This window comes from Lepisma saccharinum, chromosome 4, assembly GCF_977018435.1.
Source record: "Lepisma saccharinum chromosome 4, izLepSacc3.1, whole genome shotgun sequence".
NCBI lineage: Eukaryota > Metazoa > Arthropoda > Insecta > Zygentoma > Lepismatidae > Lepisma > Lepisma saccharinum.
This window is the reverse complement of record NC_139232.1, coordinates 78345723-78399566: the sequence shown is the minus strand read 5'-3', so window position 1 is coordinate 78399566 and position 53844 is coordinate 78345723. Positions and strand designations below refer to the sequence as shown.

Sequence of the window (53844 nt, the reverse complement as noted above, 5' to 3'; positions counted from 1 at the left end):
AACAGAACAAAGTATTGCTATAATTCATATATTCTTGAGTGGAATTTAAAGGAATTATAACAATGATAGAAGGGTCAAAACTGTCCCCTGAAGCATCTCTTTCACCCCCCCCCCCCACAGCATTTGTTAAAATTCATATAGGTACAGTGTATGTGTCTGTCTGTTAATAAAATGGACTACTAATAGCATTAATTGTGAAAAATTACAATTTATATTAGAAGCAACTTTAAGGGATATCTTCTCGCCTGTGCCTTACATTCCCGCTATACCGTAAAACAGCAGGTGACACAGGATTTCTTTTCGGAAGGGGTGGAATTGTAAAAGTGGATATCACATAAGTACGTTCTAGAGATAGGCAGGATACATACTATAAAATATTTCGTAATTACCATTTTCAGTCCTTCTTTTACAAGGAATGGTAAATGGTAATCGGGGATCGTTTTAAGAGGAGTTTATACATTTACCACTTTTGTTTTTCCCGAATTCTTTACTGCTTTCATTTGTAAAATCTTATTTTGATTTCGATTTTCTCAAAAATTTCGGGAGGGACTGTAGGCCCAATAGCTGCCTCTTACTTACGTCAGTGCTGTAAATATTATAAAAATATGTGAATTTTAAACAATCCCCCCCGGTAACTCATACTCTCTCCCATTTTCAAGGCATTCAAATAAAAATTTCTCACAAAGGCCTAATGTATGATATTTTTTTAATATAAATTCGTCTTAAACGAAACCAAAATCACTATTTAAAAAATCGAGGCGAGGCAGAGACTTGTTGTCCGAGACTGAGCCCTCTCTAAAATTTAAGAATAACTTGAACGTGCGCCTTTTCGATTGGCTTATGCTTTCCGAAACCGGAAAATACGAGTAATTTCAACGTGATCCTTTTCGTTTGGCTTTTCCTCTCTAAAATTGCAAATAATTTGAACTTGAGATATTTCGTTTGCCTTATGCTTTCTGAAAATGAAGAATAATTTGAAGGTAAATCTTTTCGTTTGACTCTTGCTTTCCACCATTTGACTTTGGACTGATATTTAAAGTAAGCGGCCTCTCATGTTTGAATTTACGGCCATATAGAAGCATTTTATCTCCTTATCTGACCCTTATTTACTCCATATATGATAATTTCATTACTACAAGGATGTAGTAATATAGTGACATTTCTTAAGACAGTTTGTAAGTTACCATTATGAATTTTGTATTGTAGTTAAACGGTCAGAATTGCTATGTGCAAGGAATGAGATGGTAACCTGAAAACCTTTGGGAATCGTGAGAAATGCAGACAGGATTGTCGCGCCCGTAGGCCAATGTCACCTTCATTTGTGGGTTGAGAATATGTAATGCCTAGTACTCGTGAGAGAAACATTAATTCTTCCAATTTCGGCTATCTTGTCGTATTTTCCAGTTCTTCGGTTAATTGTGACTGGTATGTGAAACAAACTCCCTTCTACCTATCTGCATGGGATTCAAATGCACTTTATTACAAAAATACACTTGTTTCTGTCACTATTAGAATTGACTATTTTCTTTCGAATTGGGACATCAAGATAATATAATCGCACACATTTAACTCAAATACAAGAGGAAAATATACAACCGATAAGCATTCAGTTTTCTATAATATAAGCTTAATATCCAAGATTAAATACACTGTTAAATAACTTAAGTGTAAAATGTAATACTGATATGAACTATTCCTAATCTATTTTTTTTAATGATAAAGATGGAACCGTGGGTTTTCTAACACGAGGTTTGAATTTTCACACTTCCAACTGCCATAGAACAGCAAAATAAGACATGGTTACTCCAACTATCTGAAATAGAGAAAACATTCAGTAATCTGAAGTTAAACATTATATAAAATAACACTAAAGAATATAATAAATGAATAGCAATATGTCTGTTGTCTACCTTTTCACAATTAAAGAGATTTCAATCCAACGCATTTATAATGTGGTTTTATGTTAGCGTCCATCTTAGTAAGATGTCTTAAAATATCCTGTGCATGCCAAACAGTAAGATAATGTAATAGTGGTGACCAAGGTAACTTAATATATAAGGTAGCGCCATCCGAAAATTGCCGATCATGCACGAGCGCGTGACGTCTTATGGGAGGATCGGTTATGCTCGGTGCCCCTTCGGTTATGTTCGTTCGGAGCTTGGTCGAAGCAAACGGCCGCTATAATTTCTATGCGAGGTCCAGAGAGGGAAAGTGTTTTATTACTTTGAGGAGGGGGAATTATTAATTATCGAAACTTCGGGATGGTATTGAGGCATTCCTTTAATGATTAGTAACATGACTGATTGATTGAGTTGGTGTTTCAACAAGTCCACTTTATGCACAGAAAGGCTAATCGGGACTGGATCTACAGTTTAAAGTGGGATCCGAGCTACTATGTTTCTCCACCGGGTATGGAACCCGGGATTCCTTGATTACAAGGCAACGACGCTACCATTGCGCCATCGGGGAGGCACTAGTAGTAACATAATTGAAAACTCGCAAACGTATTGTGAAAATCCATACTTTTCAAACTTTCTGATCGATGTGTTACAAAGATAGTTGCGCATGCTCTCATTTACCATGTCTTCATTCTATAATCATAGTATACTATAATTTTAACATGCTAAAGAAGAATTGCATGAATGAAAGAGTTAAAAAGGAAATGATCGTTTCATAGATGTATTTTGTTTATTTGTTTCACTCCGCTTTTCTGCCACTTTGGGCTAATCGCGAAGACAAGATAGTAAAATGCCACGTAATTGCCTTCTAACGACAGTAAAGGAAATTACACTTCATGAATAAAATGTGTATTCCGGTTTTATAACATTATGTACACGATATTGAGCATTGTATGAAATAAATATAATGCCCAGTAGGTGGAATGCTTCGTTCTGGCGACACCCTTTGACCTACTTTTTATTTTACGACGTTTTACGCACTAAACTAACCTACAATGAGAGAAAAATGGACAGAAAAAGCTCTGGCATCACTTTTTAAGCTATTTTTTACCTCCTGCAAATTTTGCTCTTATGCTAACTCGCCCTTTGACCTACTTTTGAAATGACTTACGACATTTTCCTATAAGGAGGCTGTCTCCTCTTACTGTAAGGTCCCCCTCAGTGTAATCTACCACGACCTGCTAATATTTAGGCTTCTGCTCTCAGCGTAATCCGTTTTACGGACTAAACTAACCTACAATGAGAGAAAAATGGACAGAAGAAAAGCTCTGGCATCAATTTTTAAGCTATTTTTTACCTCCTGCAAAATTTTGCTCTTATGCTAACTCGCCTTTTGACCTACATTTTTGAAATGACTTACGACATTTTCCTATAAGGAGGCTGTCTCCTCTTACTGTAAGGTCCCTTAGTGTAATCTACCACGACCTTGTACTCTCAGCGTAATCTGCCACCTCTCTCTCCTACGATGTTTTTTGGGCCCTCCTCCTGCTACGATGTTTTTTCTCCTCATGATGCAAAAAAAAAATGATATTGTAGCGACTGTGCCGCGTGTGAAGGGCACACACATTGTTCAGTGAACAAAAAAATTATAGGATATAGAGCTTTTGGAAGAGAGAGTACAAAGCAAGCGCGCGCCGCCCCCTCAATTTTTGTTTAAGAAATTCGATTTGATCCTAAAAACAACTCTGCAAAAAACCTATTGGAGTGCTTTTGGCGTATGTTTTAGATTAAAAAATTTTTGTAATTGGGATTGTAGAAAAAAAGCCATTCTTGCTCGACGAAGGCAAATATATTTTAAAACTGCTCCGTGACCCTCTCGTTCTTCACGTCGTGGAGGAAGGACTTCTCTGCGACCAGGATGACGCTACATAGGGTATCGGCAGGCAGCGCGTCGTGGAACTCGCAGACGACCTTGATGTTGGTGCGATCGTTGACCACCACCTGCTTCCTCTTCGTGGTATTGATGACGAACATCGGCCTGCGTGTTTTGAATTCGCTGGGCGTGTAGTACATGTCCACGCTTCCCTCGGTCACGCGTTTGTAAGCCGAGAACGCTTCGTAAAGTTTGAGGTAATCGTCTTTGGTCATGTCGAGGTTGTAATTCTCGCGCGGGAACACTTCGTTCCTACCGTTCTTCAGATAAACGTTCTTGATCTTGCAGTCGTCGAACTTGCTGGAATCTTTTTCCTGATTCTTATCGCGCCCGGTCTGAAAGAGCACCACGACGAAATCTGGCATGTCGAACTGTATGTTGTTGAACTGCGTCGTCACGTCGAATTCCATGTGACTTCCCGACGCCAACTTCTGCACGCACTGGTAACCGTGAAAGTGAATCGGTACCTGCGGACTCTTAAAGATCTCCGCTTTGTACTTGAGGGCGTAGTTCGTTTCGTATTCCACCACAGGCATTCTCAATTCCATGCTCCGGATGACGCATTTCGCCGCTTCGGGTAAAGTGTTGGCTATCGGCGTGGTGCCGTCCGGACCCAAAGTAGCGTATCGCATCAGTGCGTCGTTGTCGTTGGCCGCTCTTCGAAACGTGACTCTCAGTCCTCCCTTCCACATGATCTCCTTGTAGTCGGAGAAGAATCCCGGAAGCAGACGCATGGGAAAGAGCACCGTGTGATTTTTCGTCGATATTTTGGTTCCCGCTTCGAACCCCCCGGCCTGATAGTACGCCGCGTCCGTTTTGGATAATTTCAACGTTCCCACTGCCGTCGACGTGATGCCTGGATAATCTATTCTGTCGATGACTGTACCGTGTTTCCTCACCTCCACCTGCGAGAACAGGTGAGGCACGAAGTTGTCCACGAGTATCAAATTTGCTGCTGCGGGGGGAAACGCGTCTCCGCTTTCCTTCTTCACCACGTCGAATTGAAGGTAGAGGTCCGCTCTGTGAGGATGAACGAACCCGTCCCCTACGTCCACGTCGTATTCGATCTCTCGGTTCGCTTCGTTCAAATTTGCGAACGTGCGACGGTTGGGAGGGAAAGATTGCAATTCGTAACTTTCGATTTGCTCCATGATGTGTATGGTTATTTATTATACGTTGATCTCCACGATGGCAGTGGTCGTTGCACCTGCGAAATCCACCACCTCTCCTTTCTCGTTCGTCACCACCAACTCTATGTCGTCTATGCGGTTGCGACATACTGGAAAATAGATCGGCGAAGAGGGCGTGTAGATGATCGGTTCCATGAATTCGGAACTTGGTTTGAAAGTGGCTATGATTCCCGTCTGCTTGTGACTTCCCAGCAACCCCCAGTAGAGGTAGTGCCCCGGTTGAACGTCCTCTTGTGAGGAGCTGAAGTGAGGAGCTCGCCTTAATGGATTTCTCCCGTAAGGCATGAGCTCTATTTGATGGCGCAGTGTTGCCAGTTCCTCACTCGAAAAAAATCACCAAGGTTTTTGGTTTAACCTAACCTAAAGCAAGGAGTTGGCAACTTTTTTCTCGCAGTGTTGGCAACACTACAAAGTAAAGCTCGGTGGGGCTTGCTTTAATGGTTTGCTCTTGTAAGGTATAACCCCCCCCCCCCTATTTTCGGACACAGTATTACCAGCATTACCAGTTGGCAAGGGCTAGAGAGAGAGAAAAAACTTATAGCTGAGAACAGTAATGAGCGAATGCGCCATATCATAATTTTCCAACTCCCGGGGGCCAATGTTTGTATATCGTGACCTTTGTAAACCTCTCTCGGGGGAACGATGTGCCACACACGCACACACACACACACACACACACACGCGCGCGCGCGCGCGCGGGGCCAAAATTTTTGAATTTACGGCTGGAAAAATGTTTTTCTATGACATGTTTTCGTTCAAGGCAAATTCGTAGGTAGATATTGTTAAATAAACATTAATATTGTAAATATATATATACTTATTGTATTTAGTTTTTCGGTATCGAAAAGCGACTGTCATATTGTATTTGAAAAAAATATTACGCTTTTACCTGTGGATATCTAGAAAAACGACAATTTCGTTCCCTCTCTCTGCATATGCTATCAACATTGATACAATGACACAAATTCAACAAATACGTAGTCAACGCACATCTCTTTTTTTCCTGACAATTTCGTCATCTGACTAGGACGAAAATGGGTTTTCCGCGACAGGAAATATGTTGCTCCGTTTCTATACAAATAATCAGAAATCACCACATGCACTTCGCAACTATGCTTGGTGGCAGACAAAAAATTCAATGAATTTTCCGGTTATTTATTTCATAACCCTATATAAATCCAATTTCAAACAGTATTCAGCCGGCGAAATGAAAACACAAAGTAACGTCCGCTCTCGTGGGTGCAGAGACGGGGTCAGGGACTATAAAATAAATAACCGGAAAATTCATTGAATTTTTTCTCTACCACCAAGCATAGTTGGGAAGTGCATGTGACTGAAATGTAGGGGGGAGAATGTTCTAGAGAATTTGGTTCTTGGATTTCTATTGGTCCACGTTGCGTTGGCTAACATATCATTTTTGGCGTTATTAGAAAGCCGTATAAAACTTAAAGCGCTGGTGTATAAAGTTCTGTTTCATTTTCAACGTCAGTGAAGAGCATTTCCGCAGAATTTCTAAAAGTAAGTAACTTTGTTTCTTAGCTCGCATGAGTTGGCTTTGATTTATAAGTATGGCAATGCTTTTGTGGAAGAAAATATACTCACAAAACATGCAAAAAGAGAGAGAATATAGAAGGCGTTTCATGTCTCTCTCTGCTTTTATATATTTGAAGCATGCATCTTGGTAGCTGGAATATCTTTTTTCTTCCGTGTGCCGTTGTTGGTAGGTAGGAAATATGTGTGCGGGGCATATTTCAAAAAAATAAATGTGTTAAATTGTTAGAGGAAGACATGAAAAATAGAGGAGAGTTGCGTGTTTTTGATATCTAGTGGAAGTACTGATTGATTGATTGAGTTGGCGTTTTTTTGTTTAAGTCCACTTTATGCACAGTAAAACTAATCAGGACTGGACCTACAGTTTCAAAAACCACTTGTACGGGTATCGAACCCTTGATTACAAGGCTATCGCTGTGCTAACGCAGAGGCTAGTGGAAGTACTGATTGATTTGATGTTTTAAGTCCACTTTATGCACAGTAAGACTAATCGGGACTGGACCTACAGTTTCAAAAACCACTTGTACGGGTATCGAACCCTTGAATACAAGTCTATCGCTGTGCTAACGCAGAGGCTAGTGGAAGTACTGATTGATTTGATGTTTTAAGTCCACTTTATGCACAGTAAAACTAATCGGGACTGGACCTACAGTTTCAAGAACCACTTATGCAGGTATCGAACCCTTAATTACAAGGCTATCGCTGTGCTAACGCAGAGGCTAGTGGAAGTACTGATTGATTTGATGTTTTAAGTCTACTTTATGCACAGTAAAACTAATCGGGACTGGACCTACAGTTTCAAGAACCACTTATGCAGGTATCGAACCCTTGAATACAAGCCTACCGCTGCGCCATCGCAAAGGCTAGCGGAAGTACATAGTTATTCGAATCTTATTTATTTAAAATATTTAGTTTTTTTTTTATGCACGCTTATTGATTTTAAACCTAAAATTAAATAAAATCCGGTAATTATATCCAATTATACTTATGGCTACAACGAGCATTGAGATTTTTTTACCACGTAAACAAAATGGCTGACATGCCAAATATGAACAGGCTATATAGATTTGAGAGAGATGGATAAAAAAAGTTAATTAAAATTTAATTTCATGATTGCAACACGGAACTTAATGATTGATTTAGTTTATTTTATTTTACGTTTTGTACCTCTTGGCTAATTTGCGAAGATTGGGGGTGAGTGATGAAATGGACATTCACAAACAACCAAGCCCGACCAGGATTCGAACCCGGGACCCTTGGCGTCGCAGTGCGATGTGCTAACCACTCGGCCACGGGGTCGGGCAAGTGCTAATATATACATAGATCAAAGTTACATGGTTCTAGGCCCCATAGGAGCCGAGAAAATCAATGTCTTGGAAAACGTCTTAAGACAAATATCTCAATCTTTAAGAAAGTCGACTTCCGGTATCTCAAGATGTTACTTCCGGTCTGTCAAGAAAATTTTCTTAAGACAAAAATCTTAAGACGTTTTCCAAGACATTGATTTTCTCGGCTCCTAATTGAGCTAGGATGATGATTTTAGGTTTGTTGGATAGGATTCGACGAGAACTATTCGACTAGCAAATACAATCGATTCTACCCCCTCAAGTTTCGGAAATACAGACAATTTTTTATTTTTTTGAGAAACTTGATTTACCGGCTTAGTTTTTACTCTAATTCGAAAATTTTAATAGCATTCGATACAAAATTAGAAGTACTCTACAACTTATTGGAGGGATGATGACTACTGCCTGCTGTTTTCGAGTTATTTTGGATTAAAATTTCAAGATGTAATTTCTAAGATGTTTTGTAATTCATCAACTATGGGTTGTAGGAAAACGATTCTTGCTCTATCTGCTATCGCTCGACGAATACTATAAACATAAATAATGCTTATGGTTTGATTTTTAAAATGGCGACCGGAAAATAACTATGTTTTCTGAAATTATGATTTATACTTCATATGCCGAGAGGGCTGAGGGTTAGAAAAAAAAGATTGTTTGGTAGAATTATGCACACATAATATTTTTGTGTTTTCTATACACAAGCTTAATTATTTTTTTTCAATTATTTACAGGATTCATTAAGAAGCAAGAAGTAGCATAAATAACACACTCCCATCAAACCCAACACTATTGTGAATTATTGCACAGTATTTATTTTGTGGCACTCCACTATATATATAATAACATACCCCACAAATATTTTCAACAAAATGCAATCTGAGAAAAGTTGCCCTGTGTGCAAGATAACCATATCAAGCCAAAATTTTGCAAGACATTGTCGTACCTGCGCACCTGGTAAGCGTGTAACCGCTAAAAAATCATGTCCCAGGTGCGGTATACATATTACTATTAATAATTTAAAGAGGCATATAACATCATGCAAAATTGTCGTCGGAGCACCTGTTCCACAACCGTCGACCAGCTCGACCAAGAGGAAAGCGGAAGCCGACTCGCCACCATCCGCCAAACGCGTCAAGCCTGTGGCGAAAGCGAACCAGACTGCTTTCGAGCGGTTGTTAGAAGATTTTGTCATCACTTCGGAGGGCTCATGCGACGTGCGTAGCTTTTTGGAGGAGAAGCGAGCAGAGATTATTTCCATCCTCGGTGATGCGCTTGCAACGCACTCCACCAAATTCTACGCATCGCTACGTTGCCAGTACAAGAAGCCGTCCGATGAAATTTACAGCTTCTGCCACAACACCAAGGCGAAGACGCTGCATCTGGCGGATGTCAACAACCTCGAGGTCATCTACAACAAGTTTGCCGATGAGCTGGTGGCAAAACAAGAAGAACATCAAGCTAAAGGCTCGGGGGGTTCGCTGTGTGGCGAGCCTCACGAACTGTGCGTCAAACTTTGTAAGTTCATACCTCTCTCCGCCTCCAGCTACGTCCCCTTACCACCTACTATTGCGGCAAAGAAGGCTGTCCTGAACATTCAAAACAGTGACGCCAAGTGCTTTCTCTGGTCGGTGCTTGCAGCATTGCACCCAGTTGAGCCAAAAAATAATCCAAAACGTGTTGGCCACTACCTACCCTATGAGGCAGAGCTGGAAGTTGCCATGGCTGGGATCGACTACCCGGTAGAGGTCCCGGACATTCGAAAGTTCGAGGCTCGTGCGCGGTTGGCTATCAACGTTTATGGCCTCACTGACGAAAATGTGGTGTACCCCATCCGGGTGAGCGACGTAAACGTTGATGGTGCGCAGGAAATTCACCTTCTGCTCATCAAGGACGAGACCCATCACCACTACACTCTTATCCGTTCCCTCTCTAGACTTGTTTCGAGCCAGCGGAGCAGTGATAGTCACCACGTCGAGGTGTGTCGCAGGTGCTTGTCAATATTTCATAATCGAGAACAGCAGGATTATCAGCGCATCAGAGGTCCCAACATCGCTGCAGAGAAGCTTGCCAGCCACAAGATCTACTGCAATGCCAACGAGCCGGGTGTGGCAGTCTTGCCCAAACCTGGCACTGTGGAGCGTTTCCACATGCACGGTGCCATGGTAGAGCATCCCGCTATCATCATCGCAGATTTCGAGGCCTTCCTCAAACCCCTGTCCACTTGCGATCCTGACCCCGAAGTTTCTTCCACCACCCCTTACCAACTCCACGAGGCCTCGAGTTATGCCTACGTTGTGGTGCGACGAGACCAGCACATCGCCCCCGAGCCCTACGTGTACCGTGGTCCCGACGCAGCCAAACACTTCCTCGAGAGGATGGTTGTGGAAGCCAGCGAGATAGGGAAGATACTGTTGGCCCCCAAGTCTATGCTCCCACTGTCTCCCGACGATCAACGTAGACACGACGAGGCCATCGCTTGCCCTGTCTGCGTCAAGGAGTACACCACCAACAACCGTAAAGTCCAACACCATGATCACTTTAACGGTAGGTATGTTGGTCCATGGTGCAACGGATGCAACCTCATGGCCCGGGACCCTCGATTTATCCCGATCTTCTTCCACAATGGCTCGGGGTACGACTTCCACCACCTGATCAAGCATCTTGGATACGACAACAAGGGAATCAACGTTCTCGCCCAGAACGAGGAGCGTTACATCAGTGTGAGCAAACGAGTGTCGATCTCAGGATCACACTCTACCGTCGAACTTCGCTTCCTCGACTCCCTGAGGTTCCTCCCGGCCAGCCTCGATGCTCTCGCAGGGAAGCTTAGCGACGGGCAAATGCTCATCACCTCAGCAAACTTTCCGAACTTGGACGCCGGCCTCTTCAAGCGTAAGGGGATCTATCCCTACGAATATATTACAGACCCTTCCAAGTTCGCAGAGACGTCGCTACCCCCCCAGGCGAAGTTCTACAGTCAGCTACGCGGCTCGAACATCACCGACGAAGAATATCACCATGCCCAGTCCATGTGGCGCGAGCTGGGCTGTCGAACTCTCGGGGACTACCACGACGCCTACCTCAGACTTGATGTGACGCTCCTCGCCGACGTATTCCAGACGTTCCGTGCAACTGCGAAGGCCATCTACCAGCTGGACCCTGCCTACTTCTACAGTCTCCCCGGACTGACGTGGTCAGCCATGTTTCTGGTGACGAAGATCGAGCTGGAGCTTCTTTCGGACGTGGACATGGTGCTGTTTGTGGAACGTGCCGTGCGGGGTGGAATGGTCCAGGTGTCGCAGCGACACTCGCACGCCAACAATCACCACATGGCCACCGGTTACGACCCCTCACAGCCGTCCAGCTATATTATGTACACGGACGTCAATAACCTCTACGGACACTCCATGATGCAGCCACTCCCCTTTAGAGGCTTCGAGTGGGCCGACCCCTCCAACTTCGACATCGAAAGCTTCGACGATTCGGAACATGGGTTCTTCGCCGAGGTGGACCTTGAGTTCTCCGAGAAGCTGCAGGATTTGTTCAGCGATCTCCCCCCTGCACCCGAGTTCAAGTGTCCACCCGATTCCAACCAGAAGAAGCTCGTCATGGATTTCGAGCCCAAGAAGAATTACGTCCTACACTACCAGAATCTCCGGTTGTTGATGCAGCGAGGGGTCGCGGTCCACGCAGTTCACCGCATCCTCAAGTTCGAGCATTCTCCGTGGTTGCGTCCATATATTGAAGTCAACACCAAACACCGCACCGCAGCCACGTCCGAGCTCGATAAGGATTTCTTCAAGCTTATGAATAATGCGGTGTTTGGCAAAACTATGGAGAATGTACGGAATCGCATGGACATAAAATTGGTAACGAGGAAAGCACAATGTCGCAGGCTCGTGGCAAACCCGTTATTCAAATCGAGGACCATTTATAATGAGCAGCTTGCTCTGGTGCATATGAGGAAGAGTGAGGTGAGGCTCGACAAGCCAATTTATGTTGGTGCCTCAGTATTAGACCTGAGCAAGCTGCACATGTTCGAGACGTACTACGACATATTACGTCCACATTATAGCCACAACATCTCGCTTCTCTACACGGACACGGACAGCTTGGTGTACCACGTCCACTCAGCCGATGCATACAGGGATATAGTCACGGCACCAGCTTTGGTTAACCTCTTCGACACCTCGGGCTATCCCCAGCCGAACCAGTACGGCATCCTGCCCCGAAACAAAAAAGTACCTGGCAAACTCAAAGACGAGAAGGACGGTGATGTAATTCTCGAGTTTGCAGGTCTTCGCGCCAAGGCCTATGCCATCAAAGCCGAGGGCAGCGTTACCAAGAAGGCCAAGGGTGTCGGCAGACAGGTGGTTCGGGAGCATCTCGCATTCGAGGACTTTGTCGATTGCCTCAAGACCAGGTCGTCGGTTCTAAGAGAAGAACAGCGCATCCAGAGCGTCGACCATGTGTTGACCACAAACAAAGTTAGAAAAATTGCGCTGGATCCCAACGACGACAAGAGGTGCGTCCTCGAGTGTGGTATTCACACATTGCCGTGGGGGCACTATCGCTTAGCAGAAAGCAAAACCTGCAACATATGTCCATCTTCAACAGAAGATCCATAAAAACAAAACAAAACAAAAAAAAAACACTTTGACTGTCATTACAAAAAAAAAAACACTGACTGTTATTACAAAAAAAAACACTGACTGTTATTACAAAAAACTTTGACCGTATTCTTAAATAACCAGCATGCCTATGAATTTGTTCGGTTTCAAAAAACAGATCATTATGGAAACCATACCAGATCATGAAGTCTTACCTTCCGTGTTACCTAAACTCAACGGTCTGTTGATCATTCACCTCAACAGCATTTGGACGAAACTGAATGACGATGTGGGCAAGACGTTTTATGTTTTTAATAACAATTTACATTTCTACGAAATTCCGATCGACGGGAAACTTCAAATCACCGTGAATCCGGAAAACGCAGGCGAAATCAAAATTTCTACCGGCAAGAACATTTTTCGAATCAAGCACGACAAGATGCTTTCTAACATTACGTACGATGTGTCTGCAGGAGATTATTTTTACATAGAACTCCTCGGAGATTACGACAAACTTATTCCTCTCTTCGTAGAATTACGAATCGTCTATCCTATTATAAATAACCGTTAACCAAAAATGCCTAACGACATTTTCGGCAACACCAAGCGTGTAGACCATGCAGAAGAGATTCTCATGTTGGACGTTCGAGTTAAGAAGTTGAGGACCGATTTGATCGCTTTGCAGGAAACCTTAAACAAAAGTTTAGAGTCGGAAATCGCTACGCTCCAAACGCAATGTCTCGACCCCATTCTGAAAATCGATTCCGAACTGAAGACGCTGATAAAAAATTATGTCGACGTACCTTCTTACGACAGCGTTCAAAATATACAGTTGAGCGTGGATTCGCTTCAAAATGATTTGGCCAAATTACAGCAATTTCAATCGAAAAATGAAGATTTGGAAAAATTGAAACTCGAAATCGAAGAACGAACTTCCGCAATAGAAAAGAATTTCTCCGAACTTCAAACCGTGGTGAACGATATAGACGCAGAACGCTTGCATGTCGTCGTTTCCAAATTACAAGAAGAATTCACCAGCACGTTGGAAGAAATGAAATCCAAGTTGCAGACTTTGGAAGATACAATGACGAACCTACCATCGTCGGACGAACTGCAGGTCATCGGTAAAAGCGTCGCGAACATAAAAATTCAATTGGAGGCCTATCAAGATTTCGAACACATTCAAACCACCATCGCTACGCTTCAGGCGTCCTTGGAATTGATCAACGAAGAAATTAAAAATATTCACGCCGAAGCGAGAGCGTTGACAAGCATTCAAGACACGTTGAGCACGGTTCAGCAGAAGATCGAATATTTAGAAAATTTGAACGTCGAAACAAATCTCGCTCATTTTCATCACGTACTCGACAACATACAGGGTGACTTGGAATCGTTACGGACGAGCGTGCCTTCGAGCGAAGATTTGGAAAAATTGAAAACGGCGGTGACGGCACTATCCGAATCGAGCGACATCAAAAATTCATTGAGCGATCTCGAGAGTAGGGTGGCCAATCTCCCCACCTCCAAAGAATTGCACGCTTTGAAAAGGAACATATCACGTATGCTGAAACGACTAGAAACGGAAACGGCGAACGTGGAACAGATTCGAGACGAAATTAGTTCGCTGGTGTCGACGCTGCCCACTTCGCAGAGCGTCGCCGATCTTCACACGCAGTTTACAGAGATGCGAAGCATCGTGAACGATCTTACCGAGAAGAGCTCGAAATTGAATCAAGTCGAGAACCTTCAGAACATCGTCGTCAACATCAGAGATCAAGTTGGAGTGCTGGAATCCACGCAGGAATCGACGCTGGCCTCTTTCGGTGCCAAGTTGCAAGAACTCAACAAAAACTACAAGCAGTTGAACGTGGAAGTGAAAATCAAACCGTCGTTTTCTGCCGTAACGGATACCATAGTCGAGCATTTGCTGCCCATTGAAAATAAACTCGGACAAGTTCACAGTAATCTGCTCGGTGTCGACACTAAATTCGCTAAACTGCATTCTCTGCAAGCCATCGAAATCAACAGCGTACCCAATCAACAGAGAATCTCCACGTTCGTCGAAGGTAACAAACTGTACATGTTACATCCTTATCATCCGTACTACAAGTTTCTCCTCGATGGTACGATTCAGATAAACGAATTTTCGTACTGGTCTCACGGTAGAAAAGCTAGCGTTCCCACCATGACTTTGATATCGAATCGTGGTGTCCAGAAAGCAGGAAACATTCCTCTGGCACGTTGGAACGAAACGCGCAACATATATGAAATACACGAAGACGAAGATCTCACCGTTTTCGACGTGAGTGCCGGCGATAAGCTGATCATTCAAAACACGAGCGAAGTGCCACCCTCTTTGAATCCCATCACGCTTGTGCTTCTCTTGAAACGTAATCTCTAAAAAAAAAAATGTCTAGGCAAGCCATCGTCGAAGAATTGCATAAACCTGCACGCCGTAACTACGAACGTTTGGCTGTGGTAACCAAGGGCATCGACGACCTCTGGCAAAGTGACCTCGTGGAGATGAGTAGCGGCAATTTGAAAAACGTGCATAAATTGAACAAGGGTAACAAGTACCTCCTCACCGTCATAGACACGTTTTCGAAATTCGCATGGGCTCTACCTTTGAAGGCGAAAACGGGAACATGCGTCACGGAAGCATTCAAATTAATTTTTCGCGAAAGCGGCGGCAGACGACCACGGTTTCTGCAAACAGACAAGGGGAAGGAATTTTATAACGCTGTATTCCAAAAGTTTATTCAAAAACACAAGATTCGACATTATTCGACCTTCAGTCACATCAAAGCCAGCATCGTTGAAAGATTCAATCGAACCTTGAAAACACACATGTGGAAACGATTCACGCTTCGGGGAAATTACAAATGGGTCGACATCCTGCCGGAACTCGTCGACACCTATAATGATACGGTACACAGAACGATAGGCATGAAGCCAGCCGACGTTACCAAGTCCGACGAGCAGCGTTTAATTTCTACAGTTTACTGTCCAAAGTACACACCCACGACAAAAAAAGCTAAATACAAAATTGGAGACCGGGTGAGGATCAGCAAATTCAAACGCACCTTCGAGAAGGGATTCACAAAAAATTGGAGCACGGAACTTTTTACGGTGGTTCGAGTTTTACCTGGAAACCGACACACGTATATAATAAAAGATAGTAGCGGCGAGATTTTGAAAGGGAGATTTTACGAAGAGGAACTCTCTAAAACGAAACACCCCGACACGTACCTCATCGAGAAAGTATTGCGTAGGAAAGGTGACAAACTGTTTGTCAAATGGCTGGGACTTCCGGAAAAGAGTTGGATCGACGCGGACGAAGTGATCTTGTGAGTACGTGGAACGTGGTGAAGCGTCTACCGGATCCAGAAAGTCAAACGAGAAAAAAAAAGAACGGCAAGTTGCTTCCCGACAGCATCCGCTGTCTGATCGTAGGTCCATCGGGGTGTGGGAAAACGACACTGCTCGTGGACAATTTTCTCCTCGCACCGAATTGGTTAGATTGGAAGAACAGGCACCTGTACGTGTTCTCGAAAAGTTTGGAGCAATCCAAATACCAGCAACTGATGAAACTGTACGATGGTCTGGACATTGCAACGTTCGCCTCGGAAATAAAACCACTCGACGATTGTCGTGAAAATTCAGTCGTTGTGTTCGACGATGCCATCCTGGAAAATCAAAATGAAATTCGCAACTTTTTCACGCAAGGCCGTCACAAAGGAATGGATTGCTTCTACCTAGCTCAAACGTTTTCCAAAATTCCAAAACAGTTAGTACGCGACAACGCTAATTTCATATGTTTGTTTCGTCAAGATCACACCAACCTCAAGCACGCGTACGATGACTACGTAGGCGGAGACATGAACTACAATCAATTTTCGGAAGGCTGCTGCTCTACTTGCTGGAACGGTGACGATTTCGGATTCGCGACGATCGACATGACGAGGAAACCCAACGACGGAAAATACAGAAACAAAATCAACGACTTTCTAAACGTTGCAACGTTGTGAGAAACGACGTGTATAAATAACGTCATGACGAAACGAAAAATCGAAGACGAAAATCTCAAGCTTCGCGATTACCTCGCGAAACGCTTCAAAGGTTGGAAATCCGAGAATCGCGGATTCTACGAAGAGAAGAAACGTCAGGATCAACCTGTGATCGATGCCATCAGCGGTCTAGGTAAAGAAATTAAAAATGTCACGGAACAAAATAAAAATTTGATTAATGAACTCGTACCGCTCGCAGCTAAAAGTTACGCCATACCCACGCCCATTTCGAGCATTCCTTCGACGCCGTTCGAACTGAAGGATGCACCGGCACGACGTCGAGCCATAGGCAGCACGTCGTCTTCAGATAAAATCGAGTTGGGACCTTTGGCACGAGACTACCTGAGCACGGGGAAATTCGACAAGGATGAAGTGTTCGGATTGTATCCCAGCATGGAAACCAGCGAAGGCGGCGGTGTGGTGTGGAAGATTGGGAAATCGAAGGTGACCTTCGAAGGCAACGACATTAAAGTCAATTTAGGCGACAAGGATAGTTGGAACAGGTATCCGGGTACGGTGGGACTGTGGGAACTTGTTGCCAAAAAGCAGCCGAAAGATTACACCGACGAAGATTACCAAAGTTACAAGGAAATTCTGATCATGACGGATGCCTTGTACCAGAACAACGACGCCTCGCAGAATAGGGTGAAATCGAGCAGCGGCGAGAAGTACAGGAATCTCATCAAACCGATTTGGAACCAGGTCAAAACAGGCAGCGGCGTCAAACGCTACAACACGTTACCCAAAGAATTCGTTTGGGTGGACGACGTTAGGAAGCTCGTGGACCGATTGTTGGTGATAGCCGGCGAAGAGAATGCAGGCAATCGTAATTTCTACAACGAGAAGGTTGGCATCGTGGACATGATCAGCACGAAACTTTCCAACTTCATCGTGAACGACGACAAGGGCATAGGCTACCTGATCAAAATCATCAACACGCTGCCTCCGAAATTTTGGAACGTGGCCGAAGGAAAGGTACTCGTGAACGACATCATCAACAAGTTACCTTTTGAGATGCATCTACCTGGCTACCAGTACTGCGGACCGGGTACCAAACTCGAGAAAAGATTGAAGAGAGGAGACAAGGGTGTGAATCCGTTGGACGCCGCATGCAAAGATCACGACATCGCCTACAACACCACGCAGACGGATCTGGATGCACGTCACGAAGCAGACAAAAAATTGGAACATGCAGCTTTCGAAAGGTTCGTGAGCAGAGACGCATCGCTGGGTGAACGGGTCGCCGCACTGGGTACCACCATCGCCATGAACACGAAACAAAAATTGGGGTGGGGTATATAAATAACATAGAGTAAAAAATAATAATAATAACAACATGTCTCGCATAACTGATTTGCCGCACGAACTACTATCTAAAATATTCAAAAAGGTAGTTAACGGAGATGTTAATAAACTTGTGATCATAGCAAGAACAACGCCGGAATTTCGCATCCCTTGTGAAATGGTTCTCAAGGACCGCCTTCGGGAGATCAGTGGCCTGAGGTGCGGTGATCTCAACATTCTGCTTTTGGCCGCAGGGGAGAAATTAAACGATAGGTTCGATGAATTGCACGAGGCAAGGCAGGGAAGAAGACGGTACACAGTAGATTGGTACAAGTCTATGCAGGAGACGGAAGATATCATTACGCACATCATCGCGTTTTCCGAAGCACGGACTTTCTTCCTCTGTTAAAAAAATAATAATATATATACGTGTCAAAAAAAAACTTGATATATAAATAAATAATCTTCGGTATATATAAATAACACACATCGTGAAAAAACAATTAAATTTCTCTCTCTAACACTTTGAAATTTTTTTTGATATGACGACTGAAAAAATAAGTGATCTCCAAGCATTAAAACAAATGCTAAATTTGTCAGTCGAGTATGTAAAAATTCAGGAATTGGAAGTCGACAAACCTTACACGATAACTTCCGGTTCAATCGTTTCTACCCAGTATGGTCCCAAGGTACGCCTGTTGCTCAACGCACAATACAGTCTATTTTTACCAGATCGATACGCTAACATGTTATCCGACGAGAAGCTATCTATTTTAATCGAGAACAAAACTCGAATCGTGTACAAGGGGACAAAGGAACTTCTTGGCAAGAAAACGAAGCACGTAATAGAATTTGTGTAACGACTGCGAGGCCTTGAAAATATATAAATAACATACCGTAAAAAAACTACACAAGAAAAAATCTCAGAATATATATATAAATAACATACCGTGAAAATAACACATAGAGCATCAACATGAAGCCCAAGGGTGTCGTGTACCAGATACCATACTCCAATCTTAAAAATCTAGGTACCCTCGATGGGTTACTCACCAAGAAACAACGCGAGAAGAAACGTTCTTGCTTGTCGAAAGGACACGGAATGAAATTACTGCTCAGCACACCTCAATTGAAAAGATTGCAGCGTTCGCGGAAACAGCAAAAGGTCGGAGGTTTCATATTCAGCATCCCGGCCATCCTGGCAGCATTGGGGGCCGTTGGAAGTTTGGCCGGCGGTAGCGCCGCCATCGCGAAAACCGTCATCGACTCGAAGAAGAACAAGGCCGAGTTGGAAGAACAGAAACGTCACAACCTGGCCATGGAGAAGAAAGGGAAGGGCGTGATGAAGAAGTTTAAAAAAAAGAAACAGAAGCACTCACCAACCGAGACATTGAATCTCTGATCGAACCGTTACAAATCAAACACTTCAGAGGAGTTTTCATGTCCGACTCGTTACCTTCAAGCGTCAAAAGAAGAGAATGCGGAGTAGTCAACTTGGACGGTCAAGAAAATCCAGGCACGCATTGGATATGTTACCACAAAAACGATGATAAAGCATTCGTTTTCGATTCTTTCGGAGGTGTTCCACCTACAAATTTAATTCATTATCTGAAAACAAACAAAACCTCTATATACTACAACGACGAACGCATTCAAAATTTCGGAGACGTGAACTGCGGTCATCTCTGCCTCTCCGTGCTCGCGTTTCTCTCTAAAATAAATAACCCTACGATCGAGGATTTCCAGAAAGCATTGTGGAACCTCAAACAGCATCACTAGGATGGGCGTGTTCCATCTCACGAGCGAATCTTCAATCTTGAAACTCACGCTGCACGACGACATCGTCTATCCTAAATCCGTGGCTCTGCGTGCATTCTACAGCATGTACCTCATACCCAATGTTACGCAGCACAACAACAAAATTAGCGTCGGAAGCGAACACATCGTCGTCACGCCAGGACAATACAATCTTTCCACTTTGCAAGCTCAGTTACCCAAAGGCACGTACCTTTCTCAAAATTCGGTCACGCACAGAGTGGAAATCCTATCCGCGACGGAGACCGTGGACCTGGGCACCATGGGAGAACTTTTAGGTTTCGAGAACGACACCAAACTCGAAGCTGGCATCAAGCACGTAGCAACCAACATTCCTAAATTCTTGGCCATAGAGACTTTGAACGTATACTGTAACGTGGCCGAAGGTATGATCACGAAATCCTCGGACGGATTAGGAAGTCACAAGCAGACGGGAATCATAGCCACTTTCAAACCAAGTTCCGAGTTCATGGAACCGATCATCTACACGCCCTCTTCGCCGATCTATTTTCCAGTATGTCGCAACCGCATAGACGACATAGAGTTGGTGGTGACGAACGAGAAAGGAGACGTGGTGGGTTTCGCAGGTGCCACTACGACGGCCATCGTGGAGATCAACATATAATAAATAACCATACATGTAAAATGGAGCAAATCGAAAGTTACGAATTGCAATCTTTCCCTCCCAACCGTCGCACGTTCGCCAATCTGAACGAGGCGAACAGGGAGATCGAATACGACGTGGACGTAGGCGATGGGTTCATTCATCCTCACAGAGCGGACCTCTACCTTCAATTCGACGTGGTGAAGAAGGAAAGCGGAGACGCGTTTCCCGCAGCAGCAAACTTGATACTCGTGGACAACTTCGTGCCTCACCTGTTCTCGCAGGTGGAGGTGAGGAAACACAACACCGTCATCGACAGAATAGATTATCCAGGCATCACGTCGACGGCGGTGGGAACGTTGAAATTATCCAAAACAAACGCAGCGTACTACCAGGCCGGGGGATTCGAAGCCGGGGCCAAAATATCGACGAGAAGTCACACGGTGCTCTTTCCCATGCGTCTGCTGCCTGGTTTCTTCTCGGACTACAAGGAGATCATGTGGAAGGGAGGACTGAGGGTTACGTTTCGAAGAGCGGCCAACGACAACGACGCACTGATGCGATACGCTACTTTGGGTCCGGACGGCACCACGCCGATAGCCAACACTTTACCCGAAGCAGCCAAGTGCGTCATCCAGAGCATGGAATTGAGAATGCCGGTGGTGGAATACGAAACGAACTACGCCCTCAAGTACAAAGCGGAGATCTTGAAAAGTCCGCAGGTGCTGATTCACTTTCACGGTTACCAGTGTGTGCAGAAAATAGCGTCGGGAAGTCACATGGAATTCGACGTGACGACGCAGTTCAACAACATACAGTTCGACATGCCAGATTTCGTCGTAGTGCTTTTTCAGACCGGGAGGGACAAGAATCAGGAAAAAGATTCCAGCAAGTTCGACGACTGCAAGATCAAGAACGTTTATCTGAAGAATGGACGCAACGAAGTGTTCCCGCGCGAGAATTACAACCTCGACGTGACAAAAAACGATTACCTCAAACTTTACGAAGCGTTCTCAGCTTACAAACGCGTGACCGAGGGAAGCGTGGACATGTACTACACGCCCAGCGAGTTCAAAGCACGGAGACCCATGACCGTCATCAACACATCTAAGAGAAAGAAGGTTGTGGTCAACGATCGAACCAACATCAAGGTCGTCTGCGAGTTCCACGATGCCTTGCCCGAGGATACCCTATGCAGTGTCATCCTGATTGCAGAGAAGTCCTTCGCCTACGACGTGAAGAACGAGAGGGTCACAGAGCAGTTTTAACAAGTTTTTTAACATCTTTTCTTGCACAATAAGAAATTTTCTGCACTAGCACAATCAGTTACAATAGCACAATACGAATTTCACTAGTTCAGATCAGTTACAAATGTCAATTTCATTAGTTATCAGTTACAATATCTTTTTTGCACTATAGCACGAGACAATCAGAAAATTTGCACAAAAAAATTTGTTGTTGTTTTTACACGTGAAAATTAACAATAAAATTTCTTTTTTTTATCGTTTCAGATGCTGTCGAAACATCAAAAACACATACACACACACTAGAAAAAAATAAGCATGCAACTTTATTTGTAACACACACACACATATTCTCCATCTTCATCAAGAAAATATTATAATAAACATAATTATTTTTATCTATATCTCACAATAAAACTCTATATCCAAAAATATTACAACATCAAATAACACTAGAGTCGTTAGTACACGTTGCATGCATTACGGAGGTCCTCTGTAGGGTTTCATGGAAGTTTGGGGGAAAAAAAAAACACGTGAAACTCTACAGAGGTGCGGTTATCTAGAGCCGCAGCCGTTAGAACCTTTTTGGGTTGGGCACCACGCACCCTGGCGGGGTTAGGGGCCAGGTATTCTAAAAAACAACAATTATTATTTTGTTTGTTTGTTTGCGTCACAATACATAAGCGCGCGCGCGCGCGCGCGTGTGTGTGTGTGTGTGTGTGTGCGTGTGTGGCACATCGTTCCCCCGAGAGAGGTTTACAAAGGTCACGATATACAAACATTGGCCCCCGGGAGTTGGAAAATTATGATATGGCGCATTCGCTCATTACTGTTCTCAGCTATAAGTTTTTTCTCTCTCTCTAGCCCTTGCCAACTGGTAATGCTGGTAATACTGTGTCCGAAAATAGGGGGGGGTTTATACCTTACAAGAGCAAACCATTAAAGCAAGCCCCACCGAGCTTTACTTTCGGGTGTAGTGTTGCCAACACTGCGAGAAAAAAGTTGCCAACTCCTTGCTTTAGGTTAGGTTAAACCAAAAACCTTGGTGATTTTTTTCGAGTGAGGAGCTGGCAACACTGCGAGAAAAAGGTTGCCAGCCCCTTGCTTTAGGTTAGGTTAGACCAAAAACCTTGGTAATTTTTTCGAGTAAGAAGCTGGCAACACTGCGCCATCAAATAGAGCTCATGCCTTACGGGAGAAATCCATTAAGGCGAGCTCCTCACTTCAGCTCCTCACAAGAGGACGTTCAACCGGGGCACTACCTCTACTCTACCCCCCGTCCGAGGATTTCGTGATCATGCCTTCCGCCACGTTGCAGTGTACGTTCAGAGTCTCTATGGCTAGAAATTTAGGAATGTTTGCTGCCGTGTGCTTGATGCCAGCTTCGAGTTTTGTATCGTTCTCGAAACCTAAAAGTTCTCCTATGGTGCCCAGGTCCACGGTCTCCGTCGCCGACACGATTTCCACTCTGTGCGTGACCGAATTTTGAGAAAGATACGTGCCTTTGGGTAATTGAGCTTGCAAAGTGGAAAGATTGTATTGGCCTGGCGTGACGACGATATGTTCGCTTCCGACGCTAATTTTGTTGTTGTGCTGCGTGACGTTAGGTATGAGGTACATGCTGTAGAATGCACGCAGAGCCACGGATTTAGGATACACGATGTCGTCGTGCAGCGTGAGTTTCAAGATCGAAGATTCGCTCGTGAGATGGAACACTCCCATCGTGTTTAAGGTTCCACAATGCTTTCTGGAAATCTTCCACCTGTGGCTTATTTATTTTAGAGAGAAACGCGAGCACGGAGAGGCAGAGATGACCGCAGTTCACGTCTCCGAAATTTTGAATGCGTTCGTCGTTGTAGTATATAGAGGTTTTGTTCGTTTTCAGGTAATGGACTAAATTTGTAGGTGGAACGCCTCCGAAAGAATCGAAAACGAATGCTTTGTTATTGTCGTTTTTGTGGTAACATATCCAATGCGTGCCTGGATTTTCTTGACTGTCCAAGTTGACTACGCCGCATTCTCTATTTTTAACGGTTGAAGGTAACGAGTCGGACATGAAAACTCCTCTGAAGTGTTTGATTCGTAATGGTTCGATCAGAGATTCAATGTCTCGGTTGGTGAGTGCTGCTGTTTCTTTTTTTTAAACTTTTTCATCACGCCCTTCCCCTCTTTCTTCTCCATGGCCAGGTTGTGACGTTTCTGTTCTTCCAATTCCGCCTTGTTCTTCTTCGAGTCGATGACGGTTTTCGCGATGGCGGCGCTTCCGCCGGCCAAACTTCCCACGGCCCCCAATGCTGCCAGGATGGCCGGGATGCTGAATATGAAACCTCCGATCTTTTGCTGTTTCCGCGAACGCTGCAAGCGTCTCAATTGAGGTGTGCTGAGAAGTAATTTCATTCCGTGTCCTTTCGACAAGCAAGAACGTTTCTTCTCGCGTTGTTTCTTGGTGAGTAACCCATCGAGGGCACCTAGATTTTTTAGATTCGAATATGGTATCTGGTACACGACACCCTTGGGCTTCATTTTTTTTGATGCTATATGTTATCTGAGAAAGAGAACAACTTTTTTTTTTCGTTAGGTTTACGATGTGTGTTATTTATATATCGTCTCACTCAAAACAAACTGTGGCGATGTGTTATTTATATATATGTATTCTGGGAAAGAAAAAAGTTTTTGCTTCGCCTAATGCTATCATGTGGTTTACAAGATCGTCAGTTTCAATGTTCGACGCGTACCAGTCTACGGTAAATCTTCTTCTCCCCTGCCTCCACTCGTGCACCTCGTCTAATTTATCGTCAATTTTTTTGTTTGCGGCTCGAAAGAGAGTCTCTGGGGATCGGAACATTTTTTTTATTCCGCTTATTTCTCGGAGGTGATCCATGAAAATCATTTTGCACGGTGAACGAAATTCTGGCGTTACTTTACACAAGTCTATGAGTTTTGTTACATCCCCGTCGAACGTGAACGTAAATATTTTGTGCAATACTTCGGGAGGAAGTTGAGTTATACAAGTTGACATATTTTTCATGGTATGTTATTTATATATATATATTTTCCGGGGGTTGGGGTGTCCGTGATTAAACAAATTCTATTACGTGCTTCGTTTTCTTGCCAAGAAGTTCCTTTGTTCCCTTGTACACGATTCGAGTTTTGTTCTCGATTAAGATAGCTAGCTTCTCGTCGGATAACATGTTAGCGTATCGATCTGGTAAAAATAGACTGTATTGTCCGTCGAGCAACAGACGCACCTTGGGACCATACTAAGTAGAAACGATTGAACCGAAAGTTATCGTGTAGGGTTTGTCGACTTCCAATTCCTGAATTTTTACATACTCGACTGACAAATTTAGCATTTGTTTTAATGCTTGGAGATCACTCATTTTTTCAGTCGTCATATCGAAGAGAAATTTCAGGGTGTTAGAGAATTTTAATTTTTCACAATGTGTGTTATTTATATATACCGAAGAATTTTTTTTTTGAGATCTCGTAGAATTTTTTTTTCACGATGTGTCACTTTTTTGACGAGACAATTTTTTTTTTTGACGATAAAAAATTTTTACGATAAGGCAACTTTTTTCTGACGGTAATAATTTTTCCAAGTCAACTTTTTTTTGACGAGACATTTTTTTTGACGATAAAAAATTTTTACAAGGCAACTTTTTTCTGACGGTAATAATTTTCCCACGTCAACTTTTTTGACGAGACATTTTTTCTTGACGATAAAAATTTTTTACGATAAGGCAACTTTTTTTCTGACGGTAATAATTTTTCCACGTCAAATTTTTTGACGAGACATTTTTTTTGACGATAACAAATTTTTACGATAAGGCAACTTTTTTTTTCTGACGATGTCCACGTCAACTTTTTTTTTTGACGAGACAATTTTTTTTTGATGATAAAAATTTTTTCCATGGCAATTTTTTTTTTTTGGACATGTACATTTTTTTTGACGTATATTTTTTTGTCATATTTTTTTTGACACCTACAATTTTTTGACGTGTATATTATTATTTATTTTTCACAGTGTGTGTAAGAGGAAGAAAGCTTGCGCTTCGGAAAACGAGATGATGTGCGTTACAATATCTGCCATCTTCTGTTCAGACTTGCACCAATCGTCCGTGTCCATCCTTTCGTTTAATTTTTTGGCTGCGGCCGAAAGAAGAGTGTTGAGATCACCGCACCTCAGGCCGCTGATCTCCCGAAGATTGTCCTTGAGAACCATTTCACAAGGGATGTGAAATTCCGGCGTCGTTCTTGCTATGATTACAAGTTTATGTACATCCTCACAATTTTTGTTTACTGCGTGTTTGAATATTTTAGATAGTAGCTCGGGGGGCAAATCGGTTATACGAGACATGTTGTTATTATTATTATTTTTTACTCTATGTTATTTATATACCCCACCCCAATTTTTGTTTCGTGTTCATGGCGATGGTGGTACCCAGTGCTGCAACTCTTTCACCCAACGAAGCGTCTCTGCTGACGAACCTTTCGAAAGCTGCGTGCTCTAACTTTCTGTCTGCTTCGTGACGTGCATCCAGATCCGTCTGCGTGGTGTTGTAGGCGATGTCGTGATCTTTGCATGCCGCGTCCAACGGATTCACACCCTTGTCTCCTCTCTCCAATCTTTTCTCGAGTTTGGTACCCGGTCAGCAGTACTGGTAGCCAGGTAAATGCATCTCGAAAGGTAACTTGTTGATGATGTCGTTAACGAGTCCCTTTCCTTCGGCCACGTTCCAGAATCTCGGAGGCAGCGTGTTGATGATTTTGATCAGGTAACCTATGCCCTTGTCGTCGTTCACGATGAAGTTGGAAAGTTTCGTGCTGATCATGTCCACGATGCCAACCTTCTCGTTGTAGAAATTACGATTGCCTGCATTCTCTTCGCCGGCTATCACCAACAATCGGTCCACGAGCTTCCTCACGTCGTCCACCCAAACGAATTCTTTGGGTAACGTGTTGTAGCGTTTGACGCCGCTGCCTGTTTTGACCTGGTTCCAAATCGGTTTGATGAGATTCCTGTACTTCTCGCCGCTGCTCGATTTCACCCTATTCTGCGAGGCGTCGTTGTTCTGGTACAAGGCATCCGTCATGATCAAAATTTCCTTGTAACTCTGGTAATCTTCGTCGGTGTAATCTTTCGGCTGCTTTTTGACGACGAGTTCCCACAGTCCCACCGTACCCGGATACCTGGTCCAACTATCCTTCTCGCCTAAATTGACTTTAATGTCGTTGCCTTCGAAGGTCACCTTCGATTTTCCAATCTTCCAAACCACACCGCCGCCTTCGTTGCTCTCCATGCTGGGATACAATCCGAACACTTCATCCTTGTCGAATTTCCCCGTGCTCAGGTAGTCTCGTGCCAAAGGTCCCAACTAGATCTTATCCGAAGACGACGACGTGCTGCCTATGGCTCGACGTCGTGCCGGTACGTCCTTCAGTTCGAACGGCGTCGAAGGAATGCTCGAAATGGGCGTGGGTACGGCGTAACTTTTAGCTGCGAGAGGTACGAATTCGTTGATCAAATTTTTATTTTGTTCCGTGACACTTTTAATTTCTTTACCTAGACCGCTGATGGCATCGATCACAGGTTGATCTTGACGTTTCTTCTCTTCGTAGAATCCGCGATTCTCGGATTTCCAACCTTTGAAGCGTTTCGCGAGGTAATCGCGAAGCTTAAGATTTTCGTCTTCGATTTTTCGTTTCGTCATAACGTTATTTTATACACGTCGTTTCTCACAACGTTGCAACGTTTAGAAAGACGTTGATTTTGTTTCTGTATTTTCCGTCGTTGGGTTTCTTCGTCATGTCGATCGTCGCGAATCCGAAATCGTCACTGTTCCAGCAAGAAGAGCAGCAGCGTTCCGAAAATTGATTGTAGTTCATGTCTCCGCCTACGTAGTCATCGTACGCGTGCTTGAGGTTGGTGTGATCTTGACGAAACAAACATATGAAATTAGCGTTGTCGCGTAGTAACTGTTTTGGAATTTTGGAAAACGCTTGAGCTAGGTAAAAGCAATCCATTCCTTTGTGACGACCTTGCGTGAAAAAGTTGCGAATTTCATTTTGATTTTCCAGGATGACGTCGTCGAACACAACGACTGAATTTTCACGACAATCGTCGAGTGGTTTTATTTCCGAAGCGAACGTTGCAATGTCCAGACCATCGTACAGTTTCATCAGTTGCTGGTATTTGGTTTGTTCCAAACTTTTCGAGAACACGTACAGGTGCCTGTTCTTCCAATCTAACCAATTGGGTGCGAGGAGAAAATTGTCCACGAGCAGTGTCGTTTTCCCACACCCCGAAGGACCTACGATCAGACAGCGGATGCTGTCGGGAAGCAACTCGCCATTCTTTTTTTTCTCGTTTGACTTTCCGAATCCGGTAGACGCTTCACCACGTTCCACGTACTCACAAGATCACCTCGTTCGCGTCGATCCAACTCTTTTCCGGAAGTCCCAGCCATTTGACAAACAGTTTGTCACCTTTCCTACGCAATACTTTCTCGATGAGGTACGTGTCGGGGTGTTTCGTTTTAGAGAGTTCCTCTTCGTAAAATCTTCCTTTCAAAATCTCGCCGCTACTATCTTTTATTATATACGTGTGTCGGTTTCCGGGTAAAACTCGAACCACCGTAAAAAGTTCCGTGCTCCAATTTTTTGTGAATCCCTTCTCGAAGGTGCGTTTGAATTTGCTGATCCTCACCTGGTCTCCAATTTTGTATTTAGCTTTTTTTGTCGTGGGTGTGTACCTTGGACAGTAAACTGTCGAAATTAAACGCTGCTCGTCAGATTTCGTAACGTCAGCTGGCTTCATGCTTATCGTTCTGTGTACCGTATCATTATAGGCGTCGACGAGTTCCGGCAGGATGTCGACCCATTTGTAATTTCCCCTAAGCGTGAATCGTTTCCACATGTTTGTTTTCAAGTTTCGATTAAATCTTTCCACGATGCTGGCTTTGATGTGACTGAAAGTCGAATAATGTCGAATGTCATGTTTTTGAATAAACTTTTGGAATACGGCGTTGTAAAATTCTTTACCGTTGTCCGTGTGCAGACACCGAGGTCGTCTGACGCCGCTTACGCGAAAAATTGTCTTGAATGCTTCCGTGACGCATGTTCCTGTTTTCGCCTTCAAAGGTAGAGCCCATGCGAATTTCGAAAATGTGTCTATGACGGTGAGGAGGTACTTGTTGCCCTTGTTCAATTTATGTACGTTTTTTAACTTGCCGCTACTCATCTCCACGAGGTCACTTTGCCAGAGGTCATCGATGCCCTTGGTTACCACCGCCAAACGTTCGTAGTTGCGGCGTGCAGGTTTATGCAATTCTTCAACGATGGCTTGCCTAGACATTTTTTTTTAGAGATTACGTTTGAAGAGAAGCACCAGCGTGATGGGATTCAAAGAGGGTGGCACTTCACCTGTGTTTTGAACGATCAGCTTATCGCCGGCACTCACGTCGAAAACAGTAAGGTCTTCGTCTTCGTGTATTTCATATATGTTGCGCGTTGCGTTCCAACGTGCCAGAGGAATGTTTCCTGCTTTCTGGACACCACGATTCGATATCAAGGTCATGGTGGGAACGCTAGGTTTTCTGCCGTGAGACCAGTACGAAAATTCGTTTATCTGAATCGTGCCATCGAGGAGAAACTTGTAGTACGGATGATAAGGATGCAACATGCACAGTTTGTTACCTTCGACGAACGTGGAGATTCTCTGTTGATTGGGTACGCTGTTTATTTCGATGGCTTGCAAGGTGAACAATTTGGCGAATTTAGTGTCGACGCCGAGGAGATTACTGTGAACGTGTCCGAGTTTATTTTCGATGGGCAGCAAATGCTCGACTATGGTATCCGTTACGGTAGAAAACGACGGTTTGATTTTCACTTCCACGTTCAACTGCTTGTAGTTTTCGTTGAGTTCTTGCAACTTGGCACCGAAAGAGGCCAGCGTCGATTCCTGCGTGGATTCCAGCACTCCAACTTGATCTCTGACGTTGACGACAATGTTCTGAAGGTTCTCGACTTGATTCAATTTCGAACTCTTCTCGGTAAGATCGTTCACGATGCTTCGCATCTCGGTAAACTGCGTGTGAAGGTCGGCGACGCTCTGCGAAGTGGGCAGCGTCGACACCAGCGAACTGATTTCGTCTCGAATCTGTTCCACGTTCGCCGTTTCCGTTTCCAGTCGTTTCAGCATACGTGATATGTTCCTTTTCAAAGCGTGCAATTCTTTGGAGGTGGGGAGATTGGCCACCCTACTCTCGAGATCGCTCAACGAACTTTTGACGTCGCTCGAATCGGATAGTGCCGTCACCGCCGTTTTCAATTTTTCCAAATCTTCGCTCGAAGGCACGTTCGTCCGTAACGATTCCAAGTCACCCTGTGTGTTGTCCAGTACGTGATGAAAATGAGCAAGATTGGTTTCGACGTTCAAATTTTCTAAATATTCGATCTTCTGCCGAACCGTGCTTAACGTGTCTTGAATGCTCGTCAACGCGCTCGTTTCAGCGTGAATATTTTTAATTTCTTCGTTGATCAACTCCAGAGACGCCTGAAGCGTAGCGATGGTGGTTTGAATGTGTTCGAAATCTTGATACGCCTCCAATTGAATTTTTATGTTCGCGACGCTTTTACCGATGACCTGCAGTTCGTCCGACGATGGTAGGTTCGTCATGGTATCTTCCAAAGTCTGCAACTTGGATTTAATTTCTTCCAACGTGCTGGTGAATTCTTCTTGTAATTTGGAAACGACGACGTGCAAGCGTTCTGCATCAATATCGTTCACGACGGTTTGAAGTTCAGAGAAATTCTTTTCTATTGCGGAAGTTCGTTCTTCGATTTCGAGTTTCAATTTTTCCAAATCTTCATTTTTCGATTGAAATTGCTGTAATTTGAGCAAATCATTTTGAAGCGAATCCACGCTCAACTGTATATTTTGAACGTTGTCGTAAGAAGGTACGTCGACGTAATTTTTTATGAGCGTTTTCAGTTCGGAATCGATTTTCAGAATGGGGTCGAGACATTGCGTTTGGAGCGTAGCGATCTCCGACTCTAAACTTTTGTTTAAGGTTTCCTGCAAAGCGATCAAATCGCTCCTCAACTTCTTAACACGAACGTCCAACATGAGAATCTCTTCTGCATGGTCCACACGCTTAGTGTTGCCGAAAATGTCGTTAGGCATTTTTTGGTTAACGGTTATTTATAATAGGATAGACGATTCGTAATTCTACGAAGAGAGGAACGAGTTTGTCGTAATCTCCTAGGAGTTCCACGTATAGACAATCTCCTGCTGAAACATCGTACGCCATGTTAGAAAGTACCTTGTCGTGCTTCATTCGAAAAATGTTCTTGCCGCTAGAAATTTTGATTTTTCGCCCTTCGTTCTCGGGATTCACGGTGATCCGAAGTTTCCCGTCGATCGGAATTTCGTAGAAATGTAAATTGTTATTGAAGACGTAAAAAATCTTGCCCACGTCCTCGTCCAATTTCGTCCAAATGCTGTTGAGGTGAATGATCAACAGACCGTTGAGTTTAGTTAACACGGAAGGTAGAAATTCATGATCTGTCGTCGTGCGGTGTACAGTCTCCATTGTTTGCTTACGGAAACCAAAAAGATTCATTGTCCTTGCTATTTATTTATTGTGTATGTGAGACAGTTAAAGTTTTTTTTATTTTAATTATAGTTATTTAATTTTTTTTTCATTTGCATTGCCTACAATTTTTACTAATTTCTAAACGATAGTGCCCCCAAGGCAACGTGTGGATTCCACAAGACAAAATACATCTTTTATCGTCATGCGGATCCAGCGCAATTTTCTTAACTTTGTTTGTGGTAAGCACGTGGTCTACGCTTTGTATCCTTGTCTTCAAACGTAGAATCCTCGACTGTGAATAGAGGCAATTGATGTAATCCTCGAACACAAGCTTGTTTTTCACGGTATTTTTACCAACACCTTTGGCTTTTTTGGTGATGCTCGTTTCTGTTTTCACCACATACATTTTGGAACGTAAGCCGGCGAACTCCAGAATAATTTCTCCGTTGCATTCATCCTTCATTTTACCAAGCACTTTTTTATTGCGAGAAGGGAGATCAAATCTGTTTGGTTGAGGGAAGGAAGATGTGTCGAAATGATCAATCATTTTCGGTTGTTTCAAATTGTTGTAGAGGTCAGATGTCTGTACGGAATAAATAAAACTGTCCGTGTCCGTATACAGAAGTGTTATATTTTCGTTATAGAAGGGTTTCATGACATTATAATGAAATTCAAACATATGCAGTTTAGATAAATCCAAAACCGTCGCCCCCACGTAGATTGGTTTGTTGAACTTGATTATTTTTTTATCCATCACAAACAGGGCCAGGTTTTCATCATATATATTTCGTGATTTGAATGTCGGCGATGCTATCAATTTTCTACATTTATTTGAATCGGGAACTAATCTCACGTCCACGTGCTTCCTGACATTCTCCATTGTTTTTCCGTAAACAGCATTATTCATGAGTTTAAAAAAATCTTTATCTAAATCTGACGTGGCGCGTGTTCTATGATACGTATTTTTTTCAATGTAAGGTTTTAACCACTCGGAATGTTTGAATTTCATTATTCTTCTCACATTTATTACTTGAACTCCCTTCTCAATTAAGAACTGAAGATTTTTGTAATGGAGAACGTATCTCTCTTTCCTATCCAATGTTAACAGAAGCTTACGTTGATTTGAATCAGGCGAACATTTTAGTTCGGGTGCAGGAGGTAGATCTTTGAAGTAATCGTGTAGATGGTCGGGGAATTCGAGGTCCACCTCTATAAACAAGCCAAATTCACAGTCGTTGAAATTATTAATGTTAATGGAAGTGGTATCCACCCATTCGAACCCGCCGTAAGGAAGTTTTTGTATCATAGCATGTCCGTATAAATTATTTGCATCCACATAAAATATGTATTTCGATTGTTCGTTAGGATCGTATTCTTCTGTCATGTGAACGTTATTTGCTTTTGCATGTCTCTGTACGCATTGCACCATTCCACCTCGTATCCCCCTCTCGATAAAATATAACATGTCCACGTCCGGTATCAATTCGAGTTTTATTTTTGTCTGTAATAACATGGCAGACCACGCTAAGCCCGAGAGACCGTAAAAATATGCAGGATCTAATTTGTAAATATTCGCCGACGTTTTCCTGAATGCTTGAAAAACATCCGCGAGTATCGTCACGTCCAGTTTCAAGTAGGCATCGTGATAATCGCCGAGTGTCCTACATCCTAATTTGTCCCACATCCGTTGCGCGTGTTCGTATTCATCGTCCGTGATTCCTTTCTCTCTGAGTCGACTGTAAAATTCTTTTTGAGGTGGAAGAGTGTCGTCGTTAAATTTAGAATTATCACTAACATATTCGTAAGGATAAATCCCTTTACGTCTAATCATTTCTATGTCTACGGTGGGAAAATTAGCTTTCGTTATTCTAAATTGTTCAGCCGAAAGTTTGCTTGCAAGAGCGTCCAAGCTCGCAGATAAAAATCTGTAAGAATCTAAAAATCTCATCTCCACAGTTTCGTTTGTTCCCGGAATCAATACTCGCTTGCTGACACTGATGTACCTTTCTTCATTCTCTGCTAGAATATTTATTTTTTGTCTATCATATCCAAGATTCCGAATTAAGAGATGGAAGTCGTAACCGCTGCCATTATGAAGGTATATGGGGACAAACTTAGGTTTTTGGATCTTTAGATTACACGTGTTACAGATTCCACCGATGTAGTTTCCGGTGAAGTGATTGTGGTGAAATACTTTCCGGTTCTCGTCGGTGAAACGTTGATCGCACACCGGACACGTTTCAATGTTATTGTGAGATTGAAGTTCATCGCTGGATAATGGAAGCATTGGTTTCGATTCGCGTAAGAGGCTGCCAATGGTCTCAACCTCTTCAACCATCTTTTCAAAAAAATGTTTGATTACGTCTGGTCCTCGGTAAACGTACGGTTCATCTATCCTATCCTGTATCACGACAACGTATCCGAAACTCGAGGCTTCGTGCAACTGATACGGTGTTGTGGAAGAAAGTTCGGGGTCTGGTTCGCAGTACGACAACGGTTTGAGAAAAGACTCAAAATCAGCAATGATGATTGCAGGATGTTCGAACAATGCCTTATGCATCCTAAATTCTTCGACCTCTTTTGATTTCGGCATCAACATGCAAGTCGGTCTGTTGTCACCGCAATAAATTTTATGTTCGGCAAGTTTATCGATAGCAATCTGACGTCCGGTGTAATTTCGATAATTGGATTGTTTTCGATCGTCGAACGTGGTTAGGCATCTCGGGCAAACTTCGATGTGGTTTGCATACTTGGTAGTTTGACTTCTGACCAAGCGTGATAGTGAACGAATTAGCGTGTAGTGGTGAACACTGTCGTTTGAAATTAGAAGAAAATTAATCACACGAGCATCGTCATCGTCGATATCGCTTATCCTGACGGGATGCACGACATGTTTATCTGACGTGAAGGAATACACATTAATAGCGATGCGTTTTCCGGCACGATTTTCAAACTTTGTTATATCCGACAATGTCACCGGGTATTCGATGCCAGACATTACACTTTCAAATTCCGACTCGTATTGTTTGTAATGAGAAACCTGTTCTGGATGATTTGACCAATGAACAGGATGCAGTGCAGCCAATATACACCAAAGGAAACATTTTTTATCGCTGTTCTGTATATTTAACACAGCCCTCTTGTGTTGAATGTTCGGTGGAAGAGGAACGTAGCTGGAAGCTCGAAGAGGCGAGAATCGGTTCACGTAAACGGTTAACGTGTGAGGACTTCCACACAGAGACCATCCCGACCCTTTAGCCTCGAAATCGTCGTGTTTCTTAACCAGTTCATTTGAAAGATCGGAATAAAATTCGTCCAAATTATCGACGTCCGCCAAATGAAGAGCCTGGTTTTTTGTTCGATGATAAAAAATACTTGTTGTACCATCGACTTTTTCGTATTCGGAAAATAGATCAACGTATACTTTTATGGAATTATTTTCCAATTTATTTTTTAGAATATTTATCAGGGATGTTTTCGTTTCACGCAAGAAACTAAGAATGTCGCAGCCTGGTTCCGAAGTAAAAGAGAAATCCTGAATATGACGGTTGAATGCAGATCTAATTGGTTTGCGTTCATCGGATAATTTAACTTGTTTGGAAGTGGAAGCTTCCGTTTCTGAATTATCGGTTTTCCTTTTCAATGTTCCTCGTTCGGTCGATGGTTTGCAAATTTTAAGGTGTTTACTTAAATGTGTAATGCTGATCATCTTTCCGCATCGAGCACAAGACTTAGAAGGTAACGAACGATTAATTCTCGAACCTGTTTCGCTACATCTTGCCCTGTGTACCGATAAATTGTTCCTTGAGATTAGCTTCCCACAAGTAACACATTCAGTTTTATCATTTTTACGATTGAAACTGGTGGTGGATGCCATTATGCTTTCTCCAAAATCACAGAAATAAAAAAAGTCTAGCGATACAATTTTTCAGGTATGTTATTTTATATAGAATTTCTTGGGGGTGAATACAAAAAACTCAAAAATTCAATCTATACTGTGAATAGAATTTTCAGGTATGTTATTTTATACAGAACTTCTTGGGTGCGAATACAAAAAAAAAAACTCAAGAATTCAATCTATACTGTGAATACAATTTTCAGGTATGTTATTTTATATAGAATTTCTGGGGGGAATACAAAAAAATCAAAATTCAAATCTACTGTGAATATAATTTCCAGGTATGTTTTTTTATATAGAATTTTCTCGGGGTTCATGCGTCATGGTCGCAGCTGGACTCTCCCCCTTCAACGTGAACTTTTGGGAGTGGCGCGAATTCCACACCGACAAACGTCCATTCCGCCCGACACGGAAGTTGATGTTTATCGCGGCGTTACGAATCCCACACCGGCTGCACGGAAGCAGATCTTCACGTGTATTTCTCACGGGACACGCTCAACGCCACATGCATACGCAAGATTATGGCCTTGCGTAAAAAAAAATCAAAGAGTTTAAAAACGATAAGACTTTACCGCCGGGCAAACTGCTCGAAATGGACGCCAAACAAAACACGGCTAAATTGACGATGAATAGCATGTATGGTCAGATGTACGAATTGAAAGACGTTCCGGAAGAGATTCGCCCTCACGTCAATCAATTTTACGTTCGAAGGCTGTACGGGAAAACGTTGGAGGCTCGTTCGTTTCCAAGAATCCCCAGCTTGTGCTTCTCTGGTCACCTTTCTATCTCGGACCATCTTGTTGAAATCGCGTGACGTGGTCGAAAATTTCCCCTCGAACCCCAGCGTCCGCGCATGATGTACATGGATACGGATTCGCTTTTCATTCTCATGGAGAAGCACCATCAGGCTAACCTGATCGATTACCTGCACGAGCGGTTGGTTCCAGAATTGCGGGTGAAGGTCGAATTCGTTTTAAAAAAATTTTTCGCGCTGACCAAGAAAAAATACGTTGTGCAGCTGGCCGACAGCAACGAGGTGCAATTCAAAGGGTTGAGGACCGCCATAGACGTGCGAGAGAGAAATTTTTTACTAACAATCTTGAAGAAAGCATGGGGCGAATACTTCAACACTGGATATCGCACCACCGACTCGGTGGAACAGATCGTCACGATTATTGTGTGGCCCACGGCGAAACAGAAGCAGGTGGTGGTCAACGATCGCACCAACATCAAGGTCGTCTGCGAGTTCCACGACGCGCTGCCTGCCGATACCCTATGTAGCGTCATCCTGGTCGCAGAGAAGTCCTTCCTCCACGACGTGAAGAACGAGAGGGTCACGGAGCAGTTTTAAAATATATTTGCCTTCGTCGAGCAAGAATGGCTTTTTTTCTACAATCCCAATTACAAAAATTTTTTAATCTAAAACATACGCCAAAAGCACTCCAATAGGTTTTTTGCAGAGTTGTTTTTAGGATCAAATCGAATTTCTTAAACAAAAATTGAGGGGGCGGCGCGCGCTTGCTTTGTACTCTCTCTTCCAAAAGCTCTATATCCTATAATTTTTTTGTTCACTGAACAATGTGTGTGCCCTTCACACGCGGCACAGTCGCTACAATATCATTTTTTTTTTGCATCATGAGGAGAAAAAACATCGTAGCAGGAGGAGGGCCCAAAAAACATCGTAGGAGAGAGAGGTGGCAGATTACGCTGAGAGTACAAGGTCGTGGTAGATTACACTAAGGGACCTTACAGTAAGAGGAGACAGCCTCCTTATAGGAAAATGTCGTAAGTCATTTCAAAAATGTAGGTCAAAGGGCGAGTTAGCATAAGAGCAAAATTTGCAGGAGGTAAAAAATAGCTTAAAAAGTGATGCCAGAGCTTTTTCTGTCCATTTTTCTCTCATTGTAGGTTAGTTTAGTGCGTAAAACGTCGTAAAATAAAAAGTAGGTCAAAGGGTGTCGCCAGAACGAAGCATTCCACCTACTACCTAAGTAGGTCAGTAGAGGCTCTCGTGTAGTTTAGCACGAATAAAATGGATAGGTTAAGTTATATCACGTAAGATCGTGATATACCTACCAAGTGCGAGGTGGGAAAAAAATAATGCAGTGAAAATTTGTACTAAAACATCGCTGAACGCTAAAACGTTGACAAAAAATTGTCAAAATATGTCAAAAAGTGATATTCAAGTGATAAAAAAAGAGGATACCTACAAAGTGCTGCGTTGAAACAATCAATTAGCACTACTATGCCCATTAATGAAGTTTTACTACTTCGTTCAATTTAATATTTCACAAATATAATGTGGATGATTTTGTACCTTTCTACTCAGTGTAAACAATGGATGTCATACTCTCCTTTCGTGGAAAATTTTCTTTAAAACAGTAAGCTTTTTGTGTTTGTGGTGTAGTTGACGAACTATATACTTGTGCCACGAGTTCGGCATATAGAATAGTTTTTCCTGGTTATAGACGACTAAAATGTATTTGGAAATGTAATAGGAAAATCCAAGACAAAGTCCAAAAATGAAATTTTACTATTGAACGATTCATACCCTTGTACAGTCCTTCATTGTGATTTCTTGTGACTTATTTGCTATATTTTCATTTATGCTTCAGATATATTATCTTTACCTGTTCTAAATGTCACATGTACAAGGGAGAAATATAATTATCAACATTATTAACCTAATGTCAGTGAACATCAAGTTAAATCTAATTAATGATTATCAATTAAATGGACAGAGTTAATAGAAAAACTACTCTCTGAAGAATTAATTATGTCCTTTGAATTCGTAATTTTGCCCAAGTTTAGATTGCAGGGTGATAATCTCTTCATTACACACAAAATCGCATGACAAGATTTCGGTACATGTGTACTATATGACTGTATGTATGCCAGAAGTAGATTGCCGTTGTCATGTTAGGGACTTCATGAAATTTCTACATCTCACGCCCTATCCTCAAAGGCATTATTACTGTTCGATTTTTACCATTACCTGGTTTGTCCACCGCAAAGGAATATAAATTATATGGAATTGAAAACAAAAAATGCAGTAATAGTGGCAATATTCTCCTGACTATACGTGAGCTTACCGTGTTGTCCTTTGCATCTCGCTTTGGCTTTGCTTAATATTATCAATGAGCTAAATTTTCTGTGTTCGTAAATCCCTTCCTGTACGCTTGAATTAGTAGGTTAGGTGAATTAGGTTTGGTGTTCTTAGCATCCAGTTTCGAGTAGGTTCGGCTAGTTTAGGGTGTTGCATTCGTATTTGTACACTTTCGCTCTTCGCTTTTAATACGCAAAACGATTTCACACAACTGTAACTTATCAGCACGGTAACTTGTACAACCTCACTTTGATATCGAAAATTAACATTTTATGGAAATTACAAACTGGACTTGCGTTTTCAAGGTTTGGGGTTTTATTTACAACACAAATTTTGTAGCACGAAATGCCAATCTTACACTCTACTTCCTCATCCTTCTGTACGTAAAATTTCCGTAAATATGGAACTCAGAGACCCGAACATAATTAATACGAAATTAAATAAGACAAACTTTTAAACAAATTATTAGTGTAATGTGATTTACAATTAGAGAGAGTTCACACATATTTATTTTAAATCGGTTGCCATAACGTGTGAAGCCTGCCATTTCCGAGCCTTCTTCCGTCCGCGCGTTCATTATATCCCCAGCGGTTAACAAATGGAGCGGTACTCTTTGTTAAAAGAAACACCCAAGCTGGCGGTGTTCTTTTGAAGTAGAAGCAACAAACTGGAGTTGGAAAGCGATGTTGCCAAACTGAAGAGATAAAGAGGAAAAACAGAAGGAAATGGTAAGGAAAAAGAAAAAGAAAGAGAAACAAAATTAAAGAATATGGAAAGAGAAAATAAATACAGATAAAGATTAAAAAGGAAGTGTTTAAGGGTATTATCGAAGGGGGGGGGGAGAAATATCCAACTCTTACATATTAGGCCTTAATTGACACGGGGGTCTGGGGGGGATTCTGAATTAAATGGGGGGGGCAGTATCCAACTCTAGGTCTTACATTATGGCTGGTATTTTAGTTAGAGGGGGATTGAACATTAAATTGAGGGGGATATCCAATTCTTGTGTATTACTATTGTCTTAGACTGTTGCGGAAATTCTGGTGTGGAGACTGAGAATTAATTTTTTTGGAGGAGGCAATGCTGTCTAAAATTAGCATGGAAATTTTGGTGTATTGTATTAAATTTAAAGGAGGAAATAGGAAGCTCTTGATAAAGTGTTAAATCTTAGATTGTCGAAAGATTTCTGTAGTCGAGAGAGAGTTTGAACATCAAATTTTGGAGACTGTATTTAGCGATATTGTATATACAGTCACGGACACTGCCGGCTTGTGATGAATACATTGATTGACATTCAATGAAATCGTTACAAGCCGGCAGTGTCCGTGACTGTACAAGTTTTCGACCCCAAACGTGCCAAAAGAGAAGCTGGAAAAGACAAAATATCTCGGGATCTTAAGGAAGTATTGACATCCCATTAAATTAATATTCTTGAAAGCCTGCAATCATGTGTTGCGAGAATGCGTGTTTGGCGTTTTACTGAGGTGAATGTGAAGTTTTATACTATAGCTGCATTACAAGACATAAGCGATATTCTCGATATTCATTAATAACATCACTTCTTAAAATATAATGTTTGTGTTGGTATACTGCTTAATTTAAAGCAGGTGCATCATTTGGAACAAACATATATCGAATCCGCGTTTCTAACTTGTCACAGGAAAATTTAAAATTTGCACTGAAGATAAAATCCAAGTAATTATTCTTATGGATTATGGTTTGTTACTAAAATAATTATATTTACCCCAGGAAAACGCGGGGTGGGGGTGAGTTCTTTGAAAGAGGAACCCTGTTATATTATCGCCCCGAGGTTAAGAATTTTTAGCTAGGGTTCTGTAATGTCCCGTGAAAGAAATTGAATCTGCCATACGACTGGAGCATATTATTTGGTTTGCCAAGGTTGAATTATTCTATCTTTATCTTAAGTTATGTAACAATTTGTGTTAAATAGTCAAATTGAGTTTTATAAACCCACTCAAAAATACTAGCTATTTATATGCATATTTACATATTTTAATTTACTACATTTAACCAATCAATGTGCTAGCTTTAAGTTTTTTCGAAAATCGAACAATCAAAAAATATGGACAACGTAACATGGTATTTCATTCAAATGGACATAAACTATTACACATTCATCCAAACTATTTTCGGGGGATTATGAACGATTTTATGGGTGGTCTTGAGTGATGGACACCCCTGTTTAGGGAATAAGGGCAGATCAAGTATAGTGTTCTGTAAAGCTAAGAAAAAAGTTACTTTCGGTAGACACACTGTCGTAATTAAATACTTTGTGGGGATTACGATATGGTTTGAGGGCGCGAATGATGTTTTCTTTGGGGGGGACACATGATATGATCTGGGGGGACGCATGACATGATTTTGGGGGAGAATGCATGCTTTGGGGGAAAGGGATGGGCACCTCTGCTCTCCTGCAGTTTTGTCTTCATACTTAGGATTTTCACTAGCAGCCGTGAGTGATAACTTGCATTATGCAAAGTCTAAGGAAAAAACTGAAAGTACAACACTTTAACAAAGCAACAAAACAGCACCATAACACCACAATGAAATAACACAACACAACTAGTTTAAAACAATCAAGCCGAGGGTATTTTTCTGTTAATATGTTGATCAAATTCCTCATGACATATGGCTTACAAGATAAATTATTGCTGTGAAAGGTTAGGAACACCACTTCAAATTGTTTAACTGTCTCCAGCCAGATAATCCGATGTACATCTCCACAGTCGTCATCAGCACATCCTAAAAATGATTCATGTTTTGAAGAGGAAGGTTCAGGAGAATTTGCTACACCACATTCTCTATTATTTTGCACTGAAGTAATATGTTGTAATTTTAGTGATGGCACTGCAGTTGGCTTCAGTATTTTCTTTGTTGGCAAACACAGAAGTTCTGCTCTTAGATCTCGCCCATAGTCTTCTTTACAAAAATGGGCACTGCACACTCTCGCATTTTTAATATTAATATTATGTTCTCGATCACAAGCACGAATCCACTGTTTACTTACACGATTATCAGCTGGAAATCTATGATATTTTATATCACTTCCTTTACTTTTTTGGTTATAATTTTCACAGATTGTTACTGCACAATTAGGCATGATTATAGGTGGAATGAACAAAACAATCTCATTTCAAGAGAAATAATACAATAAAAATATATCGAATGCGACAAAATCAATAACCTGCTTGTTCCGATTTTTGCGACGTGTTAGTAGCTAAATGTACCCCCGCACCAAACTTACTGCACATAGCAACGAGCACCGTCAAACCCGATCCTCCCTGATGACGTAATGCATACGTACTTCACATAGCAACGAGCACCCCCTGAGTGGTGACATTACCTAGCGAATTTTCAACATCCTCAGTTTCACATAAAATTGCCTTCCTTTAAAGCAATTATTGAAAATAAGAAATTGTAATTCAAAAAATTCTGAAGTAAAATTAAATAGCCGATTTTTAAAACACTGCTTACCGAAACAAAAAGATCCAAAGAGAGATTAAAGAAGCCCAGTCCTGTAACAACATAAGGCCTCGCACATGTTTCCAAAATAATCCTTAGAATTCCTCTGATGTTCTTATCCATCATCCACCATGAAGATTTGTAAAGGCTTTTGGACGTTGAAATACTCTGTGGAGCAGATACAGAGAGAATAGGAAAAGTTTATTAAACTGTCATCCAAAATTTGACTAATTATGCTACAGGTTCATCATTTTAAAGGATATCCTTCTTAAACAGCCCCCTCCCACCCCCCACACATAAATACATACATACATACACACACATACATACATACATATATACATACACACACACATACATACATACATACACACATACATACATACACACACACACATACATACACGCATACACACATACATACATACATACACATACATACATACATACATACATACATACACACACATACATACACACATACATACACACACACATACACACACATACATACATACACACATACATACTCATACATACATACATACGCATACATACATACATACACATACATACACACATACACACATACATACATACATACAGACAGACACACACAGATACATACATACATACATACATACATACATACATACATACTGTATGTACACATAGTCATACAATTAACTTAGGTTTGAATCCTATCGGAAATACTTATTACTAAATTGTTAAGCAATAACAACAACTATGCTCATTTATGTCTTATTAATAATTTTTACATTTCGTACATTATAAGTTACTATGTTTGCAACTTTTCTGAAATTTTCCAAAGTGGTAATTTGCCGTCTATGATCATAAAAATAAGGTTTATTCGCCATTAATAAAATAATTAATTTTTTTCTAAATTTTGTGTTACGAAAGAAAAAGTTTTGTAGAAGTACTATGGAGTACTCTCACGTTTCAATTAAAATAATCAAGTTATATAAATGGCAATGGTTCTTTTGGACATTTTCTATTGTCTACTTTTTACCTGCCTTATGTTCTAATCCTATATTTCGTGTTCTCTCGTATTCAGCCGAACAAATTCATTTTGTCAGTGGTGGAGATCGAACCTGTGAATTTTTACTACAAATCCGATGAGAAAGTAACAACCTAACTTAGTAATAATAACTTTGAAATTTATATGATTAAAATTACGAAACTATAAAAATTAATATAAGTAGTTGTGCCAGTTGTCATTAAGAAATAACCAATAATGTTTTGTCAATATCTGTAATTATGAAATTAAAAAGAATATAAATGAGCTGCAATAAGCTACTGAGTTACCTCATCTGTTAGTTTAGTCCCAAGCACAGACAGCACAAAGAGCTGTAACAGTAAATAAGTTGTAAAAGACAGGAAGAAGGTGAAGTACACTGGATCTCGGACCTGAAATACATACATATGCATATATATTAGTCATTGCAAAGGTTCTGTTCAAAAATCTTCATAGAAAGTATGAATGATAAAATCAGACACTGGGAAGATACCAAATAGTGTGGAATCTACAGAAGTTTAAGAAGACTGAATCATGTTCTTCAATGGAGCGAGAAATTCTGGCGTGGTGTTTGTTTCCTAACTGTACGGCTTTGGTAGAAGTTGCCATTGAAAATTTGCTATTAAAACCCACTCATCGCCGTAGAGTTAGGCAATGCGCATAACGCTTTGCAGGGAAGCGAGCATTTTAGGATCTATGTGTTCCATCTTTATTGCCGGTGACTGTACAATTCACTCCTACACGTTCCTGCACTATTGACGTCGTCAATATACTAATAAAATGAATAGCCTAATATATTTATTGATATTAGTAAATTCTTACCCTCAAGAGTTAATAACAATTCGCTTATATTCCTTACCTTAATAACAGCATATGCAGATAAGAAGAGAATAACCTGAGTTGTCATGATGATGGAAAATATTAAAGGAGAAACAATTTCTTCCAGTTCTTTCATTGTTCTGAAAGAAAAAAATAAATAAACGTTCCTTAGTGCATGATTATTTCATTCGCCAGATCCGTTGAATTAAGCATCTGCTTAAATGTGATCAAAAATATCAGGATATGGTGATACAAGTTCTGAATCGCGCGACAAAGTGCGATCCGGCTAGAACATACCACTCATGTACCGTGAATCACGTATTCTTCTCAACTGTTCTTCTTTCTTAGGTGTGCAAACCCGTTCGTTTCATGTATCATATGATGATTTGATTTAGAGATTTTTTTATTTTTGTTATTTAGCGTCCCTTACTTCCCCTTTGGCTCATCGCGACGATTAGGAGTGATGACAGGGGTGCTGTCATCGAGGTTTTTGGGGGGATTTTTTACCTCCAAATAATATAAAATTCAACATTTATATATTTTCCAAAATATATGTAAACATTTTACACCTTAAATGCACCATATTTAATCCATTAGACGATGAAAAGAAAGTGTTTTGAGGATATTATCGAAGGGGTGGGGGGAGGGGGAGAAATATCTAACTCTTACATATTAGGCCTTAATTGACACGTGGGTTCTGGGGAGGATTCTGAATTAAACCTTTGGGGGGGAGGCAGTAACCAACTCTAGGTCTTAGATCATGGCGGATATTTTAGTTAGAGGGGGATTGAGATTAAATAGAGGGGGGTATCTACTTCCTGTGTATTACTATTGTCTTAGAATGTTGCTGAAATTATGGTGTGGAGACTGAGAATTAAATTTTTGGAGGAGGCAATATCCACTCTTCAATATCTAAAATTGGCATGGAAATTTTGGTGGTAGGATTGAATATTAAATTTAAAGGACACTTGATAAAGTGTAAAATGTTAGATTGTCAAGGGATTTCTGTAGTGGAGAGAGAGTTCGAGCATTACATTTTGGAGATTGTATTTACCGATATGGTATCCACACGTTTTCGACCCCGAACGTGCCAAAAGAGAAGCTCCAAAATACTAAATATTTCAGGATCCTAAGAAAGCATTGGCACCTTTAAAATTAATATTTTTGAAAGCCTGCAAAGAAATGGATGTAAAAGTTTACGAGAATGCTTCCTTGGCTTTTTACTGAGGCGAGGTGAATGTGAAGTTATATACTATAGCTGCATTACAAGACATAAGCGATATTCTCGATATTTATTAATAACATCACTTCTTAAAATATAATGATTAGTGTTGGTATACTGCTTAATTTATATCAAGTTCATAATTTGGAACAAAAATATATCGATTCCGCATTTCTAACTTCTCGTGAAACAATAATTGAATAGGTCATACGGCTGAGACATGTTATTTGGTTTGCGAAGGTTGAATTTCCTATCTTTATTTTAAGTTGTGTAACAATTTGTGTTAAATACTCAAATTGTGAGTTTTATAAACCCACTCACAAACACTATTTATACTCATATTTGCATAATTTACTTTACTACATTTAAGCAATCAATGTGCTAGCTTTAGGTTTTTTCGAAAATCGAACAATTAAGGGGGTTCTAAAGCCATGTTAAAGCATAGACCCAAATTTCTAAGGGTAACCGTACAACTAATATAGATTCGGTAAGGAAAAAATTTTCCGATATAAAAGATTGTTTTAATCGCTAGAACATGTGAACCTTATAATTTTGTTACGATTGAAGGGATTTAAGTAAATAACAGAAAATATAAGGTCTCCGTCATGTTCAAACTGCTCCGTACAGATGGCGCTGAAGTGGTAGTTTTGTTAATACCGGTGCATTTTCTTTCTTTTATGACTGGTATGGAAGATTTCGTGGTGAAACAAAAATCACATGTTCTTCCCGCAAGCATCTGAAATACTATGTGAAAAAATGAAAACATTTCGTACCTTCAGAGAGTAGTGCTTATCATTAAAATTTTTGAAGTGGCGTTTCGTCGCATTATATTCCGTGGTGCAGATTTTAGCCAACACTGTTGCCGAGATTTCACTCCGTGCTTTCTAACGATATGATCAATGCAAGTTCTTGAAAGAGTGAAAATCAAACCAAGCTACCAGAGGATATCGAATTCCGTACAGATACGAGAACAAGGGAACAAATATTCCACGGAGGATGTTAAAAATCTGAACAAGCTCGAAGGCAAGTCTTAATATTTAATTGCTTGTTGCTTAATATTATCCATCAAAGGCAAAATGTTTGAAATATAGGCAAAATGTATAATTTATTTACATGTTGAAGAAATATCTTCTGATGTAATATCGGTGAGAATATCACTTGACACTGCATGACTTTTTTATCTTCCAAACGAAGTTGATAATTCTTTGTAAATGTAAAATCAGAATAGAATGTTATATTTTACGTTATGCATAATCCTAATAACTACCGTTTTGAGATCATTACTATAGAATAAAATATACGTAGCTTAATATAGATTATATCTGATATCATTAAATCAATATTGCATAAAATGCTCTATTTTCATTCCTGTAAGTTAATTTCCAAACCTACGAAACTCGTGCTATTCACATGTACAACATCGGAATGTTTATTACAAATCAGTAGTTTGTTTAAATGTTTTTTACTTTGCCCTTGTACATGGTTGAAACGAGTACTTGCTGACCTATTTTCTACAAGAGCTTTTCTCTTTTTATTTTTGAAGCAGCTCACAAATATTCATATGTATTAAGTAGGTCAGGCAAAGTTAGGTTTGATTCGAATATATGTAATGTGAGATCCCTGAATACATGTATTTGCAAGTTTCGGACACAGTTCTGTTATCTTCCATTACAAAAACACGTCAGAAAACCGGTTTTGTAAACTGTATGAAGCTCTTCTGTTTTCTTGTCCTTTTATAATTTAGGACGGCTCATAATGAGAGTGCATTTCGTCCAATAACTTGATGCTGTATATAATTAAAGTGTAAAAGTACACCCTAACAGTTATGAGACTAAAATCTTACCGTCTATCGAACACAAGTCTGTATGATTACTGAAAATTTCCAAATGAGTACCGGTATAGATAAATGTTCCCATACTTCCAAGTACAAGGGCAATAATTTAATTGTGGATGACACAGAGCTTCATAGAAATCATAATTTGTCCTGATTATGCTACGTATATTTGGTTCAATATCAGATTGGATTTCAGTAGCCGTTTGTACTAAATAGTTTACTTCGAATACCAGTGAGTTTGAAGCTTGACTAGTTTTTCTCTCAGACCTATGACTGATTGATTTTGCATGGATGCCTATTATTAACATTCCATGCAGATAAAAGTTTTTTTTAAGCTTTTTTGCTTCTTGGCTGGTCTACTATAATAATTCAAATAAAAAAATAGTAGGAACTGAATTTCCATTTCATAATGTATTTCTGTTATTTTACCTCCAACTTCTGCTCCTTGGAACAATGATGATGAATAATGATTTGATAAAATGGATGATTGGAACAAAGATAATGATTAAATACATACATGAAACCAGGATTCGAACCTGGAGGAACCTCACTCCATATAGCGATGCAATCATCACTCTACTATGAAAATATTTCTAATAATTATTTTGCCAATTTCTGTTTTAGGCTCATCATATTTAACATTCATTATAAAGTTAGATCATTGAAGTGAGCTCATATCGTGAACCAAACTGCCCTTTAATAACAGGACGAATTCGTTAAGCATTATAGTGCCAATTGGATCCATTATTTTCAAATCCATTTACTCAACATCTGTAAGTTCCATTATTAACTCAACTTGTCTAAGGTTGTAACAATGTAATATCAATATTTTTTGAATAAGTTTTGTAAGTTCATAGTCTCATATACGATGTTAAAACTATTTTTATTTGTTCCTTTTGCAGATGAGCATTTGAGAAACTAATCGAAGTGTCTTCTACCAATAGTAAAGAACACTATTGAAATTTGTACAAAAGGACAATAGGTTTGACCGACAATGGCAATTGGTGTATAAGCTTCTACGGAATATACTGTAAATCAACAAATTGGACTGTTTGAACTTTACATGGAAGAGTACATACATTTTTGCTTGCTAGCGTAGACACTTGATTGAATGGTGATGATTTACTAGAAATCAAGAGTCCAAAATATGCTCAAGAAATTATGTTTCATGCCTTAATTATATTTGATAGCAAGTGGTCATCAATTGTAAATTGTATATTAGGGGAAACAGGAGAAAAAAACAGTGCCAGGGGTGTGACTTACTTGTCTTGTCTGTCAAGCATTGGTACGCATTCATTGATATTCTTGCAAGTTTAAATTTTTAGAGGTATTTTCAAAAATCCTAAGAAAATAAATTTCTTCCTGGATACGATGATGATTTGCAAAAAGCATATCTCTCAGACAGTGGCGGCAATTAGGGGGAGGGGCAGATGGCCCCCACTTTTACCCCAATGCTATACAAAACCTCATCTACCAATGTAAATTAAAGTGTCCTTGCCCTCTTCCAGTTTTGGAACCCAATCGCCAACACTGCTCTCAGAGAACGCAATAATGTTTTGCAGGGTACGATAAAGAAAAATAATAAATATGCATTGAAACAACAACGTAAATATGATTTTATATATCCCAAAAATCTAGTTTTAGTAGTTTTTGGTATTTATTACTGTATTGTATTGTATCTTCCCTCCAAATACGTTTTTTAAATCTACTTTATACACAGAAAGGCTAATCGGGACTGGACCTACAGTTTAAAGTGGGATCCAAACCACTATATACAGTCACCCGCAATAAAAATGGGACACCTATATTCTGAAATACCTGCAATGCGTTATGTGTGTTGCCTAACTCAACGGCAGTGACAGAACTTGCCATTGAAAATTTGCTATTACAATTCACTCATCGCCGTAGATTTAGACAACACACAAGGCGCATTGCAGAGAAGGGAAACTTTCAGGATCTAGTTGTCCCATTTTTATTGACGATCACTGTACACTCACCGTCTATCGAACCTGGGACTCCTGTATTACAAGGCGATTACGTTACCACTTTGCCAAGGGGGAGGCTCAACTTCCCTCGCAATTCATACCAATATGTTGCTGAACTCGATGATACATCAGCTGTGTTTGAATAGTTACTCTTTAAAAGTAACTCCGAGTTAATCACTTGAGAAAGTAATTCGCATATAATTACTGTTATTACTGTTCTTTAGAAAGTACTTGATATAGTTACTTTACTCTAGATTTGTTTCATCTCGAAAGACGTTGTTCGGAACATGAGTTGCAAGCGCGATGTCCATTTCACCAACGATGACCACTAAATGCTAAGCATTAAGTTTCATGAAATTATAACTTATTTCTTACATTTCATGTACAAACATTGAGGCAATAAAATTCACAGTAAACGTCTGTTACAAAGCAATGACGATTAACATTTCATTTCATTTTGTTGAGCAAGCCAAATATTTTTTAGAATTTTTGTTGAACTATAAAATTACTGTGTGTCCATGAGAATTGTTGGAGATTATGTATGTAATCTTATATGGTAAGTGTTCTAATACAAATAAACTTGGGATACATCCTGGCTCTTGACGAAAAAAATCCAAACTTGTCCTCATGGTCTCAAGATTTTAATAATCATCATTATTTTACTTCGCTTTTTGTGCCACTTTTGGCTAGTTTACGATGATGGAGATGAGTGGATATGATGAAATTGATGAATGGACACTCACGAACATCCATGCCCAGGCCAGGATTCGAACCCGGGACCCCTGGCGTCGTAGCGCGATGTGCTAACCACTCCGCCACGGGGCCCGGCTTTAATAATCGTCAATTTACCCATTCGTTGAGGAGAACATTTGGTTCAAGTTAATATTTCTTTCCATGCAGTAAAGTAATTGTACAACTTACTAGTTAGGTGGAAAAATAACTGAGTTACAATTACTAATTTCATAACGTAAGTAGTTTACAGTTACTGTTACTTGAAAATGTTACTGATACTTCCAAAGATTCTACATCAGCTGCAGAACTGAAAACCAGAATAGACCAAATCCGTAAAGAACTATGAAATAGGACATTGTGTGGTGACATGACATGCAAATAAATTAGATGCGCTACAAAACTGTATTTAATATTGAACTATTATAAAAATAACAAATATGTCTTCTATTGTGTATCCAGGATTCTTCTGACATTTGTCTTTCAAAATCGCGATATTAAAACTCAGTAAAAATAAGGGTGCAGAATTACATGTTTATTCACTTGAAGGATAAAAGATTGAGGATCGTTAAAGAGCGCTAATATTTATAAATATTTACAAGATGTTTACTGAAATTCTGCAAATTTATGAAGAAAATCAGCTAACGTCACCGATAAAAGATATAAATATGTTCAAGTACTGTCATATAAAGTGAATTCTACAGTCAATGCAGCATTCGCTTCAAACGTAATTGCAAAATGTTTTCAATTATTTCAATTACTCTTCTTACTTTATGCATTTCGTGTTTGAATGAACTACAGCTATCTTTGTATGTTCTCTTCTGCTTTCGAAATATTAAAAGAAATACATAATACAATACAAGGGATTTTATATTACTATTACGACTATTACTATCTTGCATTGCTGATAAATTGTTGTATTTTTTTTCAATAAGAACATACAACTAAACTCTCATGATAAACAATTACGTTGCTCCACATCTACTTAGATTTTTCAATAAAATCTGCTAACCAACGTGACGTCATATCCCATCAAGGAGTACCCAAATCGACCAACCTGTATGTATCTACCTTGATTACGCGGAGATCTGGCAACATGGCCCTCGGTTGCCATGGCAAACGGTGCTGCCATCTGTTATCGAAAAATTACCACAAAATTGCCTTTAGTACGGCCTTAAAAAATATAGACAGTTTAACATGGTATTTCATTCAAATCTTTAACAAATGTTTTTCCGAGGGTGTATTTACTCTTGCATGGAAGCAAGCAAATATAGTTCCTATACTCAAACACGGAAACAAAACTCACGTTACTTCTTATCGACCGATTTCCTTACTTCCTGCACTTGCACTACTAGCCGAAAAAATAATTGTCCAATCGTAACCTTGCGCATGCTACTCCGTTCCTCTCTCCCACTCAACACGGTTTTCTTCCTCATGCTTCATGTGACACAAACCTTGCTTGTTTGCTCACCAACGCGGTTAACTGCCTGAGTGCCAAGCAAGACATGGATGTCGTTTACTTAGATTTTTCTAAAGCCTTTGACTCTGTCCCTCATACACAACTCATCCATAAACTTTCAAACAGATTCAACATTCACGGTCCTCTTCTTAAATTACTCTCATCTTACTTGCACAATAGAAAGCAAAAGGTCATCATATCTGGTTGCTCTTCGTCATGGCTCCCTGTAGTTTCCGGTGTGCCTCAAGGAAGTTCTCTAGGGCCCCTGTGTTTCACTCTTTTCATGGACGATATTCATGAATATATTTCTCCAGAATGCTCGATTTTATTGTATGCTGATGACTGTAAGTTATTTAGAAACATCGCTTCAGTTGAAGACACTTGTTCCATGCAAGACAATCTCACACACATTGAACGCTGGTGCCAAGACTGGAATCTAAAAATAAATCCCGAGAAATCTGTTTTTATGAGGTTTACCCTCAAATCCAATTTTACAGCACCATCCTATAGATTATGCAACAAAATCATCCCGTTCGTACAACAGCACAAAGATCTTGGAGTCATTTTCGACAGCAAACTCACTTTCAGCCACCACATAGATTACATAACCTTGAGAGCCATGAAAACCCTTGGGCTAATTTACAGATTTACAGATATCACACATGTTTCTGCCCTCAAAACCTACTTTACATCGTGCGTCGTACCTATTCTTGAATATGGTTCCTGTATTTGGTCTATGGCCTGTGATAGCAATATAAAGAGAACAAACAAAGTGGTAAATTTCTTTATCAGAATTGTCAAACATAGATGTCCAGCCCTTGAAAACTTTTCCAAACATGAATTTCTATCCACTCTTCAAATTCACGATCCGTCCCTTCGCCGTCAAGTTTCAGATCTAACATTTCTTTTCAAAATCATGAATGGACAACTTTTCACTAACGAACTCTTGCCACATCTTCACATCCGGATCCCACGTACCAACAGCAAATGCAACAACTTCTTTTACACAAAAGCCTCAAGGCTATCCCTAGAACAAAGGTCATTTCTCTATATGCTACAAACAAGGTACAATACACTAATTGATCCTTCAGGCTTCCATCTATCTAAGCAGGCTTTCAGAAATGCGTGCATCAAGCAGCTGAAGAGAAATTAATATTTGTTATACCCTTGTTATTGTTTTATTATTATTGTTTAATTTTTATTATTTTTATTGTATTATTCTTGTTACATATGTGTGCGTGCTTCTCATTTGTTAATTTCTATTTTTCTCGCTGTTGATATCCTGATATAAAATGGATCCTCTCTGTATTCAGGATTTCTCAAATAAATAAAAAAAAAATAGACATAATTTATTACGTATTCATCCAAACTTTTATGGGGGAATTATGATGAACGATTTTAGGGGCGGTCTTGAGTGATGGGCACCCCTGTTTAGGGAGGAGTGGCAGATCAAGTATAGTGTTCAGTAAAGTTAACAAAATGTTACTTTCGATAGACACGCTGTCGTAATTAAATACCTTGTGGGGATTACGATGTTGTTTGAGGGCGCGAATTATAAGATTTGGGGGAACAAATATGGTTTTGGGGACAATGCGCCATTGGACTTGGGGGAGATGAGCACCCCTGAGTGATGATATTAAAAAAAATGATGAATGGATAATCACAAAGAACATCCAGGTCAGGATTCGAACCCGGAACCCACAATGGAGTCGTAGTGCGTTGTGCTAACCACTCCACCAGAGAGTTCGGCCCGTAGCATGGGGAAAAATTATCAATGAATTTGCGCAATATTTTGTCAGATTAAACTTGGTTAAATTTGTAATGAATGTCTGTGAGAAAGACTGTGTGAGTCATACACAAGTTGTTTTTTAAGTTGTTGAAGGTGATGCGATATGAATGAACAATCTGGGACGTCATCAACCAGCATGAGTGAAAACAATGTCCATCTTGCGCGCAGCTGCTTTTGAAAAATTGCTGATTCACTATTCACAAGTTCCGAGTATTTAATAAAGATTCAGACATTCCATTGGGTTCATTTCGGTCGCATCTTACTGACTTTTTGTGCCAAAATTGCTCTAATCATACTTAATTGATTTCAATGAAATAGTTACATCAGGATAACAGGACAAATATTTGATCAACATAATTTTAGAAATTTAAAGGAAATAAGTAGAGAAAGTAAGTTATGAAAACTAAACTCTATTTCATAAAGCAACACAAATTAATAGTTGCAGATGTGAAACTAAATAAAATCATATAGTATACATAGCCTACTAACTGAAATTTACCTGGATGCTGCTTGATGTTCTTTAATCCATTCCATAAGTAATTGGTGAGAGCAATTCTCTTTCTCACTTACGCTTTCAAGTCTGGGGCCATTGGATTTTCCTATGTTTCCATAGTGCTTGAAACAATTAGAAGTTTTGCAACAATTAAAACCTTTTACTTGCGCCACTTTTGCCAAGAAAATAGACATCCTTTGCAGATGACGAGAATTTTCGATCATTCGCACAATAAATAGATAGACAAAAATATCTGTTGTTATTACTGTGAACAGCGCTGTGTAATTATAGAACATCTGCGTGAACAAAACAATCTCAAAGATTGGACTTTGCTCATAATCGAACGGATACCAGCAGTCGACGATCAAATTCTTTCTGGGAACTTCATCTTCCGTTGCGGTATCAACTTCCGAATTTCTGGAGGCTACCAACATTGGGGATAAGAACCTTATTCCGCTTGAGAACGACAGAACGGAAATTACGATTGAAAGTATGCGATACATAGTCTTGTTAACCATGATGTTTATATTGTTCAAGGATTCTTTCATTTTAGCTGGCATTAGACGATCAACAACAAATGAACGTCTGCTATTTTCCATTAAGTTCCACATTCTATGCGACATGCACGATGCCCATAAGCATCTGAAAGTCACATTTGACAGATAAATGCACAGGGAAGAGCTGATCAATGTTCTTTTGAAGTTTTTCTCAAAACGTACGTACAATATTGCTGTCACGGAATGCCATACGATACACAAAATGCACAGTGCATAGTAAATTGAAAACAGGATTTTTGTTGCCTTTGAACATTCTTTCATCCTTCCTGGACACCAAAATCCGCAGAAAGGAAATA

At 40.7% G+C, this 53844-nt stretch overlaps 1 long non-coding RNA gene across 1 annotated transcript; it reads right to left on the bottom strand.

The window, feature by feature from the left end:
- Positions 1-38726: 38726 nt before the first annotated feature.
- On the bottom strand, positions 38727-43055 carry LOC145987222 (uncharacterized). The gene is made up of 3 exons (XR_014441629.1): positions 42952-43055; positions 41638-41793; positions 38727-38836 (listed from the first exon to the last, which is right to left on the bottom strand). It is a non-coding gene; the product is annotated as an uncharacterized LOC145987222 (long non-coding RNA).
- Positions 43056-53844: the final 10789 nt, after the last annotated feature.